A 72089-nucleotide genomic window follows, 5' to 3' on the forward strand; every position below is an offset into this window, starting at 1 on the left:
TACAAATGACCCTCCATGCACTTTAAATAGAAATCAAGGACCAATCAGGTGTCAAGCCACGGATCAAGTGTCTGTAATACCAAGGAGAGAATGAACCCTCATATCACTACATATCGTGACCGTTAGATTGTAAGTTACAAAATTAAAAGGTAAAGAAACACATTTTACCTAACTCTATACCTAACTCTATACTAGACCAAGTTGTACTTAACTATTTCCTATGTGTCGGAATATCCTAACATCCCCCCTTAAGAACAACTAGAGATAGGATTGAAGGATTTACAAATATGACACAATAGGAGAAGGAAGGAGGCACTAGTGCCTATCCCCCCTTAGTGAAAACTTCCTAAACTCCAACCATAAATCGAAGTTTAGTGAACTTCGCCTCTGTGAGAGCCTTTGTGAAGATGTCTGCAACTTGATCATCTGTTGAACAATATTGCACTTCAAGAACATGGTCGTGAATGATATTTCTGATGAAGTGCATGTGCAATTCAATGTGTTTGCTGCACTGATGTTGGACTGGATCTTTGCATAGTTGAATGGCAGTTTGATTATCACACCAAAGTGTAGTCGGATGCTGCTGCTGAAAGCCAAACTCTGACAGGATCTGACGAAGCCACAAGGATTCCTTACTAGCTTCTACGACACCATGATACTCTGCTTCTGCTGATGAAAGAGAAATGGCACCTTGTTTCTTGCAAACCCATGTAATAGGTCCTGAACCAAGAGTGAACACATAACCGGTAGTAGACTTCCGATCATCAGGGTCACCAGCCCAATCAGAATCAGTGAAACCAACCAATAGAGGAGCTGCTTCGGCACTGTAATGAATCCTAAACTGAACTATACCTCGAAAATAACGAAGTATTCTTTTAGCTGCTTCCCAATGACTTCCACGTGGGTTTTGCATAAACCGAGCAACAAGGCCAACAGCAAAGGAAAGGTCAGGACGAGTATGGGTTAGATACAAAAGTTTTCCTACAAGTTGATGGTATAAGGTAGCATCAACTTCAGGAGAAGTACAAGTGACTGAAAGTTTGACTCCAGACTGAAAGGGAGAAGGGGCTGGCTTACAGTCTTCCATGTGAAAGTGGCGTAGAATATCACAGGCATACTTGGACTGAGAAAGGGAAATACCTTCCTTGGATTGCAAGACTTGAAGACCGTGAAAATAATGTAAGTGTCCTAAGTCTGTCATTTCAAACTTCTGTTTAAGGCTAGACTTCACATGGTTTATAAGGTTGGGATCACTACCAGTCAGGATACGATCATCAACATAAAGAACAAGAATGATAAGAGACTTGCCCACTTTCTTGGTGTAGACAGTATTGTCAGAATGACACCTAGAAAAGCCAGATTCTAAAAGAAAGTTATCCATTTTCGCATACCAAGCTCGAGGAGCTTGCTTGAGACCATAAAGGGATTTCTTAAGCCGACATACAAGGCTGGAGTCTGTTTGTATAAAGCCAATAGGTTGTTCCATATAGATTTCTTCATGAAAGTCCCCATGCAATAAGGTGGATTTAACATCCATCTGATGGACTTCCCATTTGAACGAGGTAGCAAGGGAAAGAACAAGGCGGATAGAGTTCATTTTGGCAGCAGGGGAGAAGGTTTCAGTGTAGTCAATGCCTTCCACCTGTGAAAAACCTCAGCAACAAGACGAGCTTTATGTTTATCAACTTTCCCATCTGGTCCATACTTGGTTCTGTAAACCCATTTGCATCTAACAAGTTTTCGTCCCTTTGGTAGAGGAACAAGATCCCATGTATCATTTGCCAACAATGAATGATATTCTTCATTCATAGCTGCTTCCCAATCTGGATGGCCTGAAGCTTCTACAAAGGTGTCAGGATCATAATTTACTGGAGCTTGAGCCAGTAGAGAAGAGGCTCTGTCAAACTAAGAACGTGTGTGTTGCTGATCTGTAGGATCACCAGCAAGATCACTTGCTGCATCTCAAGTAGCACAAACCCATTTTGGAAGCTGAGGAGCTGAAGGAGGATCCTGAGATGGTGGGGGAGGATTGTCATCCTCACTTTCATCATCTGAAGAAGAAATGTTTTCAAAAGTAGAAGAGATAGGGAGAGGTGGCACATCCGCCGGACTAGGCTGGCAGGCCGATATATTTTCATCAAATTTTACATCTCTTCTAATGATAACATTTTTGGACTTAAATGGAATAAGTCTATAGCCTTTGACATCTTTAGAATATCCAACAAAAGTACATTTTTCACTCTTAGGTTCTAAAGCTTTATGCTTTTCATCTGGAATATGGGCCCACGCTTCACTTCCAAAAACACAAAAGTGAATTACATCTGGTTTGATTGAGCTCCATGCTTCTTCTGGAGTGATATTCTTTAAAGCCTTAGTAGGAGTGCGATTTATTATGTAATTTGCACAGTTAATTGCTTCTGCCCAAAAACTAAGACCAAGTCTTTTAGATTGTAGCATACAATTAGCCATTTCCTTTAAGGTGCGATTCTTTCTTTCAGCTACACCATTTTGTTGTGGAGTATATGGAACAATATGTTGCATTTGAATTCCATTCTCAGTGCAAAAGTTGATGAATGTGTTTTTAACATATTCTCCGTCATTATCAGATCTTAGCTTAAGAATTTCATGTCCAGATTGTTTTCCAACAAAGGCCTTGAAGGCCAAAAATGTGTTAAATACTTCACTCTTGAGTTTTAAGAAGTATACCCAAGTGCGTTTGGAGAAATCATTAATGAAAGTTAAGAAATACTTGTAGCCAGAGAATGAAACAACTGGAAGTGGACCACATAAATCACTATGCACAAGCTGTAAAGGGGCTGAGGCGTGCCAAGAGGCACGTTTTTCAAAACTGTCCCGATGATGTTTTTCGAGTACACATCCGGAATAAACACCATCTCTGCAAGATACCATAGGAAGACCTGTCACCATATTTTCTTTACATAGATGCTGAAGGGAGCGATAGTTTAAGTGACCAAATCACTCATGCCAAATTTTGCTCACTTCATCGTTATGAGCAACAAATATTGAGGGAAGATTTGATGACCCAAAGTTGTGAAACTTATACAACCTTGTAGAATCATCAGCAATGCCAGTAGCTAAAATCTGTTTAGGATCTCTTAGGTCCTTGATTACAACATCATGAGGTGAAAATTCAACGATTTTACCTTCACCTGAATGAGTTATCTGATATACAGATAGAAGGTTGCAGGATAAGGTTGGAACACATAATACATCATTAAACTGACCATTGTCTAGATGAACAGTTCCAGTCCCTACAACACTAAGAGATCTATCATCACCAACATATATATTTTTGGTGTTACAATCATTTAAGGAAGAAAACATGGCTTTGTTTTTGGCCATGTGATAAGAAGCTCCAGAATCAATGAGCCACTCATGAGAATGAGAAGAAGAAGATACATTTAGTGCATAGCCAGACCGGGATGCTTGACAACCACATGTAGAAAGTGCCATTCCTGAAGATGAAGTTGAAGTTGAAGATTGCTCCAAATGGATGTTATGTTTCTTCATCGCTGCTTCCAAGGCTTCCATCTTCTTAAAGCATTTGGATTCTAAGTGGCCATCTCGATTACAAAAGTTGCAATGTCTATCAGTCTTCTTCCATTTGTTATTATTTGTCTTATCATTTTGTTGAAATGATTTTTCATTTTGAGGTTGAGATTTCTTAGGACCCTTGTTTGGTTTAGGACCATTCTTTTTAGGATATGACTTCTTAGGATTCTTTGAATTTGGTTGCTACTGGGTGGCTAACGTTTTCTTGGAAGAGTTTCCAAGATTAAGAAGACCAAGGTGTAAGAGTTTTTCTTGTTCTCTTATTAAAGAATCACAAAGAGAGTCAAAGGAAGGGGACTTGTAGTCTGTTCCTTGAGAAATGAAGGCTTCTCTTGTAGAATGGAAGGTGGAAACAAACACAGAGTAGGCTGGTCCCAACTTAGTAAGAATGGAATAGATAAGGTTACTATCTTCTTTCTTAACCTTAACACCTTCCAAGAGATATCTAAGGGTCTTGAACTTGGACAAGAAATCTTCAATGCAAGAAAAATTATTAGGGTCCAATGTAAGCAACTCATTTTCAAGTTGATGGGCTCTAAGTTCTTTTTTAATCCCAAAAACTTTATTGATTTGTTTCATTGCTTCATCAGGAGTATCAAGTTCTGCAATATGGAATCTAAGATCTGGAGAAATAGACATCCCTATCAATCCACATGCTTGATTTTGCCTATTTTCCCATTTAGCAGCCTTATCTTCATCCTTCGGTTTCTTTTCTTGGCCTGAGGCTATTCTAAAGAGACCTTTACTTCTAAGTAAATCCTCAATGTAGGACAACCATTGGAAGTAGTTGGTGTTGTCAAGGGTAGCTTAGTATTGACTTTCCATTTCAATGGAAACTGAAGCTAAAGATGCTGAAACTAAGTGTTCCAATGGCTAGATCTCGAAAAATTACGCTGTTTCAAAAAAAACGGTTCTAAAAACTGCCTTCAGATGAAGAAGTTATGGCTTTTTGAAAAAAAATTGATGAAGTCGCCGACGAAGTGCGGGAATGTGCGGAAATGAAAAATCCGCCCTCACAAAAAGGAGATTTCAACCCAAGACCTCTACTCTCTTAAAATAGCTTTAAACCAATTGAGCTATACAAAAAATTTGAGAGAGAGAGAGAGAGAGAGAGAGAGGCGGGGGGTTGATGCTTTGGGTTGCGTGCTTGCTTTGAGAAAGCTCTTTTTCCCTACAAAACAAAAAACACAAAACCCAACACGGACATGCAAAGAAAACAAACCTTACGGCTCGAAGTTAGCTTTAGCCGAAAAACTAAATATTTTCAAAAATGAACCTTGCGGCTCAAAGTTAGCTTTAGCCGGAAACTAAATATTTTCCTCAATTTTTCTGATTTTCCGAGATCACTCTAAGGTGCAGGGAAAAGAGCATACACATGAGAAAAATCCTTCCTTTCTGTTTCTTATTTGCCCAGATCACATAGAGTCGCAAGGTAAAGAGCATACGTAGAAATGAAAGGTATAGATCCGGTAATAAAAAAAAGCTAAATAAACTGAAACCGAAATAAACAGAGAGAAAATAACTGTAAACTGCAAATAAACACTGTATACCTCCAGATCTTAAAAATGACACAGCTAGGGCTACCGGAAACCTTTTCACGTGAAACGAAAGGGGTTCCTCACTGTAACAGATGTTCCCAACACAACAGAGCAGTCGCCTCGGCCCGAAAATAGTCAGAAACAATAGATCTAGGAAACGGCAGTTGGATGCAGTTCTACCGGCTTCAGATTTGGATCACCAATGGACGTGGCCCTCAAATAACTCTGATACCATGTAGGAATTTATAGGGTAAGTTCCTCAGATAGAACACCAAAGGACACTGCTCACAACCAGATCGCAAATCAATACACCAGTATTTTTGACGTGGTTAAAACCCTCAAAGAGGGAAATAGTCCACGGCCTGAGCCAACGCAGCCACTTTAGGCAATTTATTAATAAAAGAATGAAAATTTACATAAGCTTCTCTCATAGATGGATTACCCTACAAATGACCCTCCATGCGATTTAAATAGAAATCATGGACCAATCAGGTGTCAAGCCACGGATCAAGTGTCGGTAATACCGAGGAGGGAATGAACCGTCGGATCACTACATATCGTGACCGTCGGATTTTAAGTTACAAAATGTACAAGGTAAAGAAACACACTTTACCTAACTCTATACTAGACCAAGTTGTAGTTAACTATTTCCTATGTGTCGGAATATCCTAATAGTTATACATGGTGCAGGTGAAAAAAATAAACAACGAAAAGGAAAGGAAAATTTAGAGACATTGCTAATAATTAGTGATTTTCAAGACGTTTTTCTAAAGGAAATCCCAGATTTAGTTCCTCGTAGAGACATAGATTTCACCATCAATTTAGTACTAGGTTCCACCCCAATATCTAGAGCTCGTTATCAAATGAGTATACTAGATCTATGAGAACTGAAAATGAAGTTACAGGAACTGCTAGATAAGGTATACGTTAGACCCAGTGTATTACCATGGCGGGACCCTGTATTATTTGTTAAGAAAAAATATTACACATTTATAACGTGCATCGATTATCGAAAATTGAATAAGTTAACCATTAAAAATAAATATCCGTTTCCCTGCATTGATGATTTGTTTGATCAAGTGAGGGGAGAAAACATATTTTCAAAGTTTTATTTAACGATTAGTGATCACTTGGATTGAATAAGAGATTTACATATTCATAAGACAACTTTTATAACCAAATATGGTCACTACGAGTTCATAGTGTTACCCTTTGGTATTACTAATGCACTAGCAACTTTTATGTGTTTAACGAACAGTGTAATTCATAAGTATCTTGATAAATTTGTATTGGTGTTTATAGATGATATCTTATTATATTCCAAGAATGAATAACACAAAGAAAATCTAAAATTAGTGCTACAAACTTTAAGAGAACATTAGCTATATGCAAAACTAAGAAAATGTGAGTTCTATAAAGACAATACAATATTTGGGGCACGTCATTTCAAAGGAGGGGTTATCTGTTGATCTAGAGACAACTAGAGCAATTTTAAATTGGCCTATACCTAAGGATGTGTCAGACATCTGCTCATTTATGGGAATCACTATATATTATTGAAGATTTATAGAAGGTTTCTATAAACTAGCACACCCTATTACCTCTTTGCAGAAGAAGGGAATAACATTTTAGTGAACAACCAAATGTGAGGAAAGATTTGAAAAGTTGTATATCTAGACAAGGAATTCATTATTTTCTTTGGTGCTTGTTTACAAGATCTTGGGGGAGTGATGACGCAAGAAAATACAGTAGTCACCTATGAGTCTAGGAAACTGAAAACACACAAAATGAATTATGAGGTATATGATTTAGAGTTGGTTGTAGTAATACAAGATTTAAAGACTTGGAGACACTAACTTTTAGGAAAGAAATTTACTCTAGTAACATACTTTATTAGCTTGATATATTTATTCAACCAACCAGATTTAAATGTTACCCAAACAATGTGGCTGGGTTTTCTGAGTGATTTTAAGTTTGATATTAAACAAATAAAAGGAAAATAAAATAAAATAGCAGGCATGGGATTTAATCGGAGTATATGTTAAGAATATTATTACATATTTTGTATAATAGATTAAAAACTTTAAACAACAAGATCATAAATACCTAGAAATTCAACAAAAAACGTAGCAAATGGAAATTCCAAAATATGCTAAAAAATTTGAAAAAATGTTAACCTACAAGAATATATTGTATGTTTCCAATGTCAGTGCTTTAAAATAAATGGTACTAGATGAATATCACAAGAAACAATATTCAAGCTATCCTGGGTATCAAAATATGATAAAAACATTAAGGAAAGAATTATTTTGGCTGGAAAATGAAACGAAGCTGGTAGAATACTTAGAAAAATGTCTAGAATGTCAACAAGTAAAGGTCAAACACTAATACCCTATTGGATTGATGAACCCACTGTCCATTCTAACATGGAAAATGGAAGTGATTTCAGTGGATTTCATTACAGGATTTCAAAAGACAAAATCACAACATTATTCCATTATGGTGGTGGTGGAAACCTTGAGCAAAGAAACAAATATTATACTGGTGCAGTCTACTTATGGAACACCACAAATTGCCAATATTTCATGAAGGAAATTTTCTGACTAAATGGAGTGCTAAATATCGTAGTTATAGGCACAGATCCTATGTTTACCTTTGAATTTTGGAAATATCTATTTGGGGGTATGGGAACTCAAATAAATTTGAGCACCATATATCACCCTAAAATGAATGGACAAATAGAGAGAGCCATTCATATTTTGGAGGATATGCTGAGAATGTGTGTCATGGACAAGCCTACAAAATGGGAGGATTTTATGCATTTAGTAGAACTTTCTTATAACAAAAATTATCAATCCTCACTAAAGATGAGTCCTTTTGAAGCTTTGTATGGTATAAATTTTTATACTCCTCTAAGTTAGATTCAGTTGGAGGTTATATTGATAATACGATTGGATTCCTTGTAGGAAATGGAATATGCAGTACAGAAGATTAGAAAGAACATCAAAACGACACTGGACATGCAGAAAAGTTATGCAGACAAGAAAAAAATTCATTAAAAATGTAAGGTTGGAGATCATATTTACTTAAGAGTAAAGCTCAAGAAAAGTATCTAAAGAACTGGGACCTGTCAAAAACTTGCATCACGATTATGTGGGACTTCTGAAATATTAGACAAAATTGTTCTCGTAGCATGTCAAATGGCTTTGCCCAATTAAATCTAGGAAGAAGCTGACAACTTCCAAGAGACAAATAGAGTTATGCATTTATGTAAAACCCTTTGGGGAACCATTCTGTCTTTTGTTTCCTACACATGCTTGATAAACATCTGAATTTGGAAATTATGAACGGTGGAAAAGAATTTATATAAATATGCTTCTCTCATTTTGGTTACTCTTAACAGAATGATCATCTGGTTTAGTTGCGTTCTCATTATATTTAATTTACAAGAATGTTCCTGTAACTAAAAGTATAATTTTCCATTTTATTTTGTTTTCCCTTCACTCTTCCAGTAGAATTAATAGTTTGGTTTAGATCTTGTTATTTGTTGACATGGAATGGTTTTCTTATTTTTTTTTCAATGGGTCGAATTCCAGCATATAACTGTGGTCAAAATCCCATTCTTCTACATTCAATAATTTAATATTTTCTTAGTGTCATTTTCTCTTACAATGTTCACTACTTAATGCCACAGTTGCACCATATATTATAAACTCTGTCTATCAGTTTCACAATTGAGTTATATATGTTTTACTTGGTAGGTCGATGGGAGTTTCGATGACCTACGTATATACCTTGATGTTTAACTTCACCAGTTTTCAATAAGGAAAAGGTGATACCTATTCTATCAGCACGACTCTTAATAACTAGAAAGATCCTATTTTCAAATATTTGGTTTGATACATAATTCCGCTTGGGGTATTCAGTCTCGATGCTTGCTTCAGAAACTAATCTTCGGATGTTTGAAGTTCTTGTCGAATTGCTCATCAAAAACTATTAGATGCAATACGTATACGTATATATGTATATGTTAACCTACTAGTTTATTTTTTTATTTTTTTAATTTCCTTTCCTATATATCCATTAATGTTTTCGGTTTGTTTTTCAGGAAAGGATTGGGTGTAATTCTCTCTCTCCATGTAAGTGGCTCTTAGCCTTTCACCTCACCTTTGTACTTAGACATCTACCCTTTTGGCCAATATACCAATATATATTAAGGATGTACCTGCACCCTTAAGATGGGTTACTTTTCTTACCCTCTTGAAATATATATCAAAGTCCTAACAGTACATATCACATAATATGTCAACAATTCACCAAGTTTCAAAATATACGGACCATCTAATTCTCATTTATAATAAATTTTCACTCTCTTTACTTCATGGGAATCATTACTCTGAAAATTTTCATATAATAACATGTAGATAAATAAATACATGAAGCCGCAATTTCAAACAATAATTCCAAAATTTAATGATACTTAAAAGTCTAACCATATTTATTGCTCGTACTACACTTGGGAAAGTCCATTATCTTCACCACCATGAAATGATCCAGCAGTCCCCCCTCCGAGATGGGATCACATGCCTCCCGGAATCAACAACCTCTCTATTTACACATAATGTATTTTTATGTATTAATTCCCTAACATATTTTTCCCTAATAACATCCCTTTTTTATGGGTATGCCAACCCACTAGCCTAGGATTTTATTCTTTTGTTTTGTTTTTTCTCTTGAAAATGGTATTTCTTCTTTTTTCTTTAAAGCCCATATTTCTCTACCGCAACACTTTATTCCACCATTACTCATTTTTTTCTACAACTGAGTGATTTAATATATTTTCTCTCCCATCATATTTAATCTTGTTGATCCACTCCGAAGGATTTTTAAGAGTTATTTAAGGGAATATTAATTGATCCCATCCTCAAACACTGGTTTCTAGATCTTGGAAAGAATCTCTTAACTCTAATGTTCCTTTCCCAAGTAATTTCCAAACTTTCTTTTCATTAATACAATTCATTTATTACATCATCGTACCTTATTTTTCACATTGATTCAAGTCCATCATGACTTTCTACCTATCATATCTAAAAATACTTCACTCTAAAACCAGAAAAATATCTATTCAAAAATAGAGGGATATTACATTATCATATAAATTATATTTCATTTTATTATTGAATATAATTAAAAATTTTGTTATTAGATATGATTAATTTTTTAATACAACATGCCTTTATAAGCATTAACTTTTTTTATATTAAAGATATATAAAATAAAATTAAAAAATTCTTTTTGGACTCGCAACAATAATCATGAATTAATGAAATAACAATTATGAAATACTTTCAAATATCTATTCTAATTAAACTTACATCAATGTTCTCTTAGTGTTATATAACATTCATAATTCAAGCGTTTAGTACTTGCTAAAGATTTGATAACATAATTTTCGAGATTTGATAACATAATTTTCGATTTGTATTACTATGAGAGCTTATGGTTTAGGTTTTTTTATTATTGAAGTTAAGATTTTGGAAAATGTATAAAAAATAACATCAACACGATCATGAAAAGTATTAGTAAGATCATAACATGACCTTGGAGGAAATGCAGAGGGAACTAGATCATAGCCTTAAGTTTTAAATGCATACTTAGTTAATGATATTATAATTTTCTTTCAAATATAATATTTGTTTTGATTAGGTTTATAATATTATAATATTATATTATATATAATATTTTAAATATTATTAATACTTATTTGGTTTATATTTGGTTTAAAATACTAATTTAATATATAAGGTGTATAATATTATAATTTAATATAGAAGGTTTATAGTATTAAGATTTAATATATTAGATTTATAATATAGGATTTGGTTTTAAATTTTGGGTTTAATATTAGGGTTTCAATACACAGTTTTTAATATTGAATTTATAATATTAAGATATGTAATATTAAGATTTATGATATTTAATTATATTAGGTTGTATAATAATTGAGTTTTAATATTAGATATATAATATATTGATAAATTACAATACTAATTGATAATTTAATACATTAATTAAAATATTAATACATAAATATTTTAACTAACAAATTAATTTATAAATACAGTATTTACTTAATACATAATTAAAGTATTATTATATAAAATTTGACATATTATTAATACTTAATTTTGTTATTAATATCTTATTAAGACATATATAACATTATTGATGCACTAATATAGCATTAATAAGATTTTAATATAACATTAATACATTAATAATATATTAATTTACATATTTATAATCTTTTAGGGATAAATTAATCTATACATAATACATGATAACTATGTTTGACTGTTGTTGACATGGTCAACTACAACAAATGTGTGCATGATAATCAATGATAGTAAAATTGACTAGCATGGTGAACAATATTTACCACAAGAATCATGGTCTATTTATAGGTGACTTATAGTGAACCACATTGAACCATAGTGGAGGATTATGGATTACCATGGAGGCTTATAGTGGATGGTTAATCATAATCAAAATATGGTCAACCATATTCAAAACACCGTCAACCATTGTCAACCATAGTTGACTCTATTTAGCATGAATGACCTTTGTCAACCCTAGTCGACAATGTTCAACCATGGACAACCTAGGTTAACCATGGTTATTGATGTTTACGAATGAAAAATCTAGGACAACCATGGTCATATTTGGTCAACCATAGTCACCATAATCAACCTTTAAAAACCATGTTCAGCCCATGCTCAACATGGACAATGATTATTAATATGGTCAAACTAAGTCACCATGGTAAAACATTGTCAACTGTACTCTTCCATAATCAATATATATAACCATATTCTATCATAGAAAATTATGATGAACCATGGTCAAATTAGTCAAACCATGTTCACCCATGGTGGACTTGGTGAAGTCATGTGAAAAATGTCACAATGTGGTGAGTGTCAAAATGTGACATTATTGCAATGTTATAATGTCACATTCTGATACAAATTTATTTAATAATGCAATATTAGGGTTTAATATGAGGATTTGTATAACGGTTTAGAATATTTGTTTTATAATATTAGATTTTAGTGGTGTGCTTAACTTTAATGCTTATAATGTTTAGTTTAATATTGAGATTATAATATTAGGTTTTATAATATTGGGTTCGGTATTAGTTTTTGTAATATTAGGGTTTAATATTGGATTTAATATTAGATTATATTATTGAGTTTAATATTGGAGTTTATAATATTTTGATGAATTAAAATATTAATTGATACATTGATATATTACCTAAAACATTAATACATATATATATTAATTAACACACTAGTATATTAATAATTAGTTGATCAATACAATTCTTATTTAATACATAGTTAATATATTATTATCTGAAATTTTATATATTATTAGTATTTAATTATGACATTAATATCATATTAAGACATATAAATAATATTATTAATACATGAATATAACATCACTAAAAGATTTATATAACATTGATAGAATTGTCATATAACATTAATAAATTATTAATATATTAATCTGCACTTCTATAACGTCTTAGGTGCCAATTAATTTATACATTTTTACATCATAATTATGGTTGACTATTGTTGACATGGTCAAGTACAGTCAACATGGGCATCATAGTCAACAATAGTCAAAATGACTACTATGGTGAACCATATTTACTACAATAATGGTGGTCTAGCTATAGGTGACCTATAGTAAACCATAATGAATTATATTGAACCATACTGGATGGCCATGGATGAAAATGCAAGCTTATAATGAATGACCATGATTAGCCTCACTCAAACCATGGGCAACCATTATCAACAATATTTTAGTCTATTTAGCATGGTTGACATCTATAAACCATGATTAACCCATGCTCAACATGGCCAACAATTGTTAATATGGTCAACGTACATCACCATGGTAAGATATTGGCAATCATAACCTTCCATTATCAATATAGACAGCCATAATCTATCATAGAAAACAATGGTCAACCATGCCCAAATTATTCAAATCATGTTCACTGATGGTGAACTTGGTGAAGCCATGTGACAAACATCTCAATGTGACAAACATAGTCACATAGTGAAAAACACATTGCAATGTTACATTATTGCATTGTAATAAAATTTTTATCAAACTTCACAATATTAGGATTTAATATTGTGTCTATAATACTCGGTTTATAATATTGGATTTCATATTAAAGGTTTAATTTTAGGTTTAATATTAATGTTTATAATATTGGGTTTAATATTGAGTTTATAATATTAGATTTTATAAGGTTGGGGTTTGTAATATTTTGCTTCATATTAGTCACACAAGTAAAATTTTAGGGGCTAATATTTGCAAGTGGGCTAATTTTACATGATTTTTCCAAAAAAAAGATTTTTCAACTTCCATATTTTCGGAGAACAATTCACCTTGATTTTATATTATAAAATGATTTTATCTTAAAAATTGCCTAACTTTTAAAGAGACTATAATCATTTTGAATATATTTTCAGAAATATTTGAAAACATTGTACAATTTGCATATTAATTAGGGTTTAATATTGTGACATTTGAATGGTACATAAATCTATCCATTATTGTAGTGGGACAATCATTATTACAATGTGACAATCAATTTGGCAATCATCGTTGCAATTGTACATTATAATGCAATTTTTTCAATGTCACATTCTCACATTACAAAATAAGGGTTTAATATTATGATTTATAATATTAGAGTTGATAATATCACGTTTATACTATTGGGTTTACTATAAGGATTTGTAATATTGGAGTTTAAGATTAAATTTTATAGTATTAGGTTTATGATATTAGAATTCTATAATATTGGGTTTAATATTAAGGTCTAATATTGGATTTATAATATTAGGTTTAATATTAATGATTATAATATTTTGTTTAACAATAGGGTTTAATATTATGTCATTGGAACAATACAAAAATATACCTAATGACACATTGTGATAGAGATTTTCACAACGTGACAATCAATCCCACAATCATTATTGCAACCTTACATTACATTTCAATTTATTCAACATCTCATTGCGACAATACGAAATTAGGTTTTTATATTACGATTTATAACATTACAATTTATAATATTGTGTTTAATATTAGGGTTTAATATTGGGCTCAATATTAGGGATTACGATATGCAGATTAATATTGTCTTTATAATATTTTGTTTAGTATTAGGGTTTATACTATTAGTTTTGATATTAGGATTTAGTATTGAGTTTATAACACTTGGTTTAATATTAAGGCTTATAATATTTATTTTAATATTGGGTTTAATATTATGGTTTATAATAATAATATTTGTAATGTTAGGATTATAATGTTTGGGTTTATGATATTTCTTTTAATATTAGTGTTTAATATTGGTTTTATAGTATTGGTTTTAATATCAGAGTTTATAATATTTGGTTTGATATTGAGTTTATAATATTAAGGTTTATCACATTATGTCAATATGAAGGTCTAATATTAGCTTTGATATTAGGGTTAAAATTTGTGTTTATAATATTGAGTTTAGTATTCAAGTTTATAATATTTTGTTTAATATTAGAGTTTCTTATATTGGGTTGAACATTAGGGTTTAATATTGAGTTCATATTATAAGGATTTGATATTAAGGTTTATAACATTGGGTTAAATATTAGAGTTTGATAATGAGATTCTAATATGGGGTTTAATATTAGGGTTTAATATTTAGTTTATGCTATTGCATTTCATAATAGGGTTTATAATATTGGATTTATACTATTGAGTTTCATATTGAAGTTTATAATAATGAGTTTAATATTATAGTTCGATATTGATTTTATAATATAGGGTTTAATATTAAGCTTTGTAATATTGAATTTAATATTAAAGTTTATAATATTCAATTTGATTTAGGTTTAGGTTTAATATTAGGGTTTATAATATTGATTTTAATATTGGATTTATAACATTAGGACTTAATATTATTGTTTATAATATTGGTTTTAATATAATGTTTGAATGTTATCTCAAAATTAAGTTGAACATTTAACTTATCCTTCCTTTTGTTCAAACCTACTATTAAAACATAATTTTAAAATGCTAATATTAAAATCCCAATACTAAGGCCCCAATATTGATACCCAATACTAATATTATAATTATATATTAATTAATATTAGTATTAATATATCAATATATTTAGATTAATATATTATAATTATAATATAATAACACTAAAATTCAATTATTTTAATTATATATTAATTAATATTAACATTAACATTAAATCTTTAACTTATATATCATAATTATTAATGTGGTTAATATATGTTATATTAATTATATTTACTAATGAGATTGTGCATGTAGTTGATATATTCATAGGAGAATATATTAGCCATATTTATTAATGTGGTTGTGCTAGTATTCAATATTCTTTTTTTAACAAGAAAAGTAATATATTTATATATAAATCACACTTGTTCGCATCCAAAATTGAGATTTTACAGCAAAATTTTGATCCTAATAAGGGCTTCTAAAAATTCATTTGTTCCTCATCCCTTCCAAGAGAATTTTTCCTTGAAAATCCCAAAAAGTATCCCATAACTAGTAGCCTATGGCTATACATTCTACAATACTAATGTAATAAATATTTACAATGAAGTTTGCCATTAAAAAGCATCATTAAACTAAGAGAGAGAGAAAATTAATCCTCCATCGACATTGGACTATTAATATTGAGTCCAGTACATTCTTCATCAGCCCTCGGGCTGTTCTAGGTTATTTTGAGCTCCAGTTGCTCAAGATTTTGTTTCACCGTGTCCACCTCATCCTCTAGTTGTCGAATTCACTCCTTCTTCTCAATTTGTTGCTCTTGCTTTTCTAGCACCTCCTTTTGTTTTTTATAGATGCACCTCTACAAAAGTTTCATACCCTCTCTAAATTGTATATGCTCTTGCACACAACGATTACATATATGCTTGTTTTTGCGACCCCCCCATTTGAAGCCGTCGGCGGCCTTAGGAACCAGACATTGAGTACTGCTCCACTAGGTTTCTCTACACACTAATTTTTACCGCTGGGGAGCTACCATAGTGACCAATCTCCAAGGTGTCGTGAAACCCCTACTTAAGATTGTTCAAGACAATCAACCCAATCCCACCGTCTTATTGCACAAAGAAAATTTCACCCTTACCAGCATTCAGCTTCCTCCCATGCCTGCGCACACCATCGGTTACCACCCTTGTGGCCAACATCATGACCATAAGGGTTTAACATTAAGGTTTAATATATGGTTTATACTATTGGGTTTAATAATAGGGTTTATAATATTGGATTTATAATACTGAGTTTCATATTAGAGTTTATAATAATGAGTTTAATATAAAGGTTTGATATTGAGTTTATAACATAGGGTTTAATATTAAGCTTTGTAAGATTGAATTTAATATTAAAGTTTATAATATTAGATTTAATATAAGGTTTCATTGTTATCTCAAACTTTAGTTGAATATTTAACTTATCCTTCCTTATATTAAAACCTACTATTAAAACAAAATTTTAAAATTTTAATATTAAGACTCCAATACTAAAGCCCAAATATTAATACCTAATACTAATATTATATATCTAATAATTATTAATGTGGTTAATATATGTTATAGTAATTATATTTGCTAATGGGATTGTGCATGTTGTTGATATATACTTATGTGAATATATTAGCCATATTTATTATTGTCGTTGTCTTAATATTCAATTTTTTTTTAACTACAAAGAGTAGTCCAAAATCAGGATTTTACAGCAAGATTTTGAGCCGTCTATGGACTTCTAAAAATTCATTGGTTCCCCATCCCTTCACAGAGAATTTTTCGCCAAAAAGCCAAAAACAATTCCCATAACTGGTGCCTTGTATCTATACATTCTACAATATTGATGTAATAAATATTTACAAGTGAATTTTTCCATTAAAAAGCATCTTTAGACTAAGAGAGAAAACAAATTACTCCTGCATCAACATTGGACTCTTAAGATCCAGTCCAATATATTCTTCATCAATCCTGGTGATGTTCTCCGCCATTTTGAGCTTCAGTTGCTCAATTTATTGTCCCAACACATCCACCTCATCCTCCAGTTGTCATATGAGCTCCTTCTTCTCAATCTATTGATCCTTCTTTTCTCACACTTTCTTATGTTGTTTATGGATGCACCTTTGGATAATTTCCATGCCCTCCCTCAATTCCATATTCTCTTGCACACAATCATTACATATATGCTTGTTTCTGCGACGCTCCCGAGCCCTACCCTCCCTCGACCCCCCCATCTGAGGCTGACGATGACCCCATGAACTAGATGATGAACCCTCCTCCATTGAGTTTCTCTACGCACTCATTTTCACCAGCAAGGAGCTACTACAGTGACTAATCTCCAAGGTTCCATGAACCCCCCACTCAAGATTGTTCCAGATAATCATCCCAATTCCACCGTGTTGCTGCACAACGAAATTCCACCCTTACCATCACTTACCATCCTCCCATGACTACACACACAATTGGTTATGACCCTTGTGGTTAATACCTTGACCACAAAGGTTCAATACTTTGTTTTTAAAATTGGGTTTAATAACAGGGTGTATAATATTGAGTTTCATATTAGAGTTTATAATAATGAGCTTAATATTATGGTTTAATATTTAGTTTATAACATAGGGTTTAATATTAAGCTTTGTAATATTGAGTTTAATATTAAAGTTTATAATACTCGGTTTGATTTGGGTTTAATATCACGTTTTATAATATTGGTTTTAATATTGTGTTTATAACATTAGTGTTTAATATTAGTGTTTATAATATTGGGTTTAATATAAGGTTTCAATGTTATCTCAAACTTCACTTGAATATTTAATTTTTCCTTCCTTATATTAAAACAGAATTTTAAAATGCTAATACTAAAACCCCAATGCTAAAGCCCCAATATTAGTACCTAATACTACTATAATAATTATATATTAACTAATATTAAGATTAACATTAAATCCTTACCTTATATCTAGTCATTATTAATGTGGTTAATATATGTTATATTAATTATATTTACTAATGGATTGTTCATGTAGTCGATATATACTTATGAGAATATATTAACCATATCTATAAATGTGGTTGTGTTAGTATTCAATCTTTTTTTTTTTAACTAGAAAGAGTAGTATATTTATATATAAATCTTGCCTCTTCGCATCCAAAATCTGGATTTTACATTAAAATTTTGAGCCTGCTAAGGGCTTCTAAAAATTCATTTGTTCCTCGTCCCTTCCGAGAGATTTTCTCCCGAAAAAGAAAAAACAATTCCCATAACTAGTGGCTTGTGGCTATACATTCTACAATAATGCTGTAATAAATATTTAAAAGTGAAGTTTGCCATCAAAAACCATCTTTAAAATAAGAGAGACAACAAATTACTCCTTCAGCGGCACTGGATTGTTAAGATCGAGTCCAACACATTCTTCGTTAGTCCTGGGGCTATTTTCTTCCACTTTGAGCTTCAATTTCTCAGTTTATTCTCTTTGCACATCCACCTCATCCTCCAGTAACGTAGTGCACTCCTTTTACTCGATCTCTTGACCCTGCTTTCTAGCACCTCCTTGTGTTATTGATGGATGCACCTCTACATAATCGTCAGACCCTCCCTAAATTCCATATTCTCTTGCACACAATAGTTACAGATATGCTCATTTATGCAACCCTACTGAGCTCTACCCTATGAACCAGACATCGAGCACTCCTCCACTTAGTTTCCATACACACTCATTTTCACCACCGGGGAGGTACCAGAGTGACCAATCTCCAAGGTTCCATGAACCCCCACTCAAGATTGTTCTAGAAAATTAACCCAATGTCACTATCTTGCTACACAACAAAAATTTTGCCCTTACCAACACTCATCTTACTCCCACAATTGAACACCCCATTGGTTACGATCCTTGTGGCCAACACCCTAACCACAAAGGGTTAATATTAGGGTTTAATATTTGGTTAATAATATTGAGTTTAATAACAAGGTTTATAATATTGAGTTTCAAATTAAAGTTTATAATAATGAGTTTAATATTATGGTTTCATGTTGATTTTATAACATAGGGTTTAATATTAAGCTTTGTAATATTGAATTTAATATTAAAGTTTATAATATTCAATTTGATTTGGCTTTAATATTAGGGTTTATAATATTGGGTTTAGAACATTAGGTTTTAATATTAGTGTTTACAATATTGGGTTTAATATAAGGTTTCAATCTTATCTCAAACTTTAGTTGAATATTTAACTTACCCTTCCTTATATTAAACCCTATTATTAAAACACAATTTTAAAATGCTAATATTAAAACCTCAATACCAAAGCCCCAATATCAATACTTAATACTAATATTATAGTTATATATTAATTAATATTAATTTTAACATTAAATCTGCCTGCGGGGCTTTGGATTGACGGTGAATGGGTGCATTGTTAAGGCACTCCTTGCGATAGGTCACTGGTTCAAATCCCTTGTGGGTGCTTACCTACCAAAGAAAGAAAAATATTAACCTTAAATCCTTACCTTATATCTAAGAATTATGAATGTGGTTAATATATGTTATATCAATAATTAATGTGGTTGTGTGAGTATTGATTGAGATACTATCCCATTAACTTAATATAATGTGTGAGTAATAATTGAGATAACTTTGAAACCTTGTCTAAAAAATGAATATAGACACAACCACATTAATAAAAATGGATAAGGTTTCAATGTTATCTCAAACTTTAGTACAACATTTAACTTCCTTATGTTAAAACCCGCTGTTAAAACACAATTTGAAAATTCTAATATTAAAACCCCAATATTAATACCCAAAGCTAATATCATAATTATATATTAATTAATATATTAAGATTAATATATTATAATGATAATATGATAATACTAAAATTTAGCTATTTTCATTATATATTAATTAATATTAATACTAACATTAAATACTTACCTTATATCTAATAATTATTAATGTTGTAAATATATGTTATATTAATTATATTATTAGTGGGATTGTGCATGTAGTCGATATACACTTATGAGAATATATTAAGCATATTTATTAATGTGGTTGTATTAGTATTCAATCTTTTTTTTTAAACTAGAAAGAGTAGTATATTTATATATAAATCACGCCTCTTTGCGTCCAAAATCCGGATTATACATCAAATTTATGGGCCTGCTAAGGGCTTCTGAAAATTCATTTGTTGCCCGACCTTTCTCAAAGAAATTTCCCCCAAAAAGCTGAAAATAATTCCCATAACTAGTAGCCTGTGGCTATACATTCTACAATACTAATGCAATAAGTATTTACAAGTGAAGTTTGCCATTAAAAAGCATCTTTAAACTAAGAGAGAATAAATTACTCCTCCATCGATGCTTGACTGTTAAGATTGAGTCTAGTACATTGTTCACTGGTCCTTGGGTTGTTCTCTGCAATTTTGAGCTTCATTTGCTCAATTTGTTGACTCAGCGCGTCCACCTCATCCTCGAATTGTTAGATGCACTCCTTCTTCTTGATCTACTACTCTTGCTTTCCTAGCGCCTCCTTTTGTTGTTGACAGATGCACCTCTACATAATTTCTAGACCCTCCCTGAATTCGATATGCTCTTGCCCAAAACGATTACCAATATGCTTGTTTCTGCGACCTTCTAGAGCCTTGCCCTCCCTCACTGCTACCACCCCCCTTGAGGTTGACAATGGCCCGAGGAACCATACATCGAACCATTCTCCACTAAGTTGCTCTACACACTCCTTTTCACCGTCGGGGAGCTACTAGAGTGACCAATCTCCAAGGTTTTGTGAACCCCCCACTGAGGATTATTCCATCAAATTAAACCAATACCACCGTCTTGTTGCGCAAAGAAAACCGCCCTTAGCATCACTTAGCTTCCTCCCATGAATGCACACACCATCGGTTACCACCCTTGTGGCCAACACCCTGACTAGAATTATACTACTCATTGACCTCAACCCCGACCACTAGGCCTCTACAGAGACCACCCGAGCAAATATTGCTTGAAAACAATGAAAAAGGATCAAGTTGTTACCCAATTTATAGCAGATGTAGATCTAAACTCTGATGCAGGACTGGAAATTGGTACTCATTATGTTGAGATCCCAATGTTCCACCATTATTTCCCATCTTCTCGCTTTGTCCTTAATCCTATCCCACGCCTTCCTCCCACATGTGATTTGAGCAATTCAGATCAGAGGGATTAAATGCTTCTCTACTTCTCCCATTTTCTTACTTTCTCTCGTGCTTGAACACCGACCACTACAACTGTTCCTATGTTGTGACGACTCGGCTCTCACGTTGTGAGACCTCCCTATACCAATTGTAGGACAAACATTATTGAAGCAACCACGTTGTGGCAGCAAGTCGAGCTCACCAATGCCACGAGGCACGAGGACAGACCACGACCAATTAAGGCCTATGAGACAGGGATCAAGGAGCAGGGGATGGTTAGGATCGAAAGGAGGCATCACAGATTGAAATGAAGTAGGGTGAAGAGGGCTAGGGAGGAGAAATGATATGGAAGAAGAGGGGAGGGGAATGAAGGGGTCGGGGGGAAAAACAAGAGAATGAAGGGAGAGAGGGGGGAGCAAGGGGTATATAGGTGCTAACTCCAAATTAACATTCTTTCTTTTATTTCCTAACCTCTTGATCCAACCAAGAGTTCCTTCCCCAATCCAATGTTTGAAAACTTTTACCATGTTTAGGGAATGTACAGTGCTTCCTCTATTTCATTGACTATACTTATTTCAGTGTTCAACTGGCAGGCCAAATTTGCTTGCTTCTCTGCGTGCTAGTTATTCCCTCTTAGAATGTGAAAGAATGACACAAAATCAAAGAGAGTAATCACACCTTGAGATCTCTTAATGATTTGGTTTAGATTCATGGTGTTTGCTGATGAATTGCATTTCATATGTTTTATTATCACATTGAGTCTCTTAAGACTTGGATCTTCCTTATGCCTTTCTATGAGCGAGAGAAAGTCCGAGGAATAAACCATAAACCTCAACTTGATTGTTTATTTGCTTCCCATACCCAAACATATCTATCTTCGATGTTTCCTTTAAAATTAATGAAAATCCCTGTCCTCCTCCACCCAAATATTCAATCTTCTAATACATTATCAAAGTCTTAATAAAACTTTTCCGTAAATATATATAGTATATTTATGTGAACTCCGACCAAAAAATAAATGGTTTACTTCACAATTTGCCTTCGAAGTGAGAACCAGCACAAAAAACAGTTTATATCATGGACAGAATTCCCAAAAGTTATGGACCGCTATTATTACGTGAGATCCAATATTATCAACTAACCAATTTCTTTTGGTCGAAGAAAGGGATTGCAATATAATTGTTTAATTTCACTTTTACATTTAAATTTATATAATAGTAATAATTTGATTTTGTGATATAATTTTAGAAAATGTTGCTAAAGGTTAGATTTTTGTGATTTATATGGTAAATGAGAATATTTTTGAGATTAATCACAATATTAAAATTAAAAGCAAAATGTTGCAACCTATTTCAAATCAAAAATTATAAATTTTAGGGGTTGATAATTTGTCATAGCGTGTAACATTCAAACAGGAAAAATTCATTTAACACGATTCGATGTCTGATAGCTCAACTATTAAGTGGGAATTATAACAGGAATGCCGTACATACTTCTGTTCCTTGATTAGAGTAAATGCCACTTCTAGACCACGAAAAACAACATTTTTCATTAGTCCTTCAATTAGAAGTAAACCAGTGAAAAACCTTGGAAAGAGAAACTATTAGTTGTTCCATTGGACCATTGTCTTCCAAACAAAACACACATATATAGTTTCTCTTTCCAAGGCTTTTCACTGTTTAACTTTTAAATTGCGGTTGATATAATAATAAAACCGACCCATGTGTCTGACCATATCTGCAATGAGTGGACGTGTCCACTATGGCGGAATTGTCGAGATCTTAAAGATACTGGCATGAATATAGTCAGGGGATTCTCAGACAGGTAAGGAGCACCTTTTCGTAAATATTTGAAGCAACGCCCAGCCAGGCGAGCCCATCCGTATGGCCTCTATTCCCGTAAGAAGCGAACTACCTCGATGGAAAATTTCCGTTGTGCAAAAAAGTATGCTGATAAAAGTCTTATGCTTCGAAAAGATTTTTGATTTCCAAAGAAAATGGCCTTTCGCAAGATGGTATGGGCAATAACAACGGCTTCTGGTGGGGCCATACAGCTGATGTACACTCCATTCCCCTAGAATATTTCTATCATAGACGGCGATTTGAATGATAGAGTTCTAATCCTAAAAGAATATTTTTATCATGAACGACGATTTGAATGGGAGAGTTCTAATCCAAAAAAACTTAGGTTTGACTTGTGCGTTGAAGTACATTAACCCAAATTCTAAAAAGGTCACATGTTCATATTGAAAGAGGAAATAATTTTTTAACAGCTTTCCGAAAAAGTATTAATTAGGGGTCTGACCAATAATAATTTACTAGAAGGCCTGCAAATCATTGGTTGCCATGTGTAGAAAGATCTTTAATCCATAAAAAATAATTTTTAATCTTGAAACATCTCTATATAATTTTAAGTTGTAATTTGATTTAAATGATGTAAAGAATTTTTAAATATTAATATACATTTAAAAATTCTTTTTAATAATGAAAAATATAACTTTATAAAAAATGTATACAACCAATTCGAAAACAAAACAGAATATCCCCAATTAAAAGAAAAATAACAAACACAAAATAATTGAGGTAACGTTCAAAATCCATAACTAAAACATGCGAAGATTTTTACCCCATTTTTTCCAAACTGATGTGCAACCCATAACGCATTAATTGCTTTTTCGTTCTTTTCACGTGCCAATGCGAGTCATAGAGAAAATAAGGCTTTTCCTTTTTCAAACCTATCTTAAAAAAGAGTTAGAAGAGGGTAGAAACATGATTTTTTTCGTAACAAAAATATTATTTTTTATTTCACCTATTTTTTTAAGAAATATGTGAAATTAGCACAATTACATTAATAAGTATGGTTGATATATGTAAGTGTGGTTGATATATACTTATAGATATATATCAATCAAATGCACCATCATATTAATAAATGTAATTGAAAAATGATAAATATCATTGATATAAATCTAATATTAATCATATTATTATTAATAAATATATAATAATAAAAAATAATAACAATATTAAAAAAATAACTACTATAGTAAAAATATTATTTTTATTATTATTATAATTAATAATAGATATTAATTTATATTAAATATGGTTAATCATATTAAATATAATTAATTAATAATAATAGTAATTATAATAATAATTAATAATTATAATAATAATAATTAGTAATTAATTATTATTATAATCATTTTAAGATGATTATTGTTACTAATTAATTAATTAATCAATTAATCAATTATAATTATAATTATAATTATTATTATTATTATTATTATTATTATTATTATTATTATTAAATAATATTATAATTTAAAATTAATATCATTAATAATGATTTATGATTAATTAATATCATTAACAATGATATAATCTAATGACATTAGTAATAAATACAAGGGTTCATATTCGTCGGTCCTAATATTATTTGTTTGGCTTTTTAGTATTAGTCTTAAAAACTCTAATATTATAAACATTAATATATTATATACATATGAGGGATTAATATCATAAACCTTAGGGATTATAGACCCTAAAATAAACATGGTTAACCATAGTTGAATTTCATATTAAAAACCCCAAGGGATTATGAACCCAAGCGAATAATATTAAACCCAAGGGACTAATACTAGCACAACCACATTAAAAGTATTAATGTGGTTGATATAAGTTGAAGGCTTCATTTGTATCTACTATTGATAAATATACCATTTGTATCTACCAAAATATCTACTATTGATAAATATACCATTTGTATCTACCAAAAAAGTACTATTGCAATAAAAATATTAGTATTATCCTTATAAATAATAATTATTATTTGTTTATAATAATTATTAGTTAATATTAAATGTTATTTATTATTACTTAATTTGAATTTATGTAATATTTTAACCCTTAGATTAATAAACTCTAGGGATTGATATCATAAAACCATGAGAATAATAAACCCAACCCCAAGGGATTATTACTTTGGTATATTAATCTAAGTGTCCATGTTCATAAGGTATAATATTATTCATAGGTTTATAATATTAATCCCTTAGGTTCAATATAAATCATGATCAACCAAGGGTTTATATACCTTGGAATTATAATATTAGTCCCTTGGGTTATTTTGTTAATCCCATGGGTTTATTGTCCCTTCAGTTAATATTATTCCCTTGGGGTTTTAGTATTATACCCTAGGAATATGAACCCTTAGATTAATAGACCTAATCGATTGGTATTATAAACCGAAGGAAATAATTAACCTAATGGGTTAATACTAAGACCCCAAGATATTATAAACCGAAGGGACTAATATTATTACAGCCAACGGTCTAATATTATAAATCTAAAGTATATAAACTCTTGGCTGACCATGATTTATAATAAACCTAAGCGATTTATATTATAAACCTATGAATAATATTATACCCCAGGAATATGAACTCTTAGATTAATATACCCAAGGGATTGATATTATAAACCCAAGGGAATAATAAACCCAAGGGTTTAATACTAAAAACCCAAGGGAATATAAACCTTAGGGTTAATAGTATTTATGAATTAGGTTTATTATCCCTTCAATTAATATTATTCCCTTGGGTTTATAATCCCTTGGGGGTTTATTATTAACCCCTTGTGTTTATTATTAAACCCTTGGGTTTATAATATCAATCTCTAAAAATATTATAAAGCCTTGGACCATGGTTGACCATGATTGATTTCAAATCGAGAGAACATTTGTGACAATGCGACAATGGACCATGCTTGACCATGGTTGATTCTCATATTAAGTCAAAACTTTTCATAGTGTGACGTTGGACCATGGTTGAACATAGTTGACCATGATTGATATTATAAACCCAAGGGAATAATAAAATCTAGGGATCAATACTAAAAACCCAAAGGACTATAAACCTAAGGGAATAAAATTAATCCCTAGGGATTGATATTATAAACGCAAGGTATATAAATGCTAAAATAAATATCATGAACACTAAAATAAACATGGTTGAGCATGGTTGAGCATGGTTAATTTCCATATTGAGGTAATCCTTGTCACAATGTGATGTTGGACCATGGTTGACCATGATTAATTTTCATATTGAGACAATCTTTGTCACAACGTGATCTTGGACCATGGTTGACAATGGTTGATTTCCATATTAAGACAATCTTTGTCACAACATGACGTTCGACCATGGTTGACCATGTTTGGCTATGGTTGACCATGGTTGACTATGATATTATAAACCAAATGGAATAATAAACCCAAGGGATTAATATTATAAAAACATCAGAATAATAAAACCAAGGGATTAATACTAAAACCCCAAGGGATTATGAACCCAAGGGAATAATATTAAAGCCAAGGGACAAATATTATAAACCCAAGGTATATAAACCCTAAGATAAATATCATAAACACACTTGAACATGGTTGATTTTCATATTGAGAAAATCCTTATCACAATGCGACATTGGACCATGGTTGACCATGATTGATTTACATATTGAGACAATCTTTGCCACAAAATGACATTGGACCATGGTTGACCATGGTTGATTTTCATATCGAGACAATGTTTGTCACAATGCGACGTTCGACCATCGTTGACCATGATTGTCCATGATTTTCATATGGAGACAATTTTTGTCACAATGGGACATTCGACCATGGTTGACCATGGTTGGCTATGATTGGCCATGATTAACCATGATTGATATTATAAACCTAAGATAATAATAAACCCAAGTGATCGATATTATAAAGCTAAGGGAATCATAAACCCAAGGGATTAATACTAAAGACCAAAGGGATTATGAACCAAAGGGAATAATATTAAGCCCAAGGGACAAATATTAAAAACCCAAGGCGTATAAACCCTAATAAAATTATTATAGACACATGGTTGACCATCATTGATTTTCATATTGAAACAATTCTTAACACAATGCGATGTTAGACCATGGTTGATTTAAATATCGAAACAATCTTTCTCACAATGCGACATTAGGTCATGGTTGATTTTCATATCAAGACAATATTTGTCACAATATGATGTTCGACGATGGAAAATTTGGTAAATTTTCATATCGAGACAATTTTTGTTATAATGCGACATTCGAGACCACATTTGAGTTACATATCAAGAAAATATTTGTCATAATGTCACACTGGACCATGGTTGACCATGATTGATATTCATATCGAGACAATCTTTGTCATAATGCAACATTCAACCATGATTGACCAACATTGACCATGGTTGGCCATGTTTCATTCTATAAAACATGGTTGACCATCATTGCCCATGATTTTCATATGGAGACAATTTTTCTCATAATGTGATTTTCAACCATGGTTGACCATGACTGGCTATGATTGGCCATAATTGACCAATATTGATATTATAAACCTAAATGAATAATAAACCCATGAGATTAATATTATAAACCCACAATATTAATACTAAAACCCCAAGGGATTATGAACCCAGGGGGATAATATTAAACCCAAGGGACAAATATTATAAACCCAAAGTATATAAACCCTAAGATAAATATTATAAACACATGGTTGACCTTGGTTGATTTTCAAATTGAGATAATTCTGATCACAGTGCGATGCTAGACCATGGTTAACCATGGTTGATTTACATATTGAGATAATATTTGTCACATTGTGATGTTAGGCGATGGTTGATTTTCAGATTGAGACAATCTTTGTGACAATGTGACGTTAGACCTTGGTTAACCATGGTTGATTTTCATATCGAGACAATATTTGTCATAGTGTGATGTTGGACCATGGTTGGCCATGGTTAATTTTCATATCGAGACAATCTTTTTCTCAATGTGACGTTTGAACATGGTTGACCATGATTGTACATGATTGTACATGATTTTCATATGGAGACAATTTTTGTCACAATGTGACATTCGACCATGCTTGACCATGGTTGAGCATGGCTCGGTATGATTGACCATGATTAACCATGATTGATATTATAAACCCAAGGGAATAATAAACCCAAGGGATCGATATTATAAACGCTAAAATAAACATGGTTGACCATGATTGTCGATGATTGCTTTTGTCACAATATGACATTCGAGACCATGGTTGATTTACATATTTAGACAATCTTTGTCACAATGCGACGTTGGACCATGGTTGGCCATTATTGATTTTCGTAGTGACACAATGTTTGTCTCAATGCGACATTCAACCATGTTTGACTAAGACTGACGATGGTTGACCATGTTTCATTCTATATAACATTGTTGACCATGGTTGACAATGATTGACCATGATTTTCATATGGAGAAATTTCTTTTCATAATGTGATATTCAACCATGGTTGACCATGACTCGCTATGATTGACCATGATTGACGATGATTGATACTATAAACCAAAGGGAATAATAAAGCCAAGGGATTAATACTAAAACCCCAAGGAATTATGAACCTAAGGGGATAATATTAAACCCAAGGGATAAATATTATAAACCCGAGGTATATAAACCATAAGATAAATATTAAAAACACCAAAATAAACATTTTTGACCATGATGGATTTTAAAAAATATGGTTGACCATAGCTGACCATTATTGACCATGGTTGATTTTTATATTGAGATAATATTTGACACAATGCGTCGTTGGACCATGCTCGACCATGGTTGTACCCTTAGATTAATAAATCCTTAGATTGTCACAATGCAACAATGGGCCATAGTTAACCATGATTGATTTTCATATCGAGATAATATTTCTCACAATGCAACATAGAACCAACATTAACCAACATTTTTAATCATTTTTTTATTGTCAATATAGGAAATTATTGTTCTTAACCCTTTCTATAATGAATTTAATAAATTGAAAGATTGCATTGTATTCATTTTTTTCAATAAAATTTAAATATCATATCTATTACAAAACCAATAATTTAATGTCTACTTAAATATGTATTATTGTTTGTCTAAACAATTAATTTTCATCATTGTTCATTTTCACCTTGTTTATTGTTATTTATATACATTATGGTTTAACATGAGCTTATTTATCATAGTAATGAGAAAGAAAGAAACATTAATCCTTATCTATTTTAAATATATTTATGGAATTTAAACTTCAATTTTTTTTCATGTTACATGACATTAACAATTCATGATTGTTTCTAGATTGACCAACAAATTTCATTCCCTCTACACATATCAAGCATTCTCTTTACTGTAGTTATGAGAAGAGAGAGAAGATTAATTATTTCTTAATTTAAATATATTTATAAATACGAAATTCAATATGAAGCATTCCTATTTTTTTTGGAATTTCATTCATTTTTATTAGATTTAGGACCTGAAATTAAAGGTTTATATCAACTATAACATTAAAATAATAAATGTTTACACATATAAAAAATAAAATATAATACAAACTAAATCCATCACATGAATGAAATAAATATTTGTAATTATTATGTATACCGCATGAGCTAAAAAAATATCTATCATTCCGCCTTCTCACAAACATTAAATAATTATTTAGTTGTAGGTTAATTATGCTACCATTCTTGGACGAAATTTTAAAAATAAAATTGTTCCACATATGACTAAGGGCATACATTATTGACATCAACATTTTGAAAAGCATTGTACTAATTTTGTGGGAAGATCATTTTATTGAAATATTTTCCCTAAATAATTCTTCAATAACAAATTACATAACTAGGCAAATAAAGAGAGTGGATTTTTATGAATAGTCAAAATCTTCTATGTTGAAGGTATATTAATATTATTGTAAAAATATAAATATATTTTTTTGAAATTTCTTTTTAGTTGAGATAAATAAGATATTTTTTATTTAACAAATATTTAGCAAATTTAATTTAACCTATGTTCAATTTAACTTACTCTATATTCATTAAATACACTATGAAATAAATGGTTTAAATATTATTTTAATTTCATAATTACAAAACAAAAATATAATATAATGTTCATATTAATCACCTAATTATACCAAGCAACAATGTAAATTTTTAAAATATATTTAAATAGAATTGGTAACATGTCAACACAACGATTGATGTAAATAAAAAAAAAAAAAATTACCTTCTTTTTCAAATAAAAGACTAAGATGTCGGGTTCCTAGCATTAATTTTTGTTTTGTATAAATTTCAATATGTATAGAAAATGGCTATTGATCCATTTGACCACAACCTAAGCCTACCCATGATACATCTAAATTGCAATCAAACCATTAACAAGCCAACTCACATACATTTATATGAACAACTAAGGTCTCAACTTCTCTACATTATCATGCCACCCCTAGCTCGAACATGCTACTTATTAATATTCAGATTGCGTTATTGATTTTAACATTCAAATTTCGTTATTGATTATTATGTGATAGGCATGAGCCCGAACACGAGAGTTATTAACATTTACATTGCGTTATTGATTTTAATGTGATAAGTGTCTTTTACTATCGATTTTATTCCTTTACATTTATGGTTCACCCGAGCTTGAATTAGACCAAAAATAAGTTTTGTGATACATAACCTACTACTTTCCTTGGGACAGGATTGTCGCCTGTACGAGAAGTCAAGATAGGTGGATTCCTTACCGCCACGGATCCTTAAGGCTTTGATCCAACGTCCCTCCATTCATGAGAGGAAGTTAGGGTAACTTCACCCCTCAGACTCTGTCAATTCAACCAGTCATTTGTTCCTCCATCACTATAGGGGAGGCTCTGCAACCCTAACGAGATCATGCCTTTTCTTCAGATTTTTCTATAGATATGCCCAGGTAAGCTCTTCCTCGCCATGACGCAGATTACAAAGGTTTATTGTTTTATTCATTCAGTTTACCTACCTTGGAACTAATTTGTTTTGTTATAATGACAGGGTCGCAGTCTCCCTGAAGGTGGAAATGCTACAACCTTTACCATTCCTCGTCCAGATTGTATGGTTTCGAGAGGTAAAGTTCTGGTACTTGCCTTACAGTGTACTGTATTCTTTTATTTTTTTGTTAATGCTACACCTTTCCTGAGGGTAACTATCTCAAGGACATGGTTTGGCTCCAGACGTCAACTGACTCTCTCTCGGTCATACCAGCTTAGTGAGATATTTATTTCTTGATACATTATTACAGGACTTTTCCCTCTCCTTTATGAGAAAAAATGAACCAGGGTTTAATCATGCCCTCGGTTAGGTTTTTATTGTTGTAATCGATACAGACTGTAATACTTATTTGGGCATTTTATACTGGCTCTAGTTAACAGTTTAAATGTCGTAGGGCTTTTATTTCCATCGTTCTCTTAATACTCAGCTCACTTGGCTTTAAACGAGGGCATTTTTGGCTTGAAGCTTGTTGTGGGTTATTTCACAGTAATTATGTGAACGTCATAGTAGGGTTTAACCAAAATTGTGTAAGGACAATACTTCTTAAGGATTAGTGACGAGAGTGTTGAAATATAATTTCAACTGCAGGTTTATTTTATTTGCGATGCGATCTATCGCAAATCGCAAATACACTCTGTCACCTTCCTTTATGTGCTGTGATTTCTGCGATTGCGATGGTGCGATCCGATATCGCAGATCGCACCATATGTGTGTGCCCCAATTTTGTGTTCCGACCAAATGAGATTCTGCGATGCGATTTAAATGAATTCAATGGGTGAAGTATAGGCCATCATTAAATGAAATTTTACATGAAGTAAAAGTTTTACTTACCGCCAGTAAATATCAGTAAAACAGTAAATGCTATTTACTGTGGGTTGGTAAGTTTTGATGAAATTTTTAATTTTGTTTCAGCGGGAGTATGGGCACAAGTAAAGGCTGGTAAAAACATTTAATTCTTTTTTACGGAAGCATGGCAAGTGAAAACTGATGTAAGTTCTTTTGTTTTGTTTTGTTGTCATATATATATGTAATGTTTCTGTATTTGATGGATGATGTATTGTAACCCACGCAGCAGCGTGAAGAAAACAAGTAGTAAATGTAAATGTAAAGTTTTCTTTAAATAGTGAATGTAAAAGAGATCTTTACACACAGCAGTGTAAAATCTCAGGAGAAGACAAAGTAATTTTTTTTGTTTAGTTAAATGTTCTTGGTGAATCCCTCTGAGAGAGAGGAAGAAGTTTGTAACAGCTGTTGCTTTTATTAATGAATAGGAATTTGTTTGTGTGTGAAATCTCTGTCTGCTCAGAAATTTTAAAGCTTTCCTGTGCCAAGATCTTGTGGAGAAAACAAAGCATTGTCTCTGTGTTCTGTGATTTTGTTTTTGGGATTTTAACAGAAAAATCCCCAACAGTGGTATCAGAGCTAGTCCAGGCTCTTTGAAGGGTTCAAAGAAGTTGAAAGGAGGATTTTTATTGCAGCAACTTCTCCAGCAGTGTGAAGACTCAAGCAAAAGAATCCAAGGTATTTCTCAAGCTTTTTTTTTGTGTATTGCTGTTGAAGACAGTTTGTTATTTTAAATACACAGAGAAGTATTTGAAGCATAGTTAAGAGTGCAAAAATAGCTAGTACCAGCACCAGCAATAGCATGGGTATGCAGCTCCCATTATTTGATGGTAAAAACTATGACTATTGGGCAATAACAATGAAAGCCTTCTTTGCTTCCCAAGACTTATGGGAAATAGTTGAGGATGGTTTTGAACAACCAGCAGATGAAAATGAGTTTAATGCATTAACTCAAGGAGAGAAGGATTTGTTAAAGAGCCACAAGAAGAAGGACTCAAAAGCCCTCTTCTTCTTGTATCAAGCAGTGCATGGAAGCGTGTTTCCAAGGTTAGCAGCAGCTAAGACATCCAAAGAAGCATGGCAAACTCTTAAAATAGCCTATCAAGGAATGGAGAAAGTGAAGACAGCAAAGCTACAGTTGCTGAGGAAAGATTTTTAGAACCTGTGCATGAAGGAGTCGGACAATATTGACTCATTCTTCACTCAAGTAATTGGCCTGGTTACACAAATAAGATCTCATGGAGAGATACTTGAAGAAAGGAGGATTGTGGAGAAACTATTGAGGTGCCTACCCTCAAGGTTCCATGTGATTGTCACCACCATAGAAGAGACAAAGGATCTCTCAAACTTTTCAGTTGATGAGCTGCATGCATCACTGATCACACATGAGCAAAGGTTGAGTAGAAATGAAAACTCATCTCTAGAGCAAGCCTTCAAGATCCAGATGTTCTTTGGAAGAGGAAGAGGTCAAGGCAGAGGAAACAAGAGAGGAAGGAGCAGAAGCCAGAACAGAGGTGGAAGGAAGAGTCCAGCGAATGCTCAAGGAAGAGGCAGCAATCCAAATCAGAACCAAGGCTAAGACAGCAGCCAACAAGGAGAACAACATCATGCTCAAGGACAAAGGTATGAAAAATCCAATGTCCAATGTTATTATTGTAAAAAATATGGGCATTATGCTAGTGAATGTAGAAAGAAGTAGCATGATGTGAATAATAGATCTAATGCAAATATTACTAGAGAAAATGTCAGCCAAGATAATGTATTGTTAGCTTGTAACATGACTGAAACAAATAGTGAAGATATATGGTTTCTAGACTCCGGTTGCAGCAACCATATGACAGGAAACATAGCTTTGTTTTCTGCTTTAGATCAAAGTGTGAAGTCACAAGTCACACTTGGCACTGATAGCAAAATTTCTGTTATGGGTAAAGGAGAAGTTAAAATATTTACAAAGCAAGGTGAAAGGAAAACCATAGCAGATGTCTATTATGTTCCTGGAATGAGATGTAACCTCTTGAGTATTTGATAGCTTGTTCAAAAGGGTTACAATGTTTTCTTTGAAAATGATGTATGCACCATCATGGATATTCCACCCAGCAAAAGATGTATTGCTGAAGTGAAGATGACAAGGAACAGAATGTTCCCGCTCAGAATAAGGGCAGATTTGAAAAACAAAGATGCAATGGCAGCAGTTTCCCAAGAGGCTCTCCAAAGTGTGCCAAAGGATGAAAATTGGTTGTGGCACTTGAGATTTGGACATCTCAACTTTGGAGGCCTTAACTTGTTGAGCAGAAAAGGAATGGTAAGAGGATTACCATTGATAGAGAAACCAGACAGCCTTTGTGAAGGCTGCATATTGGGAAAACAACATAGAGAAAGTTTTCCATCAGGGAAAAGCATAAGGGCAAAAGCACCCTTAGAAATTGTCCACTCAGATTTATGTGGACCAATGCAAACCCCATCTTTAGCAGGCAGCCAATATTTTCTAACATTTATTGATGATTTTACAAGAAAGACTTGGGTTTATTTCTTGAAGAATAAAAGTGAAGTGTTTGAAAAATTCCGAAATTTCAAAGCACTTGTGGAAAATCAAAGTGGGCTGCGTATCAAAGTTTTGAGAACAGACAGAGGAGGTGAGTATATCTCCAAAGAATTTTTATGTTTTTGCAGAGAAAATGGAATACATAAGCAGTTTACAGCAAGGTACACCCCACAGCAAAATGGAGTTGCTGAAAGGAAGAACAGAACCATTATGGATATGGCGAGGAGCATGTTGAAGGCAAAGCATTTGCCAAATGATTATTGGGCTGAAGCCGTAAACTGTGCTGTATATATCTTGAATAGGTGTCTTACAAAAGTTGTAATGAACAAAGTGCCTGAAGAGGCATGGAGTGGGAGAAAGCAAGGAGTCACCCACATGAAATTTTTTGGATGTGTGGCCTATGCACACATTCCTGATCAGCTAAGGAGGAAGTTGGACAGAAAAGGGGAGAAATGTATCTTCATCGGATACAGTGAAGAATCCAAGGCTTACAGGTTGTATATCCCATCCACCAAGAAATTCTTTGTGAGCAGAGATGTTCAGTTTATTGAGGAGGAAGCTTGGGATGGAAGCATAGAGAAAACAATTAATGTTAAAAACTGTTTGTCTCATGATGAAGATGATGAGGAAATGGTAGAAATACATCCCCAAACAGCAGCGCCAACACAAGGACAGCAAGGAACACCCTTGAGGAGAAATGAGAGTGCTTCTCCAAGCACACCACAAGGAGGAAATTCAAGTGCATCTTCAAGCACTTGCACACCAAGTGAAAGAGGTAAGAAATTCAGAAACTTAAGTGACATTTATAATGAAGGAATGAATTCTTTGTTTGCATTGTATTTTCATGTTGATGACCCTATTCATTTCGAAGATGCTATTAAATATAAGAAATAGATAGAAGCTATGGATGAGGAGATGAATGCCATAGAAAGAAACAAGACATGGGATTTGGTTGAGCTACCAAAAGGTAAAGAAGTTATTGGAGTCAAATGGGTCTATAAGACCAAGTGCAATGCTGAAGGCAAAATTGAAAGACACAAGGCAAGGCTGGTTGTCAAGGGATACAAGCAGCAATATGGGAGAGATTATGAGGAAACTTTCGCACCGGTTGCAAGAATGGAAACCGTGAGAGCAGTGCTGTCCATAGCAGCACAAAACAAATGGAAAGTTTACCAAATGGATGTGAAGTCGGCATTCCTAAATGGAGTGTTAAAGGAGGAGGTTTACATTGAACAGCCACTAGGCTATGAGAAGAAAGGCCAAGAGCACAAAGTGTGCAGATTGAAGAAAGCTCTTTATGGGCTGAAGCAAGCGCCAAGAGCGTGGTACAGTAGAATAGACTCCTATCTACTGGAAAATGAATTTGACAAATGTGAGGGAGAACCCACAATCTACATCAAAGAAAAGGATGGCAAGATTTTAATTATTGTCTTGTATGTTGATGATGTTATTTTTATAGGTAATGATGACTACCTCATTGAAAACTTCAAATCAATCATGAAAGAGGAATTTGAGATGACTGACATGGGTTTGCTGAGATACTTCTTAGGAATAGAAGTAGATCAAAATGAAAATGAGATTTTTATCTCTCAAGTAAGATATGTAAATGAAGTGTTGGAAAGATTCCACATGCAAGAGTGTAAGGCAGCAATCACTCCCACGGTAATGGGATTAAAACTCAGCAAAGAGGACAGCAGCAAGGATTTTGATCCTAGCTTGTACAAGAACATAGTTGGCAGCTTTATGTATTTAACTGCAACTAGGCCGGATATAATGTTCGCTATTAGTTTGATTTCCAGATTCATGGAGAAGCCAAAAGAAGCACATTGGCAGGTAGCAAAAAGAATTCTGAGGTATGTCAAAGGTACAAAAAGATTTGGCATTTTGTATACTTTTTCAGAAAGTTCAGATTTAGTTGGATACACCGATAGCGATTGGGCTGGAAGTGTGGATGATCGGAAAAGCACATCCGGTTATGTCTTTCACATGGGTTCAGGAGCAATTTCATGGGCTTCCAAGAAACAGCCAATTGTGGCGTTGTCTACAGCAGAAGCAGAGTACGTGGCAGCTACAACAGCAGCATGTCAAGCGGTTTGGATGAGAAGAATGTTGAGGAGCTTAGGCCAAGAGCAGGCAAAAGCAACAGTTATTTTTTGTGACAATAGCTCAGCTATTGCCCTGTCCAAGAATTCAGTGTTTCATAAGAGAACGAAACACATTGATACAAGATTTCACTACATCAGAGAATTGGTGAACAATGGAGAAATTGTTTTACAACATTGCAGCACTCAGGAATAGGTTGCTGACATTCTGACAAAGCCATTGGACCAGAAAAGTTTTGAGTATTTGAGGAAATGTCTGGGTATGATTGATAACCCAGCAGTTGAAATTAAAGGGGAGTGTTGAAATATAATTTCAACTGCAGGTTTATTTTATTTGCGATGCGATCTATCGCAAATCGCAAACACACTCTGTCACCCTCCCTTATGTGCTGTGATTTCTGCGATTGCGATGGTGCAATGCGATCCGATCGCATATCGCAGATCGCACCATATGTGTGTGCCCCAATTTTGTGTTCCGACCAAATGGGATTCTGCGATGCGATTTAAATGAAGTCAATGGGTGAAGTATAGGCCAGCATTAAATGAAATTTTACGTGAAGTAAAAGTTTTACTTACCGCCAGTAAATGTCAGTAAAATAGTAAATGCTATAGTATAGGCCAGCATTAAATGAAATTTTACGTGAAGTAAAAGTTTTACTTACCGCCAGTAAATGTCAGTAAAATAGTAAATGCTATTTACTGTGGGTTGGTAAGTTTTGATGAAATTTTTAATTTTGTTTCAGCGGGAGTATGGGCACAAGTAAAGGCTGGTAAAAACATTTAATTCTTTTTTACGGAAGCATGGCAAGTGAAAACTGATGTAAGTTCTTTTGTTTTGTTTTGTTGTCATATATATATGCAATGTTCCTGTATTCGATGGATGATGTATTGTAACCCATGCAGCAACGTCAAGAAAACAAGTAGTAAATGTAAATGTAAAGTTTTCTTTAAACAGTGAATGTAAAAGAGATCTTTACACACAACAGTGTAAAATCTCAGGAGAAGACAGAGTAATTTTTTTTGTTTTGTTAAATGTTCTTGGTGAATCCCTCTGAGAGAGAGGAAGAAGTTTGTAACAACGGTTGCTTTTATTAATGAATAGGAATTTGTTTGTGTGTGAAATCTCTGTCTGCTCAGAAATTTTAAAGCTTCCCTGTGCCAAGATCCTATGGAGAAAACAGAGCATTGCCTCTGTGTTCTGTGATTTTGTTTTTGGAATTTTAACAAAAAAATCCCCAACAGAGAGGCCCTTTTGTTGCTTAAATTTACCGTCGCGATAGATTTTAACGGCGAAAATATGTTTAGCTGTAAAATATAGCACTTATAAGTTTTCATATACTTGTTATTACTGCTTTAGTAAATTTCATTTACTGCAATCATTATATATCATCATGTCATGTTTCATATATATTTTTTTAAGATTTGCAATCGTTTTTCTTTTATAATTTACATATATGACTATATACTTGGAAGGGATTGCCTCATACTACTGAGGAATCTCGGTTTGGTCGCGGACTAAACCTTAACCCCTCCCCCTAGACTTGGTCGATGGTTCTGATGCTTTCATGGTTTCAAACATTAAAAATTTAACTTTTGTTTATTTCACCCTTCACATTTCAAGTGTTAATATTCTGCCCTCTCCGGCATTGCCGCCCGACTTACACGGGGTCAACTATTTTACGCCACAACGGTTGACGCTCCCTACTGCTCCAGCCATCTATATGGCACTCAAACGAAGCATATTCGCTTCGGGCTCAATCGAGGTCGTCCATAATTAAGAAATATTTGGAAATAAATAAAGTCAACGTCGGTACATCGGCGAACAAGTCTTGACCTCTTTATTGACTGATATTTTCAAAAGAAACATGGGAAACCAGTGTTGGCCTCCATTTTAACGATCCAAACCAAACACTAGTTTACCAACCAGCTTTTTGCCTTGGAGGGCTAGTTTGTTTATTGAAAAGAAGAAGATTGATCCACTCAAAATGAAACGATTATTATAAAGAATTTGTGAAGTTTCGTTGAGCAAAAAATAATTCTTTCAAAATTGTTTTTATCTTAATCATCTCTAACAAAATTTACATCTCTAATAAAATTTACATTTATAATAAGATAAAAACTAAACCCCATACAAATCAATTAATTTACATTTTACACTTATAATAAAATAAAAACTAAACTCCATACAATCCAACTAATTTACACTAATTTACCTCTTGTAATTCAACCAATAATAATGTACTATATAATCATGGAACTATACTACAGTGACTGAATTACTTTTACGCATTCATTTTGTTTTAATGTATTTTTATTCTATATCCTATATAATATTCTCATGGCTCAAGTAGCAATAGTTTACAGGGGTATTCCTGAGTGGTACTTGTGAAACTAGAATGCCTGAATTATTTTTTTTAATGTATTTTTATTTTATATCATATATAATATTTTTGATATTTTTGATCCTCTGAAAGCAGATACAGATGCTTGCGAGAAGGGACTAGGTCTCTTTGACTTACACAGATTCCTCGATATCATCATTTCATTCATTTCCAACAAAAAGCCGGCAGGAAAAACGAGTGAAGTGAAGTGAAAGCAACTCCCTGTTTCCATAGGGTTTTGCGCGCGCCATCACGACCTACTCCCTGCAATCCACAGTATTTAACCAATCCTCATGGACAGTCGCTGAAATAAAGCCTTCATTTGCAATTGCCTCAGATAATTCCATTAGGTCAAACAATGGGTAATCTCTCTCCACTTTCGTGCCTTTAGTTTTCCGAATCATGTTATGTGCAATTCCCAGTGTTGAGTTCCTGATCGCCCCAAGTTTCGATTGAAAACCTTGTCTATAAATCTTCTATTTCTTCTTGGATTTCTAAGGCTTGGTCCAAACTTTAGCTAAACGCTGTAATCTGCAATATTTACAACTCATGGCGTTGGAAACAGCTTTTCTTCATGGCTCAGCGGGCTCTCATCAGCGTCATCACGATGTAGCTGTATCTCCGGAACGACATTTAGATGATATATGGACTCATTTCATTGCACCACCGACTCATCATCCAATACATGATGAGCTGCAACCAGCTGCTTGCACTAATTATGGGAAAGGAAGTTATAGCGATGTCCGACATCAACAATATCCTGAAACACCTGTGTTGCCTCTGAAGCATAGTTACCAAATTCGACCGAATCAGGCTGAAAAATTCGAATATTCGGCAATTCGATTCGGTTCGGTGAAAATACGATTAAATTCAATTCGATGAATGCAGAATGTAATTACCTGACCAAACTGACGTGGATGGAGTCAGAATTATGGATGAGGGAGAGCAGGAAATGCGGACTCGACATGCCCACAATCAGTCAGTAGAGGGAATAGATGGCAAAAACATAGGATTTGCAGCCTTTCACTGGAGGAACAGAATTTACAACATAAATAATTCCTCTACAATGTGCTTTCTAACAGGATTCACTAAAACAGGATTCACTAAAAGATTTAATTAGATATTTAGTTTTTAAATTATTAATTAATGTTCACGTTATTTTTTATCTTTGATTCACTAAAAGAGTTAATTAGATATTTAGTTTTTAAATTATTAATTAATATTCACGTTATTTTTTATCTTTGATTTGAGGTTGCTATTTTTTTGAAAATGATATTTCTAACAAAATAATATTTTTGAGTATATTTGTTTTTCCAAAAACTAATTTATATCATATTATATACAAGTACGATATTTCTAATTGTTTCAATTTATAAATAATCGAAGGAAAATAATTTAATCTAAAAAATATAATTTTTTTTCTTAAAATTTAAAAAATATAAAGAATTTATAAGTTTTATATTTTCGAATTTTTTCCTTATTGAATTTTAATCAATCGAATTTTTTCCGTATCGAATCGAATTCGTATTCGTATTCGAATTCGAACGAATTTGGTAACTATGCTCTGAAGGAGAACGATTCAGAGGACATGATACTCTTTCAACTTCTCAACGAGGCCCGAAAATGGATACTCTGCATCTCATGAACAGCATGACGTGGTGATCCCTGGAGAGAGTGAATCCACGGTCTCCACGCCTGGAATCTGCAACACTAAAACAACCAGGGCACAGGGTCAAGGCGCAGAGAGGTCGACTACAAAGCGGTACAGAGGGGTCCGCAAACGCCCGTGGGGGAAATTCGCAGCGGAAATAAGGGATTCAACAAGGCAAGGGGCTCGAGTGTGGCTGGGGACTTTCAACACAGCCGAGGAGGCTGCCATGGCTTATGATAAAGCAGCTTTTCTCATTCGGGGCACTAGGGCCACTTTAAATTTTCCTAAAGAGATCGTAACGAAGGCTATGGTGGAGACTAATTGCTGGTGTTCCTCTAAACTTATATCCACTCGGCAACAGCGCGCTGGAATCTGTCAGGATCATATCAAGCTAAGAAAAAAAATGGAAGTGCCAGACTTTGAATCTTTAGGAATGGATTTTAACATATATATTGCAAAAGATGATACTGGAATGACCGCCATGAGTCGGAAACGAATGAGAGAAAGTTTTTTTGAACACAGACAAGAGGTGGGCTCAGCCTTGGCAACCTCTGCACCCGAGACGCTGCAATTACTCAATCCTGGCTACGGGCTGATTAACGATACGTTGATGAGTCATAGTGATACTAACGTAAGCCTTACACTCGGCGGCTGTGGAGTTGCAGAACCTTCGGAGTGATTACCAAGAAGAGTTCCTTCATTCGACAGCTCACTCTAATGACTTCCTTCACTGTTCCTTGCCTTCAATCTTTGATATCTTGCAAACATAAATAAATAAAACTCTCGATCCTGGCTGCTCTATCGATATCTAAAGTTAATCGTTACCTAAGAATAATTACCCACCAATTATTGTCCAACATGAATCTCTGACTCCCTTACCCCTAATGAAGCTTTTCTTTTGTGATTGCATTCATTTCATTGATTTTAGGTTCAGGAAACGTTTTGAGATAAGCTATTGCCCAAAATTTGGGATGACGGTTAGCATCTCATGTGTTCAAACTTAAATTTCTTGCAATAACCTTCCAATAAAACCCGGATCTCAATCTTCTTAAGCATAACGTGGTAAAAGAATACCACCCCGCATCTCAATCATATAAGCATCTAATGTGTTCAAACTTAAATTCCTTGCAATAGTCTTCTATTAAAACCCGGATCTCGATCATCTGAAGCATAACGTGGTAATAGAATACCACCCCGCATCTGGATCATATAAGGAATAAAGAATAAGCCGGTAAAAAGAATACGACCATGACAACGTGGTGTAAAATGGCTATTTCATGTTTGGACGTCTCTCTACATTATTGACATACTTCTAATATATTTAGAAGTATTTTTGTGCATTGAAAATTTCGTTACGTGTTTCAAAGCTCAAGGCACAAATATTGTTCTTTAGTGATTTAATTTTTATTTTTTCAGATAGATGTAAAGGCCAGTGGCAATTTTCCTTCGATTTCCGTTGGTTGATTGGATACAGATTGATCTCTCCACCTCCTGGCATGTATATCCGATAAGCTCTCGAACCTGGAGGGGAAAAAAGAGAAGATAAATAGAGAGCGTTGGGAAACATGTGTAAATTTATTCATCTGAAAAATTAGATCGCATGTTATTATATAGAAGTTTCATAGTTATACATGAGAATCAAAATTTCTTAGTGATTTTCTTTTCCTTAATTCTATCTAATATATAAAATTAGATTCATCTAATATATATTCTGCACATTTATGAGATCTATTTATTCAAATAAGAGGATCCACTAGAATATGTTCAAAAAGAGAGCCTATATAGCCATACAAAAATTGATATAATTATGGTTTCTAAAATAACTTTGTACATATAATTGCCATATGAGATAAATATGAATACAAGAAGACATAAAATTCAATCTCATAAAATTTTGTTGAATCATGTGAAACAAAAGAAAACTATAATATTTGATGAGCTCTGTGAATGATTCGTCTATAATAAAATTCATAAAATTGATATTTAGATCATTGTTCTATAATAAAATTCATAAAATCCCTTATCACAAAATTAGAGCGTAACTATTAATAGAAAATTTTCCCTTTCTTTTATCTCCCTAGGATTAGGATTATAAGAAAACTAGGTATTTATATAAAAGGCTTTGCTATCCAAAATAAGTAATTATTTTATCTCCCTAGGATTATAAGGAAACTAGTTATTTATATGAAAGGTTTTGTTATCTAAAATAAGTAAAATATCAAATGGCCAGCCTGAGATAATCACGTAGTTTATCCTATTATAACAGTTTGTTAAGAAATTGGTATGTATCAAACAAAAGCTAACTTAGGTCATTTGGGCATTATTGGCAATTGATTTTTCCTTTTAATTAGTCAACTAATTGCCTCTATCATCCTCCATCATGAGAAATTCATGTTGAACATATAATTGGAGCATTCACTGATGCATCAAAGTGGCCTTCATGAGATGCATCAACTTCATTGGTTGAGTTGCATCATTCTCTTCTACAAGTGGCCCCACCATAGTTGCAGTAACATAGTGTACATGCAGGCAATGGCATGCAGTAGTGTCACTACACTTGCCTATCTTGGTTCAAGAAGTTGCAGCACCTGTGTTTTACTAGAACCACCTATTATGGGGTTACAGTTGGTGTTGCAACAACATAGAGGAGTTGCAGCAAATGGATTTTTCTCCTGTCTAATAGTTTTAGAAATAAATATGACAATTTCACAACATAATGCATAAGAATAAGTGTAAGTGGAAAGAAAAAGATTATCTATATCTACACTAGAAAAAGGGTAATAGTGGATGAAAAATGAATAAGGAACAAATATAAAGTGAAATAATAACATCAAAAAGGTTGTGGGCGAGTGTTCAAAATGTGCCAATTTGGGCACCAAGAAAATGTGACTACCAAACATCCTCTATTTTCAGCTTCCTCAAAACTCATTTTTAAGACTTTCATCAACTTCTGCTCATCAAGAGATTTCCATCAATATAAATTATTCTCAAAATTGAGTTCCGAGGAAGAAATCATGCCCATTTAAATATGTTTTCTCTTTAGGGCATCACTGACACCTATGTACCACCATGTGGCACCACTTCAGTGGCCTATGTGGACAACCTAGCTCACTGGAACGCATATCAACTATCATTCTCTGTTAAATCATTTACCAAGTAAATCCTCGATTACCATTTCACCCAACTTGCCAATAGATGGTAATTGACAGTTTCAACTTTCTAATGTCTTCCATGACCCAACAGACTTATTGAGTTATATTACATTTAGGTTACTCATCCCCTGACCCCTAAGATGTATCCAAATCTCACTTATGCTTTTCCTATTATCCAACACACAACATTCCAATAGGCCAACATAGAATTTTCAACTAATGGAAATAAATCTCCATTAACTAACATGCATTTTAGGTTCTATTAGTATCATGGAGTGCTACACCTAATACAATGGTCTAAACCTCCCAATAGTTTAATTCCCAATGGTATACCATCTTAGTTGGAAACTAGCTACCACCTTAGTTGGACACTAGCTACCACCTAAGTGTCATTGTACACTGTAGTCCATGTCAAATTTGCAAAATCATATGGCCACATCATCCCACAACATCTACACATAATCTCCACATCAACATCGCATTAGCTCGATGTCAACATCATATAAGCACCATGTCACCCTCGTGTCAATGCCACATCAACATCTACCACATCAGGTTCTTATTGGGTTCAGTAGTATCGGGAAGAAAGTCTTAATAAAGGTTCCTCAATATCCTAAAAATTGATACCTGAAAACCCAATGTCCACCATTTAACAACCCAACCATTCATCTCCATTAATTGATAGGAATTGTAGGTCTTATTAGTGTTGAAGAGTTTTGTTCTTTACTTCTTAGATATTTTTTAACATGAATCTCTAAATCTCTTGACTCGTCACTTGAAAACTCCCAAAATTTCTGTTAGGTGCTAAACAATGAATATTTTGTCATAGTTGAAGGGGTTTTTGCTCAATACACTCCATTGCATTCTCTTAATAATCAAAGTTCCAAAGGACGACACCCAATAGTCAATGGCTATACAACCCCTTCCTGTTGTCTCTTGGTCTTGATCCCTATGTCAACAATGTGACTAGGGGCTAAGGTTGAGGCTTTCCAATCCCCAAAATTCTATAAAATTCCCCACTAAGGGACCTCATCCTTAAATTTCTCTCTCGCCTATATCAAAGGGGTCAATCCTCTAATTTCTCTTTAGCCTAAAACCAAAGGGGAAATTCCCAATTATCTCCTTAGCAAGGCATGTTGGTAGAGGGGACTTTTATCCCATCCTAAGAGCTAAAAAGGAGTTTGATAGTTGACTAGAGTTGCCACGAATACTTCTAAACTATAGAGATCCTCCCAAAATATGAAGACACCTAAATACTTTTCCCTCACCACTAGTAATATATAACATATCAAGTAATAGTAGAGGGGACAACTGCATAAAATTGCCACTTCTAAGGCCTTCAAACATCATCTCTCCCAAACCCACGAAACCTTAAAACTGGTTACTACTACAAACAAGAATATATATTGGTAGTTTAATCTTTTAGTTGGCCCAGTAAATTCTTAACATATTCACTTCAAGGAAATTCATGCTCTTCATTAGGCTTCCAACTAGCTTAAGAGTTCTTAAATTAATTTGAAAACAGTTCTCATAATATGTGCCTTGAATACCCTTTTCATATGATTCCCCACCCTACTGTCAAGGTTGTTGTTATAACTTCAAAACACTAATAGGACCTTATAACCCCACAACAAATATAGAATCCTCTGGCATGTCTAGGGTATACCATTCTTATTGATTAAACTTACTACAAGTGTTTCAAAACTAACCAACTATCATGGATATTTAAGAGGTCAAGGGGTTAATCTTCCCCCTTCCTCCTCACCCTTATTTCTTACTCAATTAATGTTTATATTATCTATGGATATAGATTAATCGGACCCATTCTCTTGGATGCACATCATGAGAACACACAAAGATTTATAGGTGGGCATATGAACATTTCATAGTCATCGTATTCGTTACAACCATACTTTTTCTCTCATTTAGGCTTCAATGGAAAATTTAGTAGTTTATATTATAAAGAATGAAAACGTATGCTATGATATCTATTCAGTAGGAAATTTCATAGATACATAGCCTATGAACATACTTTTCATTATGGTTTACATTACAAAATTAAGTCCAAAAGGACACTTATTTGACTATGATCAGATACTGCCTACAACTGAAGAAATCAATTTTCTTTACTTACAAAAACTCAAGGTTTCTCAATTCTTAACCCTTTAATTTATTGTATATATGCATTAAATCTCAAGTTTTCTCATTTTGATATTCAATATTCTTATATTGGAGTAGATCTTTTAGATGAAAAGTATGCTAAGAATAACATAACATTAAATCACATTATACTTGCACCCACGGTAGCTATAACTCAGCTTCATTTATTCCTTGTTAGTTGCATCTTCTCTAATTCTGAAATCATTGCAACCATTGTTGAGCACTTTCCTAGTGATGGATTACACACTAGTTGGTTTCCTAGAAGGAGATATACAATAACTGAATATCCACTAGCTTCAACATGTTGGAAAATTTAAGGATTAGGGTAGCTTATTATTCCATTTTCCATACATCACAATTATCTATGATATTTATTCCTTCTTCTTCATTTATTATGCTTATGTTTATCATCACATAAATGCAAAAATAATACATATCACAACAATAAGAGAGAGAAAAAAGAAATAGGCTCCAAGCCAAGGAAAAACCCCTCCAAAGGGGAAAACACACAAGAACTTCTTCTTATAGAATCAAATCATTAGATACTTTGAAGACTAGACCTTAGACCTTTGCCTCCACCAATCAATTACCGAGACATCCTCCATTAGTTCTCCAAGGATAGAGAAATTAGGATTCTCCAAAAGGACAAGTCCTAATATGTCAACCTCAGACCTGAGGTAACCCTAGGTACTACACATAAAGCATAACTCTCCTCGTTTGCATTCCTTAAAGACCCTCATTTTCCACCTTTGCACCCCCCACTAGCCACATAATTGAACTTGAACTTATGCGAGTTTCTTGTCTTACTAAAGGGGTTAAGGTATTGTCTCTATATAGCCTTTACATATGGCTTTAAAGCCTACATAAGGTTGACTTTTACCATGTTGGACAACTTGATTTATTGGAGCATCTAGAAACTTTTAAAATACAAAATAGAATATCTTTCTTTAATACAACTTCCTGAAAAGGGTCTCTTACAATGTTACCATGACACTTTGACTTATGTAAACCATAGGAGCCTATAACGGAGGATTGACCTAATGATAAAATGACTTAAGCAAGAAACCCATGCATCAAAAATAAATTTTACTTTATCATTTTATTTCTTATTTTGACATATACATAATAATTACATCATACATGAGTCAAATGACAATTTTGAAGACTAAAACTAGTTACAATTTCTAACACTTGCTCGTAACCAGGAAGTAATTCATAATTGACAGACTGGTACAAGGAAAATACTCCCTTTGAAAAATATTTCATAAGAAGGGTCAAATTGATAAGCCATCTTGTAAGCATCAAAATTATGATCAACCATCATTTCCTCTAAGGCTTAACTAGAAATTATGTTGGGAGCCTTTATGTGTCATAGTGCACTGACTCTTCATGGAACATAACCCATCCAAATGTTCACAAGGTATGTCCTTTTAGGACTATTTTTATCTTATATTATTGGCCCTTAATCTTCATTGGATATCAATACTCTTCTCCCACTGTTGTCTTGGACACCTGTCATATCATCAAAGAGTGTCGATACATAGGACTACTTCCTATATTGGATACCAAATCCTCAAGGCATATTGGTCCATTTCCATTCTTGGATGATCAATCCTTCAGGAAAACCATAATTTCTTGTACAATCCTCTACACATAATTCTTTCCTTATGGCCTTCACTCATACTTACGACTATTAGTCCTAGTGTAATGCTTGACACAGAAGGATAAGAACTATCCACCATCACTCCCTCTCAAAGAAGGAGGATATCCTGATCCTATGTAAGGAGACTCCTTTTACTCCATCTTGAATCTAAAGGAGATTGCAAACCTCTTCAGAGAAGTCATAACCACAAGTTTTTCTTACTTGTTTTTTAGTCAACTATCAATTCCTCAAAGTTTGCATGACTCCCTCTTTCGTCTGCATCTTATTATACTGAGCATGGTTCCTTTCTAGTATTATAGGTCACAAAGCCATCTTCTCATGACAGGTTCCATGTCATCCAACACTTTCATCTTGTCTTTATTCATGAAGGCATTTTTTTGAGCCTTTCCAAACTTCATCTTGATCATAGTTTCTTTGAATGTGATCTTCAAACTTTTGACCTTCAAGTTATCTTATCATATTACTACCTATCAATCCCAAGATAATCTCCTCTTGAATTTATATTTTCTAAGTACCATATGTTGACTCTTCCTTAACTATCCATTCACTCAGTTGAACTTGCCTCAATTGTCATCGTGTGCACCTGCAACATCTTTTGAGGTAGAAAAACAACATATTAATCATATAACCAAAAAATAGAAATACAAGAACAACCTCATGATGACTCCCTTATCATTCATCTCGACATAAGTCTTCGTTTATATATGAGAGTTCTAAAGGATCCAACTTGATTAGCAAGTTATCATTCTTCTTTCATAGATTAAGCCAGATCTTGATCATTAATATATACACATGCTAGATAGAATGTCATAACACAATTACCCATTTATTAGTAAGTCAATTCCATCTATCTTAGACATAATTTCATCAAATGAAATATTCATTATGCATGTGACCAACCTTTGTTCTAGGATTATATGAATCCTACCCGAACATTACTTTTAAATATGCCTTCCTAATCTTTCACACAATCATCTAGCTACATGCATTTTTCAACGAGATTTCAAATTGACCAATTACATTCCTTCATCCCTTTTTATATTGATATTGTCATAATGCTTATTCCATGAGTCTTGACTCTTATAGGATCATGATGATCCATTTTATAAAAATAGCCTCTTTTAACATATCGTTATATAATGTATGGATGAACACTTATGAAGAATGGTTCCCAAGCTTTACATTCTTAAAGGACTAAATGATTTCAAGCCAAACAAGTAGAGCTAGAATATGTTACTATCACATGCTTCTATTTATGATTCCATAAGCAAAATTATGTATACTTACTCATTCAATCACCTTGATAGCATTGGTCTTCTTAGGGTCCTACTATTTCCCTCCTTTCATCATGGTTATCATTACCAAGCGTAAGAATTTACCTGCTTATCCATCCTTCTCTTTTTTATTCTTTCATTATCTATATGAAACATTTCTTGATAATTAAAACTAAGAAAAATTAGAGTACAAGAGAATGATGACACTTTAGTCAATCTTGAGTTTCCATAGCCTCCTCAGGTCCCTAGGGTTCTTAGACACAAACCCTAATACCTTGATTTTTTCATTCAAAGGTCAACTCTAGGGTTTTAGATGTCACTTCCTAGGAGGTGTCCAACTATGATTTATTATTTCCTATATATTTCTTACAAACCCTATAGGAAAAATCAAGTGCTTATATGAGGGAACAAATTAGATTTGGGCTAGGGCCTCTTGTTATGGTTTTCTATCCCATCTAGGGTTTCTAATCCTTATTTACATTTTTTTTTGAAAGTATTCAAACCCTAATCCTTAGCTTTACAAAGAAAGCTACAAAACCCTAAATCAAACCGTTTATATATTTAAATCTACACAAAACAAAAATTTACACATACCTCATACCTTGGTCAACCGAAATCTAGATTACATGATCTTCCGATGAAGCCAAAGTCAAATTTTCCTTCCAAATGTATTACTCCTTTTATTTAAGTCATGATCTTCCCAAGAATAGCTCTAAAACAATATCCTCACAATAAAGTGATTATCTGTTGTTCACTACTATAAATCTTTTAAGCTTGGTTTTATCACCAATATATGCTTCTCCAACCTTGGTCCTTTTAGCATAGTTACCACTTTTTCTTGAGGAAATTTCCTTTCCATTCATTAGAGTTCTATATTTTTCATATTAACTGATCCCTAGAGTAGATACCTCAATCTAGGGCTTTACACATTATTGTTTATACCTTCTAGAACAAGCCTAGAAACTTTCCACATAAGTCGGCCTAGATTCTCCACTAGACGTCTTCTTCTTACTGGCTAAAATGAATATTTATTCTCTACTACAGAACTTTGTTTTTCTCTTACATGACCTCTCATCCATGCATCAACAACCCTAAATCACTACTCTAAACATTGTGTATCCTTCTCCAATCAGTCCCCTTCTTTCTGTTGTTATTTCCTAGAAATCCAAGGTGTTGTTGTAGGCCTTGGGAACCTCGAAAAGGATATATACAACACTCATATCGTATCATAAGAATTATGCCCATACCAACACTACACATTAGCCAAATACACATGGAGAAAGGGTCTATTAAATTTTGTTGTTCCTTGAGATGGTAGTGGTAGGATTAGGAGGCCATTTCTAGAACTCTGGACCTTCTCAAATCCACCTCCCACACGTTTTAGTAGTGACACCTCTCTACGTCCCTATGAACATAGATACCATACACCAAAACATGCACACAAATTTCGAATCTTCGAGGTTATTTGAGACCTTAAGATTTTATGCCTAGAACATTGATCTCAAGAAGAAGGAACACGACCTTATCTACGATATTGATCTAGCCTTTTAGATATCCAAAATAAGGCTTCCCTATGCCTCTAAGAATTCAGGTATATAGGCCCATATCTACAACCTAGTTGCAAAGGTGTATACTTATGAATGTGCTCAAAAATATGTTATTTTTGTAGCTTAGATTTCCTTGTAGAAGTTCAACCTTCAATACTAGAGTAAATATTCCCTTGTGCCTTTCAAATTGTGATCTTATATCTACCTTGTTTCATTGTCCTTATATTTGATACCATGTTGGAAAAATTAAATATTAGGGCAACTTATTATTCAATTTTCAATACATGACATTTATATGTGATATTTAGCTCTTCTTTGTGTATTATGCTTATGTTTATCATCAAATGAATGCCAAAAAAATACATATCACAAGCATAAGAGAGAGACACAAGAAATAGGCTCCAAGCCGGGGTAAAACCAATCCAAAGGGGAAAAACCACAAGAATTTATTATATAATCAAATCAAGGGAGACTTCGAAGACCAAACTCTATACCTTTGCTTCTGCCAATTAATTAGCTAGACTTCCTCCATTAGATCTCCAAACACAACGAAATTAGGAATATCTAAAGGGATGATTTTTAGTAGCTCCTTAACCTCAGAACTAAGGTAACCCTAGGTACTAAACATAGAACATAACCCTTCTCCTTCGCACACCTTAAATACCTTTTGTTTCCAGCTATGCACCTCCTCTTAGCTGTAGAGCCAAACTCAAACTTATGCGAGTTACTCGTCTTGAAGAAGAGGTCAAAGTGGTGTCTTTATATAGCCTTTATATGTGGATTTTAAGCCTACATAAGGCCGAATTTTAACTGTTTGGGTGAATTGATTTATTGGAGCATCTAGACACTTCTAAAATACAAAATAAAATGTCTTTCTTTAATCCAAGTGCCCAAAAGGGTCTCTTACATTATGACTATGATTGTTTGACTTATGTAAACCCTAGAATCCTACAATGGAGGCTTCACCTAATGATAAAATTACTTAAGCATGAAACCCATGCTCCACAAATAAATTTTCCTTTGTTATTTTCTTTCTTCTTTTGGTAGATATACAAGAATTACATCATACATGATTCAAATGAAAATTATGAAAACAGAAACTAGTTATAATTTCCAACACAAAAAACACTCCACATAAGCTAGGTATCACTCTTTTGCAACACATTTTCGCATCAATAAAGCTCTAGTGAACATGGCCCCAAGGTGAAGTTAAAACTAGTATGTTTCCACTTTTAAACTAAGAAAAAGGTAAAGATACTTTCAATATGAATTGGGAAAAATGAATATACCACATTTAACAATAATTAATAATTAATATTAGTATATAGTTGCAATAGAACAATAACACTAGAAACTTTGAATGATATATCCCTCTAATTTGTTAGAGTATCTAATCTCACTCATTGACCTAGTTCAAATGATTAGCTAGATGTTTTTTCTATTGTATTATTGGTTAGATAAAAAACTGGTTGTTAGTTGTGTTTCTATTAGTATTTAACAATTTTAAACCTCAATTTATTTGTACTAAAAGATGAGAAGCACAACCTAGCCCCAATAGTTTTCTAGTGTTTTCCTCCGTGCTTCAACATGGTATCAAAACATGTCCATAAGGCTCTTCGTAAATTAGAATGTGGGTAGTTAATAGTAGATATAATGTGGAAGGGAAAAAAATGGGTGAGTAATTGTTGCAAGTGGATGAACCTAAGTGAAGTTGGATCTAACCAAAATTTAAAACCCAAGATTAGATTTGAAAGACTTCGTTGCAATCTAGAAACTACCTCATGTTTAGATCCCGATGAGATTGAGTCATAAATTCTGTGAACTGAAGCCAATAGGGAGGTAAACTAAATGGTATATTTGTTCCCAATCAATTTGGATCAACTAGATAATACTCCAAAGAGTATTTTCCAAGAGAAATATTGGAATCTGAAGTGTTAACTATAATTTCACTCATTGAGACCATGTGAGAGGAGAGCAGCCAAAATTATTTGCCTAGCTAAATGTGTTGAGGTTTCACCCCACTTTCATTATTCATGGAAGTAGTGCATATAGGCCCCTGCAACTATTAATTCTACGAGATATTAATTTCATGCTTGATCCTCTCATTTTAAACTTACATGTTGTAGGCTTGATCAAATTTATCATTGTAGTGGAGAATCTATTTTGTGTGGTGAATATGTAATGTTTAGTGGCTATCCAATTTCTTATTTTATGCAAAGTTCCCTTAAAATTCATTGGAAATTCCATGATGTTCACATTATTTAACTATGAGATGATTCATTTTATGGTTCCATGGAAAATTTTAAAGGGGTGAACTACAACTTATTTTTATTCTATAGTGGAAGGATTTTAGTCTATTATTGAAATTAAAATGGAATAAGTTTTTCCTCTAGCTTTATCACTAGGATTAAAAATAAATAAATTGTTTTCCACCATTTCTAACATATCACTAAAGTTTCCTTTTCAAAAGTTGGCTTCTACAAGTAGTATATGGCAAACATAGGGATCATTTCTTGTTGGAAAGAACTATGAGTTCTAATATTTGAGGATGAAAACATTCCTAGAAGTATAGGAATGCTCAAAATTAGCGGAGAAAGGTTTCATAGAGTTTTATAAACAACCTTTAAAAGCCATGAATAATTCCCAGAGAAATGATCTTTCATGAGTCAGGAAAAAGGAGAACAAGACCAAGTGTTGGATCTTGATTTTAGTGAATGAGTCAATTTTCATTGAGATAATAGGACTGTTTAGTGCAAAGAAATATGGTAGAGTTATCATATAAAGCTAACGAAAAAGTGAAGATATTTAATCTTCAAACCATAAAGAGAGAGTTTGAAACCTTGAACATGAAGGAGGAACAAAAAATTGGGCAGTTCTTGACCAAAGTGATGGGAGTTTTGAATCAAATTAGGATTCTTTGAGAGGATATTTAAAATCATAAAATTTATTAAAATTTATTAAAATCCTACCAAAGGAATTTGAAATGGTTATCATTACCATAGAAGAGTCCAAAAGCCTGTCTTAATTGATAGTAGAAGTATTTATGGGTTCTCTTTTATCCCATGAATAAACAATTATATCATAATATGAATCCTTAGATGATGACTCGAATACTCAAGTGTTCGTTGGTATAGGTAGAGGTAGAGTTCAAATACGTAGAGGTAGAGGTTGAGGTAGAGAAAATAGAGGTAGATTTAAAATAAGTCAAGGTAATCATCAATAATAAGAGAGAAAAACACTAGAATAGTCAAGCCAATCGAATTGGCCTATTCCATCTCTCAAAACTAGAGTGAAAGAGGCATAAAATGGGCAGAAAATTCCAAAGTATAATGTTACTACTACAAAAGTATGGTCACTATGAAAGAAAAACCAAAAAAGAAACAATCACATTTGAACAAGGTTAAATCTAACATCTCCAACAATGAAGAAAGAACATTTAAGCCAAGGTTCATTTCATGTCAAATGACTAAAAAGATAAAGAGAAGGACCTTTGGTTGCTAGACAGTGGTCGCAACAATCATATGATAGGCAAGAAAGTATTGTTATTTAGTAGTGATAGATCTGTTAAATTTGAAATTATTTTGGGAGCCGATTATCAAGTCAAGGCCTTAGGTAAATGTTTTGTGTGTCTTAAACAAATAAGAAAACAATAAATACCTTTTTGATCTCTTCTAAATCCCTAATACTAGGCATAACATAATAAGTATAGGAAAATTAAGTCAAAATGGTCAAGACATTATATTCAAAGACTCCACATGTATAATCTTAGATAAACCACCTAGCAGAGGCTTATTACAAAGGTTTAAATCACCAAGAACATAATCTTCCCATTGAATTTGAGTAGTGTGAATATGTCCCAATTATATGCATAAAATGTCTCAAGTATAGATGAGTATTCATTATGCCATTTCATATTAGACACCTACCTTTTAGGAGTGTTAGTATTAAGGGAATATATATATATATATATATATATATATATATTGAATGAACAAAACAACCCTTGTTAATGTTGCTTCCATGGAAAACATGAAAAGGACAACTTTCCAACAGCCTCCTACAAAGTTGAAAAACATCTAGAACTAGTCCACAAAGATTTATGTGGGCCTATGAAAACATATTTTGTTGATGGAAGTTTTAGTTTCTAACATTTACTAATTATTTTAGAAATTATGTTTGGGTATACTTCCTCAAAAAAAAAAATGAAACATTCACAACGTCCAAATAATTTAATGTTGTGTAACCCCCTCCTCCCACATTTACCCAAGCTAACCAGTCCAATGGAATAAACATGCATGATTTAACTCCCCATCTACATTTAAGGAAGTGGAATCGACATGAAAATACCAATCTGACCTTCCTCAGAGGCTACAGAGACTTCAAGAGCCAACCAACCCCTTCAGGTGTCCAACTACTAATGGAACTTTCCTTTTCACTCACATAGAACATCATTTGCTCCCATCGAAAGGCATGCATGTGACTCAGACCCTCCATTTTCTCCTACAACAAGGAATCCATTTGACTGTGGCCTTTTTTAGGCAGTTCAGTACTAACGACTACAAATTCTATGCCACTTTTTCAGGGCCAGGACTTAGGGCATTGCCCATACCTTCATGAAACATGAAGAAATGATCAATAACATTGAGACAAGTTTACTAATGAAAACACATGAATAAGGACTTCATCTAACCCCTTCTATACATGATAGGCATTTCGTTAAACGCATCATAAACATGAAATCTATAGGTCACAACAACAAATCTGAACATAGAGATCTCATACTTATCTAAGAATTGTCAAAGAGGATTGATACCTCCTCATAGTAGCTACATTGTTATCTATTAAGTCATTCATTCTTTAACATTTCTTATACTAACCAAAACATGATGAGATCCATACATCATAATTGTCATAAAACATGCTTATAAGAAGGAAATAACCAGATATATATCAATCAGGAAACAACCATTAAAGCCACATATTGGAAAGCACATTTAATCCTAGAATAGCAAATGAAAATCACAGAGGATTCACTCAGTGAACCTCTAACATATCACGTGTGTTTGTGGCATATTAAACAATACCCTTAATTTGACTACATATTGGAAAATCCCTCTAAAAATCACATCATTTAACCCCCTACCAATATGAACCCAATATAGCTTCCCAATTTATAAAACCCCTAGTTTCAGTAGATATTGTAGGTATCCATTTTTTCATTAAAATTTTTTATACCCCTTTGTATTTTTTCATTAACTTTAAGCTCGATTTTTTATATTTGCCAATATAAAAACCCTTTAACCACTATATATCCCCCAATATATTATGTCATTTTATCCTCAATAAATATCCCCCAATATGAACCCACGTGGTATGATATTGCTCCCCTAGTGAAGCCCCCGTGATGAAAAGGGGCTCTTATTAACATATGCATATCCAACCAAGTCAAGAACTTCTACGTACCACCCAACCATAGATTGGGCTAAACCCAATCTCTCTTTCAACCAGTCACCTTGTTGAATGTGTTGGACCCGCCAACATATCAGGGGATCTCCCCAGTAAGAAGTTTGAACTAGAACTTAGACAGTTTGGAGTAGGAGTCCCAGTAGTGGGTAGTAAAGCAATGCTTTGACTACAATAGTGTGCATAGGAAAGGGTTATATCTTTGTCAGAAGCAAGTGTGTGAACTCGCAGTGAGTCAAGTGAGATGCATGGGGGTTCTAACACATAGAGGGGAAAAATAAGTGTGTCCCTTAGAAGCCTGTAATAGTATGCAGCCTGAAAGGAACACACGAGTTGAATGACATCACAAGCTGGAAAGCAAAATAGTCTACAATCCAAGTGACAGGTTAAACCAACAACACGATTAAAACGAGATTCATACAATCATGTATAAAATATTTCATACACGAATGTGTAAGTTAAATAACATATATTTCTAAAGAAACTAATAGTCCAACTACAATAACAACATATGCATGAAAACATGTTGGCTTTGTTATATATATATATATATATCTATATATATATATATATATATATATATATATATATATATATATATATATATATATATATAGATAGATAGATAGATAGATAGATATATATATAAAGTGAAAGTTCCATGCATACATACACCATTAATAGCCACTAGACCCAATAGTGGGACATTACTGTCAACACCGCCTACTCATCCAAAGATATGTACTCACTCCGCACGGGGGAGAAGCCAAGGCTTGTCACAATACTCTCCAAGCTTTCTATGAGAAATGCCTAGCCAAAAGCTTGCCTCCCAAAATCGTGTACTATCAGTTACTAGGTTTTATATATAAAAAAGTGTGGGGTGACCCTTGACATTCCCCTTTCACTCTTGGACTACCCTCATGAATCTTCACATTTAACAATAGTGACTATTCACATTCCACTAATGACACTTGGAATTTCACTTATGTTAGGTTCCTATACAAATAGGAGTCATAATTTTTGAATGACTGAGATTAAACTTATAATATGTACATACCTTTGCTTTCTGCAAATGTTTTCCATAATAAAAAAATTAAAAAATGTAAAGAGGGTATGTCCTAAAAGAATAATGAAAGGACAAAAATAACAAAAAGGTCAAAAAAGACGAAAAATGTGAACCCTAAGAAAATAAAATACCATGAAAGTGTGCAAGTCAACTTGCCACTACTATTTACCTTTTGCGCAAAATAAATTATTGTGTGCAGTTTGTAATCTTTGCCACAATCCATGATAGTCAAAATGTTTAAGCTTGGCTATTTCATGTTTCAATTTCATGTCCATAGATAGAGAATAAAAATCTGACAAGGCTGTTTAATCTTGGCAGATAAGTAGATAGGTAGAATAAATAAAAGGAGCTCAACTGTTTAATCTGGGTCCTTGGATGTAATAAGGTCGGATTTAGTTAGTTTACCATTCTAAAGAAAGGAAAAATGTTTGATAAGGGTTTGCTAGCTCAAATGCACCCTAATAAAGAGAAGTAAAAATGGTAGGATGAGTAGGTGGGTAAGTAGTAGAAAGGTTGCAGAATTTTGATGATTGATTAGACAAAAGCATGTGTATCATCTTTTTCATCTTAAAAGTTTCAAATGTGAATGTGCACTCAAGCATGTAGATGGATATCAAAGTCAATTTATTAATTTCCCTCATTAATTTCACCTTTTACTTGACTAATTTCCCAAAATAAAGATCAAAGTACTTAAAAACCCTAAGTCAAAGAAGCTCGGAGCATTTCTCTGACTTTTGGAGGGACTGGACCCTCGACTCAATGACTTATAGGCAATAAGTGCTAAAACCCCTTCAATTCATTCATTTTTCCTAATAATACTCTTTTCCTAAGGTTAAATCACTTTTACCTAGGAAAAGTATCCCCCCCCCCCCCAACATAACTCATTTTCATATAAAAAGCCCAAAAAATACTATATCCTAAGTTTTGTCAGAAAGCATTAAAAACATGAAAATCATATGCTTAGGGTATGGTACCACTTCCACTCATTTAACTAAATTACTAATTTATTTATTATATCTCCAATAAAACCTGTTTCCCGTATATATATCAACTCCCGTAATATTAATTAATCCCACCCCAGTTTAATTATATACACTAAGGTTTTCTACCCCGAACCCACTAACTAATTGGTCATCGATTAAGTTAGTTAATAAACCCAATTAAATCCCGCCTGATGCCTTAACCCCATCTTAATCATTAAACCTAAACCACCGCGCTTAATTTCCCACCAGGCCCCCGCATTACCTTCCGTGCAACTCCATCGCTTGACCACCACACGATCTCTCCCCTCCCCATCTGATGGCCCGTGTTGATTTTGGAAGGGCCCGAAATTTGGAAGTTACCCGCCAAAAGTGGGTTGTTTTCCATTGGGCCCCCGAGGGGACGTGGTGCTCAATGAATGCAATCGGGCGGCCTCCCCCCAATACTACCAAGTACTCAAAAACTGTGTGAAGCAAACCACTTACCGCCAGCCTGCTACCCGCCAAAACAACTACTATTCACCTCGCTACGTGACAAACTTCTACTGTTCACCCGTACCCACCAAATTGACTTTTGGCATATAAATCCAAAAAATCCCCAAATCATTGTTTTTAGCGTTTTTTTTAACTGTAAACTTCCATGCATGCCTGTGAACATTGAAAGTAGTCAACCCATGTAAAATTGCACTCTGGAGATGCCAAAAATCTCCCAGATTGCCTTCCAGCATGATTAGAATTTCCAGTTACCCGATTCAGACCTAGTTTACTCTATATTCCAGGTATTTAGGCCTAAATCCATTTGAAAACCCTGTAAATTTCTGAACCAGTCACTAAGTTTTCTTAATTGAAATTAAAGGGAGACTCTGACAACTTAAAACCCACCTGGAATTGAACCACCTTTGCCCTAAAAACTAACAATCTACCTCCCCCATTCTTAAATCCACAAGAACTAAGAATGGCTGCCCCAATTTCCATGGATGTGAGACCCATTTCTACTCCTCACCTGGACCTCAACCACCTTCCCCTTGCTGATAAATATTTCCAAATCAAGGACACATCTGTCCTTGAATCCCCCATCAAACTATATTGCAGATATAGAGATCAATACCTGAACCACTCTGATAAAATTGGTCTCTGGGAGTCCAATTTACCTAAGTATCAATTCCTTGAGGTCCACATCTTTCCATAAATTTTCCATTATTTCCATGTAAACTACATCCCCAGTCAAAGAGCAGTGATGTCCCCAAACCAGACTGTACTTTTCACCATCACTATTGAATCAATTAATGAAATGCTGCAACTTCAACCAGGGAAAAATCTAACCCCTATTTCAATTGGAGACCTATTAGACCATTTCCCCAAGCTTACCACTGCAAAACTTGCTGAGATGTTTCAAACCTTCATTAGGGAGGAAAAGCATATCCCAAAAGATCCTCCTCCATATGTGGCTACCATATTTTCCCCATTTGGTCAGGACATTGTAGCAATGATTTCTAGTGTCTTAGGATACACCACCAGTGAGTATATAGATGAAATCATCTTAGCCTTCATGTCTATCTTCACTCCAGGACAACCTCCTGTTGTCATGTATGATTATGCCAAGTTCATAGCTGATAGGATGCATGAACAATTTCTTAGAATGAGTAATGAAAGAGTATTCAAGTATTCCTCAGTTTTGTACCACCTTTTTCTATATTACCAAGCTGACAAGTTCCCCTTCTCTCTCCAAAAGCTTGATACTAAAGGTCATCCTAGGTCAGTGATCTTCTGGACTCCTCTGATCCATAAGCATGACTCATCATATCCATACACAAACTTCATAGATATTTTTGTACATCCTATAGTGACAATGCTACTAGGAAGTCCTCCTCCAAGAATCATTTCAGATATCAGGAGGATCGTGCATCTTCTAAAACAACACAAAGTGGGAGATTGGTACTTGTACCAAAATCACACTGAAACTAGGATCTATGGCTGTGAGTTGGCCCCATATAAACTACCCAGATACCTCCAAATGAGGTTATTTTCTCTGGAGTACTACAAGAAGATAATCAACTCAGATGAGGTGCATTTTGTTAAAGCCAAAAAGAAGGCTCAGCTCAAAATCAAGGATCAACTAGGCCCCTTTGTGTGTAATAACTGAGAAGCTAGAAAAGAAGCAGAGCAGATCCTTCAAAGACTTAATCTAAAATAGAGCTTCATGTAGAGATATGATCCCTTTAACTTCATCTGCAACAGGAGACAGAAAAAAAAGATGGTTCCCTACATTCACCACCGAATCCCTGAAATAGAAAAATATGCAAATCAATTGGAATGGGTGGAGAATACTTTAGTGAATAGAGATAGCACTAAATTTGCTGTTGAAAATACTCTAATTGATCTAGAGAATCATCTTGATGAGGGTTCTTTCCTGCAGGTGCCAGGAGGATCTTAGGTCCAAGGAGGATCTCAAGCCCAAGAAGAATCACAAGCACAAGGGAAATCTTAGGCAGAAAGTGAATCACAAGTAGAAGAAGAATCCCAGGTGCAATAAGAGTCAGAACAACTAGACCTATAAGAAGAACTAACTCAAATAGGTGTACTAGAGCCCATCATGAGTACTCCCCTAGCCTTTCAAGCTCCTCTAAATGGGGAGAAAAAAATCAAAAGAAATAGGGAAGAGGCCACAACTTTAGGTAGAGCAACCTCATAGGAATATACAGAGACCAACTTGGTTAAAAGGCAAAGGATAAATCCTGTCTCTGAACAGGAATTCACAGAAGAAACAGTTGGGGCCACAAACACAGTAAGAGAAGGAAGCAAGCATGCCACTGCCTCTGGGGGAACACTAGAACCTTCCACATCACACACTCAGATGTTGAAAAGGTAGCAGAGTGTTGAAGTGTCCTCATTTAGGATGCCAACTGACAAAGACCATGACATTAGAGAAAGGTACAAGGATATAAAAGACAAAAATGAGAGGCTAAAAGCATAAACCTATGCACAGTACCTAAAGATGCCACCCACCAATCAAACAAGGCTTATGTCAGCCTATGATGTGAAAGAAGGTAAAATGCAGATGACATTCATGAAGCTTACTACTCAGCAACCAAGTACAACAGCAAACATCAAAAAGATAGATTTCGAAGCACTGGCAAAGGACATCCATCCTATTGCCCAGATCGAGCTGCACAAGCAAATAGGGGAGATGATTTACTCAACCTTGACAGGGAAAGCCATCGTAGCCCACCAATTGTAGAATTCCTTGAATAACATATCAACTTAGTTCCAATTGGAGAAGGCCTCTTCATAGGCCAAAGACACCAGAATCAAGTCCTTTGAGGACTTAATGATTGAGTTTGGACATGATCCCAAAGATCTAAAGGCCACCATAAAATTGATAAAGAAGAAGAATGATGACATAGCTGCTTTGAAGAAGAAACTCAAAATTCCACCATTACATTACCCACAAACAACTGAAGTCCTGGAGACACAAAAAGGACAAGAAGAGCTTATGGACTTGGTCATAAAGCTAAATGACCAACTAAAAGAAATAGAGAAAGAATTGGACACATTGATTCAGTCCAAACAAAGTGAATTGGTCACCACTTATATAACTGCCATTCACATAGTAACAATTGCAGTTCCTTCAACATTGGCATCATATTTGGCACCAACAGCTCCACCTACCACAACACTTCCAGTCACAACTGAGTCTACAACAGTAGGTACATCTACAGTGAAAACAACAGAATTAGTAAAATCCATGGAGGGAATTTCCATCTAGGAAATAGAGCTCAAGAGGCTAAAAGAGAAAGTGCCAAGCTTAGAAACTGGCTGTAAGCTTTCCCAAATTCAGCAGAGAGAAGAAACACAGAAAGCCTTAAGGATGGGTGAGAAGGTCAAAGTCCTAGAAAAGACTTAACACTACAAAATCCACTAGGACAGACCAAAGAGAAGCTCTAGGCCAATATCATTGACTCTGTCAATGATATTTGGCCATCAATTCAAGTTATATTTGAGCAGACAGAACTGGTAAAGGTAGCTACTAGAGCTATCCAAAAGTCAAAGGAAGAATTGGGTGAAATGCCAGAGGATGCCAATTGCCTCATCCACTTCCTTAACAGCAATAACAAGCATGAGCTAGATGAGCTTGGTGTAGAGGATAGGACTGAAACCATCCTAGAAGTCAAAAGGGTTCTTTCCAAAAGAAACCTTATGGTCAACTTAGAAGAAAAATGCCATAACATGCAGGTGGCCATTGACAAATTCATGGCCAAATTTCAAATTTTGAGGGACAAAGGCCTTCCTAGTCCTATGGTAATCCATGATAAACTTATGACCCAATTGGACTACACAGACAAACTAAGGAAGTTGTCTAAGGAACAAGAAAGTACTTCAGGTATCAAAGCCTTACCTAAAGGAAAGTACTATATCACACTTTTGAAAACTTATTCTTTTTAGATCATGAGGTGAAAAATTTGTTTGTCACGAAGCCAAATTTTTATAAGTACACAGAAGTAGATGAAATATACAGAAGAATGATAAAAGAAAAATTACCTAAGGATGAATGGTGGGAAAAAATGACAGATTTACTATAAGTTACCACAGTAAATCTGAAGGCAGCCACATGAATCAGGTAAAAGAAAAATCAGTAGGGTCAAAGAGTAGCAAGTTAAAGAGTATCAGTGAAAGATTAAAGATAAAGATGATTCCAACGTACAAATATCGGCCAGCTTAAATGGATCAAATCCAACTGCAACAACGAGTACTACCACAATAAGAGGGACAACATGATGCAGTTTTCCATCTGTCCCTACCTTCAAGCTTGAAGATATTTTGATTCTCTAGATTAAATCTCATATTGTTATGAGATATTTTGTAAATATTTTTTGTATAAATACTTCATATTTCGAAGTATTTAGGGTGGATTCAAAGACATTTCTGTAGACTTTTCTTTTTAATCAAAGTCTTACTATATCAAAAAACTGGATTGGCTTGCTAGATCATGGAATAAAGCTCAGATATTTTTTAGGATTCTTGTGTAAAGCGAAAATCAAATAAGTATTCTCTCATGTGTATTATTGATTTTCCTTATGTTTCTTAATAATCATATGTGTTTCTATGAAATATGAATGTTAAACTAGGAATGATATTTTAGAACTGGCTTAAGTGCATTCTGTCTTGACTGTTTACATTCTTAATGTTTTCTGCTAAACTATCTTAGCTAGGGAATTCTTCGCTGCCCCTTAGCTTCCATAGTTTTCCTTTTGGTCTATGTAGAAAAGGATTCTTGATTGCCCTCTGTTGATGATCCCCTCTATTCCTCATTCTAATCCCGGTCTAAGTATTCTTCAGTGCCCTTTCACCCTGGTTAGAATCATTCCACCAATCAGCCCTTGAAGATTTGCCTTTTGCTTTACTAGCCTACCTTGTGAGCATTCCCTTTAATGATCTAATCCAGTTATGCTATCCTTTTATTGACTCCATAGCCCAATGGTTTGAAGAAACTATCTCTATCCATCCATTCCTAGGATTCCACCACCCAACCAAAATCAAAACCTTACGAACACTAAGAACTAGCCTAAAATCCTCACCCAAACAAATTTAAATTATAAAGAGAGAGCCCTCTCTGGACTTAGGTTGGCTAGAACCTAAGTCTGAATATTGGTTTGTGGTTACCTCGGATTATTACTTCTTTTGATAACTTCTAGGGAAAACATCTGAGTGATAACATAGTGGCCACCATATTGGGGAATTCAAATCCTAAATCTTAATAAACCTTTGAGAAAATTTCAAATCTTTATTTCAAGCCTCTTGAATGGTTTATTAGAAGTTATTTACAAAAAGAAAATAATTAGAAAAATCTTGAAATTTGTCTTCAAGAAGAATTCACTATACTAGGGCCAATCCTGATCGAAACCCTACCCCGGTAGTGGATAATCCCAATCTGATTTCAAGAAGATCCGGAAGACAAGAAAGTTCAGTAGGTCCAACACCTTTGATCAAAGCAGATTCCTGTCTTGATGAGTGGTTTTTTTTAGAAGACCTCCCTTTTGATGAGTCATTTGACCTTTCCTTATTTAGAACTAGGTCTGAAAGTGCACTTGATGACATAGTTCTAGATCCAGAGTTTATTGTAGATCTTGAAGTCCAAAAGTCAAGCTTGTCAATTGATGAGTATATTTTAAATTCCCCTCATTCATCCCTTACTACTGTTAAGATCCCTTAGCTTTTTGAAATAGTTTCATTTGCTTTAGTTCACCATTGTTCCCCTCCACCTCTAAAGTTCATTCCTCACCTCCATTTATACCATCACTTCCCTACCAACCTATCATTACCCATCAAACACCTATTGTTCCTAGTTCTCCATCAACTACTGTATTATCCCCTAGTACCCTAACTCCACTTCTTAGCCCTGCCCAACTTAGAGCCATGGCAAATAGATATGCCCCTCTTGTGTTACCTGCTCCATTGGGTGCCATGCCACAAGACTACCAGAACATAATTGTCCAATTTGATGGAATAGGACCTTATACAACACAACAACATGTAAAAAAAATGACATATTACTTTGAATTACATGAAATTGATATTGGAGATGTTCAAATAAGACATTTTGCTCAGACTCTAGCTGGTCATGTTAGGAAATGGTTTATAGCATTGCCTGCTAATATCATAGATAGTTTAGAAGTATTTTATCAGTAATTTTTAAATATATTGGAAAAGAAAAAGAATCCTCTGCAGATTCTTTCAAAATAGGAAAGCATCAGAAGAGGACCAAATGAAACATTCCAGGATTATTGTACCAGATTTAACAATATAGACAATGCAATACCAGCCAATCTTAGACCCCACCTGACTTAGCTTTGATAAAGTTTCTTGATGGGTTTGATACTAATATGGCATTCCAACTTAGAGAGATAAATATTCCAACTTTAGAAGACATGTAGAGTGTAGCAGTTAGTGCAGAATCTAACTTGCTAAGAAAAAGAGTTAGGGTTAGGAATGAAAGGAGAGGACCTGTGAAAGATGAAGCCTCACCATCTGACCTTAAAATAGATGTCGTAACCAAAGGAATGGAAAAACTTATGGATACGATAGAGAAGATTGAATTAAGCCTCAATGGGATAATTAACAAGCACCTCTAGTGAGAAATCCAAACTTTAGAAAGAATCAAAATCAAAATACTAGAAAAAATGGACCTAATTAGAATATTAGGCTACCATTTCAAGAAAACTATGCTGAAACATCCCATTCAGAAAAATCTGAACAAGACACACAAATAAACTTAATGGGATTAGATGAAGAGGAATCTGTCTTCTTGACTCAAGATGATCAGGAATTACATATGCTTCAGCAATTTCAGACCTAATCTGGAGAATCATTCAATTATAAACAAGGGTATGATTCTGCTATCTTTGAAGTGCACAAACAGTACAACTTGAGGAGTAAAAGGAACACTGATACTCCTGACCAAAACAAGAAATCAGTACCAAATCAACCTAAGAAAATCAAAACAGCTCCAGTTACTAAAACTCTCCAAATCCTCCCTAGACCAAATCAGAACCCTCCTGGTCCCACCATTGTAGATATAACCCATGACCAACCCCCTGATAATCAACCATCCACTTCAATTCCCTCCAAGGAGACAGTGGAGAAATCTCCAAACATCATATTAGAAAATCCACCGAAAGTTACTTCAAATGCAGCAAAAGAAGAACAATCTACTCAAACTCCTTCCATGAAAATTCCAAGCCCTCAAACAGAGAAAACCCCTTTCCCTTTAAATTTGGGAGCAGAGGTGGCTAAAATGAAAATCTCAATTCCCTTAACTGAGTTGATTAAAAATGAAACCTACAAATCTCGAATAAGAAAAACCTTAAACTTCGTTGAGAATGAAGACTCTGTCAACATGTTTGATGATCAACCTGAGCTTATATTTGGTCCTGATGTTAATGGAAAACCATTAGAATGAGGGATACCACCCTTTTATATTAGCCTTAAAATTCATGATAAAATCTTATACAATACAATGTTAGATTCAGGGGCTTCACATAATTTAATGCCTAAATCTGTTATGAAAAAGTTAAACTTGGACATTACTAGGCCTTACAAGGGCCTATTTTCATTTGACTCAAGTCAAGTAAAGTGTTTAGGGTTAATTAAAGACTTGTGTGTTTCCTTAGTACAATATCTTGCTAAAACCATCCTCATGGATATAGTTTTTGCTCATATACCACCTAAATATGGCATGTTATTGTCTAGATCATGGGGGGCTAAACTCCAAGGATCTTTGCAACTTGACATGTCATATGCCACAATTTCACTCTTTGGACATTTTAAAAAACTGTACAGAGAGACCCTAATGAAATATGTAGTAAGTAGCCAAGATAGGCCTCAAAACTTTCATATCTATTCCATGCATTTTGACATCGATTCTTTTATTACGTACAATGTTGAACAAACACAAGAAACTACTTCAAAAAAATTTATTTCAGAACCAAAAGAAATTGCATTTACAGCTCAAAATGAAATTTTCCAAACTCAAGAGCTTTCAGATTAAAAATATGATCAAGACACCTTAATCAATGAAAATTTTGTCCCCCCAGAAAGTAAGAATTATGAACATGAAATATTATGGCATCTTGAATTTGATGGGTTAGTGAATAAACTAGGAGCAGGAGCTGGAGTGTGGATATACAATTTAGAGAATGATCACTCAGAGGGCCATGCTTATAGACTGAATTTCAAATGCGCTAACAACATGGTTGAGTACAAAGCACTTCTTTTAGGTCTCAAATTGGTTAGAAAATTAGGAGCTATAAGAGTTTCTATTATTGGATATTTTGAGTTGGTTATAAAACAAATTAATGCTACATATATGACCAAAGATCCTAGGTTAAGTGTTTATAGAGGAACAACTGTAGAAATATTGAACACTTTTCTAGAAACTAAGATTGTAGTCATCCCAAGGAAACATAATATGCAGTCTCATAGTTTAGCAATGTTTTCCAACACTTGTAAGTTACCATTTCAACCTAACCATCAATACACTGCTGAGGTTAGGCACATGCCTTCTATCCCAGATAACTTAAAAAACTAGCAAGTATTCACTAATGACCAACAGATAAATAATTTTTTAACTTTGGAAGAGGAATTTGTAAATAGTAATGTAGATACTGACATAACATTAGATCCATATTTTAAAGATGAAGTAGAGATTAACAAAATATAATATGAAGAGGTAGATAGATTTCATCCCACTAAATTTACAAAATCAGATGTAGAAAACATAAAACAAGTTGAAATTGATGAGATAATTAACAAAGACTCTAAAATCATTAATCTCAAAGCCAATTTTTTTCCCAAAGGATTAACTCCTTTGGAAGACTTGTTTGATTCAAACGATGTCCCTAGAAAACCAAAAATGGAACCATTAAAATCTGATATTAAGGAGTGTAATATAGGTACTGAGAAAAATGCACACTTGATAAAACTTTCAAAGTCCTTAACTCCTACTGAAAAAGTGAAATACCTTGAATTACTAAAGGAATTCCACGATGTCTTTGCTTGGAGTTATGAGGACCTCAATTCCTATGACACCAGCATAATACAACACACCATCCCCATAAAAGAAAACTAGAAACATTTCAGAAAGAAGCTTAGAAGGGTTAATCCCATCCTATTGCCTTCTATTGAAAAAGAAATCAGAAAGATGTATGAAGCCAAGATAATAGCACCAATTAGATTCTCTGATTGGGTTTCAAATTTGGTGCCTACAAGGAAAAAGACTAGTGAGATTACACTTTGTGTTGATCTCAGGAATATTAATAAAGTTTCACTTAAAGACAATTACCCTCTTCCTAAAATGGATCACATCTTACAAAAGGTAGGAGGGTCAACCATAATCTCATTATTGGATGGGTTTTCTGGTTATAATTAGATTTTATTTTACCTAGATCACTAGGATAAAACAACATTCACTACTCCTTAGGGCACATTCATGTATGTGAAGATGCCTTTTGGATTAAAGAATGCAGGGGCCACCTTTCGAAGGGCTATGGACATAGATTTTGCTAAGGAAATTCATGACTTTCTAGTAATATAATTAGATGATATCATTGTATTCTCAAAATTTGACAATCAACACTTAGATCATCTAAGGCAGGTCTTCATCAAATATATGAAATATGGATTTCTTTGAATCTTAAAAAATATTGATTTGGGTTAGAAGAGGGAAAGTTATTAGGGCATATAATCTCAAAATATGGTATCCGAATAGATCCTACAAGAATTGAAGCCATCTTAGAGATACAACCTCCTAGGAGCATCAGAGAATTACAATCCTTTTTGGGAAAAATCAACTTTCTTAGGAGATTTATTTCTAACTTAGCAGAATTAATTAGATCATTGAATAATATGTTGAAGAAAGATTCGATCATAAAATGGACCATTGAGGCTAAGAGATCCTTTGAAGATATTAAGCTAGCATTAAAAAAAACACCAATTTTGGTCAGTCCAAAGTTTGATAGGGATTTCATTATATTTTCCTTTGCCTTAGAACATACAATTGTTGTAGTCCTACTGTAGAAAAATGATCAAGGTTATGAACAACCTATTGTCCTTTTTAGCAAAGCCTTGAGAGATGCCCCTCTAAAATACAATATAATAGAAAAGCAAGCTTTTGCTTTGGTAAAAGCTATCAAAGATGTTAGAGTTTACATTTTATATTCTCATGTAATAGCCTATGTCCCCAATGGAGTAGTCAAGGATATCCTAACTCAGGATGGTCCAGATGGAAAGAGAGGGAAATGGATTGCTATTATATTAGAATATGACCTGGAAATTAAACCAACAAAGCTAATCAAAGGCCAAGGTTTAGCCAAGCTCATGGCTGAATTGAACTGTCAGGCCTTAGATATAAATTTTATTGCAGAAATGGATAATGGAGAGGAGATGGTGACTCCACCATTCAGCCAAGCCTTTATTGAATCACCATGGTATGTGTTAGAGTCGGTCTGGTCAGTCCTCCATCAGAGATCAAAACTCTTTATGAATTTCATTTTTTAGGAGTCCCGCTCCATTAACTCAGCTGCATTCCGCTAGGGGCATGCCATAATCTGATGGAAAAGGTCATGCTAGTCATTTCCCCTCGTGTCTGGCTCTTGCTGGCTTAGGTCTTTGTTCAATGATCACTAAAGTCCATGACAGTCAAGGTCTGGTCCTTTAATGGACAAAAGTCATTTTCGATCATTAGGTCTAGGGATTAATCAATTTGGTCTTTAAATATGTCCAGTAAATCCATGCAGGCCAGAGTGAGGCCCTTAAAAAGTAATGATTCAGAGAGTTTCATCGTCATATTGATAAACTTCAAATGTTCTTCAAAACTTTGTTTTGAAGAAAAGTCAAACAGTGTCATTGGTGATAAAATTTTCAAAAAAGTCGTTAGTTGGTTTCTTCAGATGCAGACATGGTTTCCATGGCCAAATGTCCTGTCGTGCAATCCCTACAAAGAGTGCCGAAAATTTCATCATTTGAGCTAAAATTTCAAAGGGAAAGTGAAAATCAATGTTGCTTTAAGTCAGTGAAAAAGTGTCAAAACATAACATTAGAAAAGTAGGTTTTTGAAGAAGCAAAAAATTAACCCATGGCTTCCAAGTCTTTATATACAAGTTTCCACCAAAATCAAAGCCATTGTGCAAATCAAGTGCATAGGGAAACATTGCAAAGTGTTTGAGTGTGCATCGTGCGTGTTTGGAGCAAGGTTGGAGATAGTTTTCAGGGCGCAGCGCATATACACAGGGGCACAGCGCACACAGAGGGCGCGGCACACACAGAGCCACCCCTCAGTTCAAGTTTTCAACGGGCACAACGCACACCCAGGATGCGGCGCACTGGGTTTGGCGCACGATGCACACCCATAGAGGGCCAAAACCGTGCCAAATCACCTCAAATTTCTTGTGAAGCCCATCAAATTGAAAGGTAGGCTCTATGACATGACTTTTTCATCAAAGTTTATGAATGATATGGTGGTTTATGGCTATGTTTGAATGTAACAAAACTCATAAAATCGACCACAAGAAAACACCAAAGGCCATTGTTGCTAGGGTTGCATAATTGTGGTATTGAGGCCAAGGTTCCATTTTCACCCACCATTTTTCCCTCACCTACCATTTTTCCCTATCCTCCCTTTCTCAATTTTCCTATTATCCCTACCCTAAAACACTACCAAACCCTATTCTCTTTCCCCTCCTCTTATTTGTCAACATAACACCCCAAAAACCTACCCTATCAAATACCCAAACCCCCTACATATCCCTAAACAAACTTCTCCCCATAACCCCTATTCCCATCACATTACTCCCCTCCTAATACTCCCTTTTGTTTCATTGTTCCCCTTGGTGGTAGATATCACAAAAGCACCCAGCTTCACACCATCATCAAAGGGCAGCCTAAATACAGTACACACAGTAGTCATGGCATCACAACATTCATCAGAGTATGAGATGGAGACACAAAGTGACTCATCCTCGGAAGAGCAGGCTCCCAGGAGACATCACAAGAGTGGAAAACATGTCAGGGATGAGCCAACCACCCTCACTGAATTGCAGGCCTGCCCTCTTGCCATGTCATGCTTCCAGCATCTATCATGTTTTGAATTTTGTCAAAGAGTGGCTAATGTTTGAGTTCATCATGAGTTAGCCTGTCTTTTGTGCTTCACCTACATGGAGATCACTCTATCTTGGTGGGTGTCACCTTCACACTGACACCCGAAACTGTCTCATTAGCAACTGGTATACCGAATGTTGGAGAACCATGGCACAAGAAATAGAAAGTTGATCGGAAACATTATGAACCTTACATTAAGGCCAGTTGCTTGAGGCACCTCACAAGAGCCTTTCCATTTAGATATTTGAAATATGAATATGCTCCACTCATGAAGTTGATCATGAAGTACATCAACTGTGAGGGGAGGTTCTCTCGTCTATATGCCTATCACATCAGGTTGCTCATGCACTTTACCAGGGTACGGATGATGAACATCCCATTTTTCATTTGCAGGAACATATAAAGGATGAACATCTTCATGCAGCACAAGACCCCTCAGCAGCAACTTAACAGTGTTTATCACTTTGCTCTTATTAGGATTTTGGTGGATCATCAGCTCGGATTGCAAGGCATTGCTTGGGATGATTTCATCTCCCGTGACTTCTTCAGCACTTCACAGGTATTATCAGAGATTAAGCAAGAGGGTGAAACTTCTCGTCGGTATGAGCACCATGAGACTGCTAGTGTGTTGGTTTTCATCACATATCAGAAAGGCACCAGACGTTTGTTTGCAGCGGCACAACGAGTGTTATCTCCACCCAGGGTGGAAGGGGCCTTGCTTCCACCATCAGCATCACAGGAACAGGACAAAGGCAAAGAGCCAATGCAGGATGAGTGGCCTTCAGGTGAGCCATCAGGTGAACAAGAGACCGAATTCGTTCTCCTTCATGATGATGAGACAGATATAGAACCGACAAGTGCATAGCTCAAAGAGATCATCCAGGAGCAACAATCAGAGATCGAAGCCTTATCCCTTGACTTGGAGACGGCTAAGTGGAACATGAAATATCTAAAGCAGAGGAACAAACAACTGGAGGATCAGCAAGTGATCATGGAGCTACAAAACATTCGTGAGCATCGCCAAGCTGCACAAAGGAGAAAAGTTGAGCTCACGTCATTGGAGCAAGAGATTAATGAGGATCGGGAGGCCAATATCGAGAGAGTTAACATGCATTTGGAGAGGCTACTGGACAAGGCTGATAAGGACCATGCATTGCTGAGACACATGGCTTTCCACTACATGGTGCAAAACAAAGGATGCAAGGCCCGAATCAGGAATTTGAAGGTGAAATTGAGGAAGGTAATCAAGAAGCAAAATAGGAAA

Source organism: Pinus tabuliformis, chromosome 2_1 (assembly GCF_031772625.1).
Source record: "Pinus tabuliformis cultivar Carrire ecotype Pingquan chromosome 2_1, CPIR1, whole genome shotgun sequence".
Taxonomy (NCBI): Eukaryota; Viridiplantae; Streptophyta; class Pinopsida; order Pinales; family Pinaceae; genus Pinus; species Pinus tabuliformis.